This window comes from Notamacropus eugenii, chromosome 5 (assembly GCF_028372415.1).
Source record: "Notamacropus eugenii isolate mMacEug1 chromosome 5, mMacEug1.pri_v2, whole genome shotgun sequence".
NCBI classification, from domain to species: domain Eukaryota; kingdom Metazoa; phylum Chordata; class Mammalia; order Diprotodontia; family Macropodidae; genus Notamacropus; species Notamacropus eugenii.
The window spans coordinates 30,663,007-30,733,461 of NC_092876.1; the positions used below are offsets into that span (position 1 = coordinate 30,663,007).

Sequence of the window (70,455 nt, forward strand, 5' to 3'; positions counted from 1 at the left end):
GGTGCAGTGGATAGTGCACCAACCTGGAGTCAGGAAGACCTGATATCAAATCAGGCCTAAGACACTTACTAGTTGTGTAGAGTAACACTGGACAAGTCATATAACTCTCTCTACCTCAATTTCCTCATCTGTTAAAAATCTGGAGAAGGACGTGACAAACTGCTCCTGTATCTTTGCCAACAAAACCCCAAATGGGGTCATGAAGCATTAGACATAACTAAAACAATTAAACAACAGAATTCTCAAACATACAAAGTGAAAAATCAGAACTATGGAAAAACTTTGAAGTTCAAAATTTGAAAAAAACAATTTACATTTATTATTTGAACCTAACAAGAGCCCTTGGGGTAGGTATTATAGCTCTTTCATTCCTGATTCTACAGATGATGAAATTGAAGCCCAGAGAGTAAATAATGTGTTCCCTAGGTCATCTAGATCACAAGGAAGGCAGGATTTGAACCCAGTACTTCCCAATTCCCAATTCAATGCTTCATTTAGGATTCCATGAGCTCCCTCTTAGTGGAGGTCAAGTGGAAAGTGGTTGACCATGTTTCATGGATGTCAGAAGCAGGATCCCAGCTTTGTCCTTTAAAATTATTTCTAGCTAGAGAATTCTATGATAATTGACACAGCATCTCTAAAGGTTCCTTTCTAGTTTGGTGAAGGAGCATCCAAAAAGTTGTTCGTTGACTGTGTCTTTGGGCCCCCTTCTGAAGCACCTTTCCCTTTCTGGCAAGCTGACCCCCTTTCAGTTCTCCCCATCCTGGAGCAAGAGCCTCTCCCCTTTCTCCAGGAAGGCCTCAGTCCTATCCTGATCCTTAGATCTCTCCCCCTTCCTCAGTTCCTCTAGCTTCCAAGGGTGAACCCCACAGTTCAGCCCTGTTGTCCCCTCTCGTAGAAGGTTTCAAGAGTTGAGAGGGAAGAGTCTCATTTTACCAGCAGGCCTAAACACAAGATCGTAAAATCAGAGATTGGAGTTGGAAGGGCTCTCAGAGGCCATCTGGTTCAACACAATAGAGGAAACTGATAGGTTGAGCATGAGTGAAGGAGCTCAGTTGATCTGCCCAGCTGATATCTAATACCTGTGGATAATAAGAAACCTTTCCTGGACTGAAAAGGATTTCAGTTATGAAATAAACATCAGCCAAGACCCCTTACCTCAATCACTCTATCTGTAGTTCTAAGGCAAGCTTCACTTCTCCCCATCCCCCAACCTTTCCCCTCTTGCCCACATCCAAACCCCTTGCCATGGTCCTCCAGTTCCCTCCCCCTTCTAATCCTCTTAGGGCCTGAAGCAGAAAATTAATCTTTGTGTTTATAACCCAGAATGGAGACAAAAATGGGGTGGGGGGGTTAGGATTGAAAGCAGGGAGGAACAGAAGATTTTGAGCTGAGAAATATCCTCCCAAGGACAGGAAGCCAAAATTTTCAACCTCCTGATCCCAGCATTTCTACCTTGGAGGTTTGATTAGAGATTATCCAGTCCAACTCCCTTCCCATTTTACAGATAAAAAAACTGAGGCCCAGAGATGTGTGATTTGCCTAAGGTCATAATAGGTAGTAAGCAACAAAACTGGAATTTAAACTCAGGTCCTGGGACTCTGGCCAAGTTCAGCACTCTTTCCATTGCCCAATGTTGCCTTAGGTATGGGGTTCCTGCGTTCCACAGGCAGTCTCAGGTACAGCAGAAGATTTAGGTGGCTGCAACCAAGTCCAGACCCCTTGATCCAACTGTTCCTCACTGAGGTCAGAGTCAGTGGGGATCAGGGGCCGAAATGACTGCCCCTCACTGACCCTCACGTGATAACCTCAGATCTGACTGACCCCAGGCTTAAAGACTGTGCCTCAGAACTCTGCCAAATCACTGATTAATTTCACACTCTGACTCCAAGGCTTTTCTTTCTGGGATCACAGTCTCCAAAGTCGATCCAGTCTCTATCTGCATTCACTGACACTATACACATATCTGCCTTGCTCCAACCAGTGCCTCTTCAACAATTCACACCTACCCTGGGTCTCTTCTTTTCAACAGTAGATAAGAGGAAAGTTGTCCTGATTTCTGACGCTCCTCCCGAACCCTGTGTCCCCCCAATACCATGACCTTACAGAAGAGGGAACTAGGAATATCACTGGAAGGATGAGAGGAAGGGCCATTGGCACCTGGGCTAGAACAGGTGCAAATAATTGGCAATCCGGATTAGTTTCCCACTCTTACCTAATCCACCACTCCTGTCTCCCCACCCTCCACTAAAATAACACAATCAACTTCCTTCTGCTCCCTCCCTCCTGCCCAGACCAGCTGCCTAGAATAACATTTGGCAGATATCCCTTCTGGAGACACTTCACATAACTGCCCTCTCAGGTGGAGAATCAGGGAAACTGGGTTCAAATCTCTGCTCTGACAAAGTTAGTTGTCAGATGTTCACCTCTCTGTGACTCACTTTCTTCATTTGCAACCCAAAGAGGTTGCAAATGTTCATATTTATTGATAATTATTAAGTTCATAAATTCTAAAAATGGAAACTTTCAAAGAAAAAACAACAAAAATGAAGTGACTACTTAGAGGATCCGAACCTTAAATCCTAAAATCTAATAACTGCCTCCACCCCTACCAATAGATCAAAGTAGAAATGGTTCATTTATGGAAGTTTGGGTTACAGATTTACTTATCCTATGTTTGGAGTGCTCTCCCTCTTCATCTCTACCTCCTGGCTTCTCCAGTTGCCTTCAAATCCCAAACCATGTTTAGGACTTTGGAAATTCTCTTATATGATTGCAGCCTATTCCACCTCTCCATTTTGCAACCCCAAACTCTGTTCATCCAGACCCTGATTCCCAGTCTCTCGACCTCTCAGTTCTTTCCCAGGCCATCACCTCTGCATGACGAGCATTCTCCTTCATTCTCCATCTTGACCATTTGGTGAACCACTTTGACTCTACAATGTCCTTCTCTTGAGTCCTTTTCCCCTTATTGTATTACTGATCTTGTATTGCCAAGTCTCAGTTTTGGATAACTTCTATTATCTGTTACTTTCTCTCCCATATTTCTGCTCCAGAACAAAGCTGGAGAAAATCTTAAAACCTTGATGATTGGATTTGCTACACATTTAATTACTGTATTATTTGTTGTTGTTCAGTTATGTCTGATTCTACATGACCCCAGGGACAAATAATTGGACAAAGTCCATGAGGTTTTCTTGGCAAAGATACTGGAGTGGTTTGCCATTTCCTTCTCCAATGTGTACCCATTTAACAGAAGAGGAACTGAGGCAAATTGTGCTGTTGTTATGTTTGTCCTTCATTTTCAAAGAAGGGAAATGATGACATGACTTGTATTTGACTTTGGCTTGAGTGACGGAGCTCTGTGCAAGGTCACCAGCCTCACTTTCTCCTCCTGAGCCATCTGGATGCAGTGACCATATATTCATCAGAATGACTGGAGATGACCCCAGAACTGAGGCAAATAGGGGTTAAGTGACTTGCCCAAGATCACATAGCTAATAAGTGTCTGAGTCTGGATTTGACCTCAGGTCTTCCTGATTCCAGTGCTCTATCCACTGAACCACCTAGCTGCCCCCTAACTTAAAAAATTTAGTTTACATAACTTCAACTGGTCCGTCACTGCTACAAGGCAGTTCTTTTACATCTCCCTAATTAAATCACAATCCTACTCAGCATAGAGGTTCCTCCAAACCTTTTCATTCCTCCTCAAACCTCCCTTGTCTCCCCTGCCCTCGCTTTTTCAGCTAAAATTCTTGTCTCTTATTTCAGTGAAAAAAAACTGATGCCATTCACTGGGAGCTTCCTCCTCCTCCTAATCTCACATCCACAGTTGCCTTCTGCCACTCTATCTTCTCCACCCCTGTCTCACATGAAAAGTTAGTTTTGCTGCTTAGGTCCCATTCCACTTGGTCTTCTGTAGCAGACTTCTATATCTATCAGCTCCACTCTCTTACTTATCTTCAATCATTCCCTATCTACTGGTTGCTTTCTCACTACCTATTAATATGCCCATGTCTCCCCCTTCCTCAAAAACAATCACTTTATCCATCCTTTCCTGCTACCTATTGCCCCATAGCTCTTTTCCCTTTTGTGGCTAAACTCCTTGATAAGGACATCTACAATCAGTGTTCCCACTTCCTTTCCTTCCTCTCAGTCTCTTCTTGCCTCTTACAATCTGACTTCCACCCTCATTATTCAACCAATACTACTCTCTCCAAAGTTACTAACAATCTCTTATTTGCCAAATCCGATGGCGTTTTCTCAAGCCTCATCTTTCTTGACCTCTCTACGGTCTCTGATATACTGTGGATTACCCTTTTCTTGATACTTTCTTCTCTCTGGATTTTCTTGCCATTCCTTTTTCCTGGTTCTCTTCCTACCTATCAGACTGCTCCTTCTCAGTATCTTTTACTGCATCTTCATGCAAGACACTTCCACTAGCTGTGAGTGTCCACAAGGATCTGTACTAGACCCTTTTCTCCTCTCCTTCTATGCTATTTTGCTGGTTGTCTCATTGCTTCCCATGGATTCAATTATCTTCCCTATGCTGGTGCTTCTGGGTCTACTTATCTGGTCCTAATCTCTCTCTTCTGACCTCCAGTTTTACATCTCCAACTGCCTTTCAGACATTTTAAAGTCAATGTGTCCAAACCCAAACTCATTAACCTTCCCCATCAGTACTGTTCCCTCCAAAACCTCCCTCTAGAGGGTGACACCATCCTCCCACTCTCTCAGGCTCACAAACTAAAAAGCACCCTGGTCTCCACACTATCTCTCCCCTCCCCCTCCCTTATATCCAATCTGTTGCCAAAACCTGTTGATTTCACATTGTGACATTTCCCAAATATTCCCCTTTTTCTCCTGATTTTCATTGCCACCCCCTGGTACAGATCCTCATCACTTTGCACCTGAATTATGGTAATACCCTCCTGGTGGGTCTGCCTGCTTTAAATCTTTCCCCACTCCAACCCAGCCACCATTTAGCCACCAAAGTGATTTTCTTAAAGCACAGGTTTGACCTTGTCACCTCATATTTAACAAATTTCGGGGGTTCTATATAACCTCCAGGACCAAATTATATAACCCCAATCCTCATGTGCTCTGTGATTCAGTGACACTGGCCACCTTGCTGTTTCTCAGACAAAACACTCCATCTCCCAATACCAAGTATTTCATTGGATGACTAACCAACAACAACACATACATCACCCAACGTCTCAAAAGCACAAAGAATAGCAAAACAGAGAATGTCCTGGGGTTCATCTGACACATTCCCTCCTCAAACAATCTTACAGAAGAAAGGACATTCTAAGGTCATGTCCAGTAAAAGAATAGACAAAGCTGGAGACTTCTCATGGGTTCAGGACCCTGGGACACCGTACAGATCCATCTTCAAGATTTGAGACACCCTACCCCAAGTCCCGTTACTAAACATTGAACTCCTTAATCCCACCTCTGGTCTTGAAGACTGCCTAAGTCTTCATTTCTACACAATGAAATCCCTCAAATCTATGTCTGGTCTTAGAGACCCTCTGAACTCTTATCTCTGAGCAGAGAATACCCCTTCCAACTCCCATCACTGGACCCTAAATAGCTTAGCCCCATTTCTGGATCCTGAGAACTTCCTGCAGCCCATTCCTGGGATTTGAGACCTTCTGAGCCCCCATTTCCACACTCTGAGACCCTCTGAATCCTTGAAATACTCCCCAACCCACATGACTGGGTCTTGAGGCTATCAGCATCATGACTGGGATCTGAGAACAACATAGCCCCATCTCTGAGCTCTGTGACCCTGCTAGCACTTACATCTCTAGACTCTAGTGTTCTCTGAACTTTCATCTCTCGAACTTGACCCTCCTCCAGTTTACTTCTGCAATGTGACCCTCAGTTTCTGGAACCCCACCTGACTTCCCTCCCACTCCTTTTTCCCCTTTGACCTTAAGATATGGCTACAGTCCTGAGGCCCATGGGAGGAATGCATTAAAACTGAGAATGTTATATAACAAGGTTAGGAACAGTGCCAGGTGACTGGCCAGGTGACAACCCCATCCCTAGGTATAAAAGGCAGGGACAGCACCAACTGAACCCTACTCCTGTCTTAGCACCTATCTGTCCCCAGACAACACTGTAGTGGGGCCTCTGCCACCTCCACCATGCTGGCCTCTGGGCTGCTACTGGCAGCCCTATTCTTTTGCCTTTCAGCCCTAGTGGTGCTCTCTGTTTGGAAACAGAGGAAGGTCCGCAGCAGCCTTCCCCCTGGGCCCACTCCCCTGCCTTTCATCGGCAACTACCTGCAGCTCAACACCGAGCAGATGTATGACTCCCTCATGAAGGTACTGAGGCTAGGGGTGGAGTAGGGACAAGAGGGAGAACATGGAGAGACTGAGACAGAGAAACACAGAGAGTGAGCTAAACAGAAAGAGGAACAAGGAACAAAGAGACAGAGAGACTGGGTGGGAAGGAGGTAGGTGCTCAGATAGACACAGACGGGGAGAGTCATGAAATCACAGAGAGGGAGATTGAAACAGATAGTCACTGAGGGTGGCAGAGATGGGGGGTGATGAACAGAGATGAGGAGACAGAAAGGGAAAGACAGTAACAGAGGAAGAGACTGAAGTGGATACTAAGACAGATATAGAGAGATGAAGTCTCTATGTCAAGAGACATAGAGAGAGACAGAGAAACACAAAGAAAACTCCAAGGAGCCAGATGCACAGAGAGATATCTCTCTCAAGTACATAAGCAGGTTCTAAGGTGGCTAGAGGGAGATTCTGGGAGGGTCAAAGAGAAAGAAACATGGAGAAAGAGAGAATGAGACAGAAAAAAGTCTGCTTCTCACTACTAACTAGAGAAAGATCCTTTCCATTCCTCAGTTTCCCTCTCTGTAACATGTCCTGGTTGGGCTAGGTGATCTCTAAGGGTTATTTTGTGATCTTATGGGAAAGATGCTCCAATAAAGCACAGAACCTCTTTGTGGGAAGGATGAGCAGAGTTGGGCATCAAGAGAGGAATTTGGAAGGATGGTGGAGAGGCCAGGAGAGCTGGCCTGAGGACTGGAGAGAGAGGACTCAAGGGAGAGGGTGGGAGGTGAAGATGTGAGAGCCCAGAGACATGTTGTCAAATATGAGGACTCCTACTCTCTCTGGCCTGGCCATGGGGTTTGTTAGTTTCTCGTAACTCTGCAGAATTGTTTAAGGAAGCCCAGTGTAGGGGAGGGGCTTGGAATAGACATGCCCCATTAGACTGGGAGGTCTTTGAGGGGAGGAACTGTCTTTGCTTTTGCTTTTCTATCTGCAGTGTTTAGCACACAGTAGGTTTCTAATAATGCTTGTTGCCTTGACCTATCACAGAAAAGTAAAAACTGGCAAAGATGTAAAAAATAGCATTTTTGTTACTATCTTGCTAAACAGAGGATCATGGGTTCATGGATTGAGTTGGAAAATACATGAGAGGTCACTAGGTCCAAACCCCTCACTTTACACATGAGGAAACTGAGGCAGAGGGGAAGCAACTTGCTCAGGGAAGAATTTGAACCCAGATCTCATTATACTCCCTCTCAAAATGCTGTATGTGTAGATCCAGATGGCTGAGGAGGGGAAAGTGAGGCTGGTGACCTTGCACAGCCCTCCTTCACTCAAAACAAAGTCAAGTGCAAGTCATGTCATCATTTCTCTGATGCCATGGTCTTCTTTGAAAACGAAGGACAAACGCAGACAGACAAACAGATATGTAGATGTATACATATATATATATATATATATGCAATACACATATATTTTTTTAAATAAAAAAACTATTTACAAGGATTCACGATCCCGTTCCTTGTTCCTTGTGTGCTGAAGTGTTTGTGATGCCGAGGTCACAAATTAGAAATTGTTTTGAAAGCTGCTGAGAGATGATGGGTGAGAGGTTATCTTTCAGTGGAGAGAACTAAGAGGGAAGAAATCATGGGGCTCAGAGGCCACACTTCGGTTATTCTGACTTCTCCATCCCCTCCAGATTGGGGAAAAATATGGGCCCGTGTTTACAGTCCACCTGGGACAGAGGACTGTCGTAGTCCTGACTGGGTATGAGGCCGTGAAGGAGGCGCTGATCGATCAAGCAGAGGAGTTCTCTGGTCGTGGGGAGCAGGCCACCTTCGACTGGCTCTTTAAAGGATTCGGTGAGTATCGGGTAGGGACCCTCACACACACTCAAACACACCACACACATGTATATACACACATATTCAAACACACATGCGCGTGCACACACACACACACACACACACACACACACCTCCCCATGTCAATGTGATCTCCACTAGGCTGCTGATCAGGGTTCTACATCTTCTGTCCTGACTGTCCCTTCCCCTGACAACCATTGCCTCCCTCAACCACCTGTCCTCTCTGTTTCTCTTCCTGTTTTTTCCATTTGTGTCTCCTCATCTGTCTCCCTGTTTATCCATCCCGTTCCACTGCTTTGTCTCTTCATCTTTCTTTGTCTTTTACTATCCCTCCATCTTTTTGGCTATTCTTGTATCCCCTTCTCCCTGTGTTTTTCATCTCTCCCTTGTCTCTCTTCTCCACCGTTTTTCTTTCTCTTTCCTTCACCTTTATCCACCTTCTATCTCTCTCTGTCTCTCTTTCACTATCTCCCCTTGACTCTCTATCTCTCTATCTCTCAACTTCCCCATCTTTCTCTCTGAATCTCTAGTTCTGCGTGTCTCCCACTGTCTCTCCTTATCTATCTCCCCAGATATCTCCATTTGTCTGCCTTTCTGTTTCCCTCCCTATCGTCTCAGTTCTTCCATATATCTCCTGATTTATCTTCCTATCTCCCCATCTTTTCCCATTTCTCTTACTTTCTTTGTCTCCCCACATTGCTCATCTCTCTAGCTTTCTCTTTTGGTTTGACTCTCTCCTCCATCTCTCCCTGTCTGTCCTTTTCTCCATATCTCCCTATTTCTTCATCTCTGTCTCTTTGTCTTCCCATTTCCTCCCTGTCTCTCTCCCCACTTCTCTTCATTTTTCTCTCTCCCCATCATCTCAGTCCATCTATGTTTTTCTTCATGTCTCTAATTATCTCCCCATTTCTCTTTGTTTCTTATTCTCCTCCACCTCTTTATCATTTTCTGTCTCTCTTTGTTTCACCTTCTTCCCTATCTCTCCATCTTCTGCCTTCTCATTCTCCCCCCTCTCCATCTCTCTGTCCCTCCTTGTCTCCCTCACTCTTTCCTCTCTTCACCATTCTTGTTATTCCTGTCTCACCTCCCCCATCTCTCCATTTCTCTCTCTCCCTACATCCCTCTGTCTCCACACCTCCACTTGTGTTCTTACTTCCCCATCTCTCCATCTCTTTGTTCTCCCATGTCTCCATACCTTCCCTTATCTTCTCTCTCTCGCTCTCTCTCTCTCTCTCTCTCTCTCTCTCTCTCTCTCTCTCTCTCTCTCTCTCTCTCTCTCTCTCTCCCTTCCTCTCTCCCTCTCCATCCCTTTCTCTCTCTCCTAGTTTCTCTCTGGACATCCATCTCTGATCCCATAATAGGATCTGGGATCCTGCAGGATCTCCAGTCTTCTCTGAGCTCCTTCCACCTTCTTTCCAATGATCAGGTGTGGCCTTCAGCAATGGAGAGAGAGCCCGGCAGCTCCGACGATTCTCCATCACCACCCTCAGGGACTTTGGCATGGGCAAGAGAGGCATTGAGGAGCGCATCCAAGAAGAAGCTGGCTTCCTTATTGAGGCTTTCCGAGGCACAAAAGGTGAGTGAGCCATAGGAATATCCCAGCGCCTTGGGCCTAGTCAACATCAATTATATTTTTGCTGTTGTTGTTCAGTCATTTCAATCATGTTCAGCGCTTTGTGGCCCCACTTGGGAATTTCTTGGCTGAGATATTGAAATGAATTGCCCTTTCCTTCTCCAGTTCATTTTACAGATGAGAAAACTGAGGCAAACAGTGTTAAGTGATTTGCCCAGGGTTAAGCTAGTAAGTGTCTGAGGCTGGATTTGAACTCATGAAGATGAGTCTTCCTAATTCCAAGTCCAATGCTCTATCCACTGCACTACCCTGATGCCATCAACTATATTGCCCCCCTCAAAAAAAGTGGGTACTGTCATCTCTGATCCTCAACAACATAGCTACTTCTCTCTTGGACCTAACGCTGGCTGATTTCTATATCCTGGTGTGATGAAATTTCTTGAATATCCATATTTGAGGTCCTCCACTTAACTGCTTGATGATTTGGAGTAGGTGACTTCACTTCTCTGGACCTGGGTTTCTTTTCTTTAAAGTGAGAAGGATGGACTATATGGTGGCCTCTAAGTTCCCTTCCATATCTAAATCAGTGAGTCTATGATTTTTGGTGTCTGGGTTCCGAGACTGACTTCTCCCTAATCCAGGAGACCCAAGTTAGAGTTTCAGCTTTGCCTTTCACCCACTGTATGACCTTGGACAAGTCCCTTCATCACCTTGATTTTGAGTTTTTTCTTCCCACTAAAAGGAGAGGGGTTGAATTTTTCATGATAATAAAGGCAAACATTTATATAACACATTAAAGTTTCCAAAGTACTTTGTTTTTTCTCATTTGATTTTCACAAGAACTCTAGAGAGGTAGATACAATTATTATCCCATTTTAAAGGTAAGGAAACTAAGGCAGAAGTGAAATAACGTGCTCATGCTTGCACAGCTAGTCAGTGTCTGAGGTCAGATTTAGGTTCAGATCTTCATGACTTCAATAGTGAGATGGATAAAGTGCTGGACTTGATATCAGAAAGATATCTTCATGAGTTCACATCTGGCCTCAGAAACTTCCTAACTGTGTGACCTCGGGCAAGTCATTTACCTGTGTTTGCCTCCTTTTCCTCATCTGTAAAATGAGCTGGAGAAGAAAATGCAAGCCAGTATCTCTGCCAAGAAAATTCCAAATAGGGCCACGAAGCATCAGACATGGCTGAAACGACTGTGATCTATCTCTGTGCTGTTCTACATTCTCAATCACTGAACAGGTGACCTTGGTCAGAGTTTTCCCGTCTGCAAAAAAAAAAAAAAAAAAAAAAGGTTTTGGACTAGATGACTGCAAACATCTCTTCCAATTGACGTGCTAGATAATGGGAGGCAGCCTGGGGTCATGGAAAGGGCCCTAAACTTAGAATCAGGAGAACTAGACCTGGATCCCAGCTTTACCACTTTTACCTGAGCAAGTTACCTTCCCTGTCTGAGATTCAGTTTCATTTTATTTCAGGTTAATCCCGGAGTCCAAAGGCAGGGAAAGATGAGAGACATGTGTGTGTGTGCATGTGTGTGTGTGTGTGTGTGTGTGTGTGTGTGTGTGTGAGAGAGAGAGAGAGAGAGAGAGAGAGAGAGAGAGAGAATGGAAGGAGGGAGCAGCTGCACCTCTAGCATCTAATCTCCCTGCTCTATGGGATTTGGGGATGGGGACAGCGACTGTGCTTTGGAGGAAGAAGAGCCAGAAACTGAATCAGTCTGTCTCTCTGTGTCTCTCTGTCTGTCTCTGTCTGTGTGTCTCTCTTTGTTTCTCTCTGTCTCTGTCTCTCTTTCTCTGTCTCTCTGTATCTATCTCTCTCCCTCCCTCCCTTCTCTATCCTTACCCATCCTCTATGGATCATCCTCCCCATAAACACACACCACCACTTCTCTTTTTCAACTTCATCTCTGTCTCTCTCAAACACTGCCTCCTTGTGTTTCTTGGCCTCTTTATCTCTGTGTGAGTTTCTGTTCGTTTTTTCCTCGGCTTCCTCTTTTTCCTTCTCCATTTCTCTGCCTTTGTCCTCTTTCTTCATCACTCTACCTCTGTGCTTCCTTATCTCTGTGTCTCTATTGACATGGCTGGACTACAGGAGACGCCATTGACCCCACCTTCTTCCTGAGCCGCACTGTCTCCAATGTCATCAGCTCCATCGTCTTTGGTGATCGATTTGATTATGAGGACAAACAGTTCCTGTCCCTGTTGCGTATGATGCTGGGGAGCTTCCAGTTCACAGCCACATCCATGGGACAGGTGACCCTCAAGACCTCTCCCACCCACTTGGGTCTCGACTTACCTTCATCCCTTAATCTTCAGCTTTCTTTTCTTTCCTCTACCTCTTGTACCCTATTCCACAATCTGACTCCCTGATCCCAATCTGACTCTGTGCCCTGTCGTGACCACCCATTCACCATTATGACCCCCATGTCCTACCCTAAACTTTCATCTTTCAGGATGATTACCCCCAATTCTTCCCATGCCCCTCAGGTACCTACCCCAGGGTCCAGTACCCATGACTTGTCTTGTGCCCTCCCCAGCTATATGAGATGTTCTCTGGAGTGATGAAGCACCTGCCAGGACCTCAGCAGCAAGCGTTCAAGGAACTGCAAGGACTGGATGATTTCATCACTGAGAAAGTCCGGGAGAACCAGGCCACCCTGGACCCTAACTCCCCCCGGAACTTCATTGACTCCTTCCTGATCAAGATGCAGGAGGTAATGGCCTGGTGAGCAAGTGAAAATGGAGGAGATGGGCTGAGATCTCAAACCGAGGGTGTTATGGATCTCTGGGGGAACCCCCAGACATTGGGAATTGGGCTTCACAGACATTGACCAGTAGGTTTCAGAGGTGAGCAGGAAGCACAAACAGACATTAATTGACAAGTCTCAGGCTTCCAGAGGCAAGGCTTTAAGGTATCTTGTGGCACACATCAGGAGGTAGGTTCACGAACAACCCAGGGTCAGGCAGTAACACAGAGCACAGATTCAGATATATCAAGACTTCTAGAGGTCATTGCCAACTTGGGGGTAGAATGGCAAAGAGAGGTAAAGACAAAATAACAAATGGAGAAAGTAAGACACAGAGATAGGGAATACAGAAGAACAGAGAGACAGAAAGATGGAAATAGATGCAGAAACAGAAAGAGAAAATTGGAAACAGAAACACTGGAAGACAAGGCCAACACAAAGAGACACAAATAGATGTTCCCCATCTTCCACATTCCCTGCCCCTTCAGACATATATTAGCTGGCTATAGGGGCTAGGGTGATGAGGAACTCAATAATCTAGTCCTAGTACCCTTTCCTGACTCTACATAAGACCTTGGGAAGTCCTTTCCTCTCCCTGAGTCTCTGTCCTTTCACCTATAAAATGTAGGATGCAGGATGTGAGAATTGTTGTCTTGGTCCTCAAGAACAGAACAGGGAGCAATGGGAGAAATGGTAAAGGGAGAAATTTAGGTTTGCTATCAGGGAGAAAAGGCTTCCTAACAATGAAAACTGTCTAAAAGTGCAACGGACTACCCAGAGAACTAGCGGGTACCCTCCTTTTGGAGATCTTCAAAGAGGCTGGACCACCATTTGTCAGGAAGCTCAAGGAGGGGGTTTCTTTGGCTGCTGAAGTCTCTCCCAATTCTACCCTCCTGGGATTCTGGAAGGCATCATACTGTAGTGGATAGGGCTGTAGACTCAGGAATCAGGCATTCCTGGGTTTCAAATCCCATCTCAGATACTTAGTAGCTATGTTCCTCTGAATAGGCCTCAACTTCTCTGTGCCTTAACTTCCTGATGAGAGTGGTTGGATATGACAATCTTTAAGAACCTTTTCTTGCACTAAATCTGTGTTGCCTAAACTCTGAGGAGAATTTACATAGAAACATATATATGTATGTTTATATATATAAATTATATATATTTTTATAGATACATATATATGTTTCTATAACTTTGAACTGAGATATTCCAGCTTAGTCAGGTGTCATTGATGGATTTCTTCTCTACCCCTGAACATTGCTGGTACTTGAGGAAATTGAGCTAACATGAAGGGAAAGCCTTGAGGCTGAAGAGTCTAGAGTTGAAGCAAGTATGTGTAAACTGGGGTGGGGCCATCTGAGCTCTGTCCACCTTCTCGTCCCAGGAAAAGAAAAATCCCAACACAGAATTCTACATGAAGAACCTGACCATGACCACCCTGAACCTGTTTTTTGCGGGCACCGAGACTGTTAGCACAACCCTTCGCTATGGCTTCCTTTTGTTAATGAAGCATCCAGATGTAGAAGGTGAGCCCCCCCTCCCCTAGTCCCATTAGAAGTCCTTTAGTGCCCTGGGAGCTTCCCAGAACATCTTACATACAGACATACATGCGAGCACACGACCTTAATAAAAGCATTTGTTCTGTCACACTTGGAGGACCAAGAAGGCCACATGTGGCCTTGAGGCCACAGTTTCCCTACCTCTGCATCAGTGTCTACTAACCCTCCACACTCCATCTGCTCCCTTGGGACTTCCCCAGGATCTCTCTGATACTCGTGCATCTTGTTTCTTCACCCCCACCAACTACAGCTAAAATCCATGAGGAAATCGATCGGGTGATTGGACGGAACAGATCACCAAAGTTTGAGGATAAAGCCAAGATGCCCTACACAGAGGCTGTCATCCATGAGATCCAAAGGTTTGGAGATATGATTCCCATGGGTCTGGCCAGGAGAGTCACAAAGGACACCAAATTTCGGGGCTACCTTATTCCCAAGGTAGAAGTCTCTCACTCCTAGCTCCTCCAGCTCCAACATCTCCATCCTTCTATTCCAAAACCTTCTCTGTTGCTGTCATTCTCTAAATGCCCCTATATCTTCCTGACACCTGAGAGTTTCCCCATTCTCTTTTGTTAAGTCTCGTTATCTTGCCTTGTGCCTCCTGGAACCTCCCTCATGCCCTATATTAGAACGTCTATCCATCTTTTTTCCTCCCTTTCCCAATTCTCCCTATTCTTCTGAGAATCATTTTGATATTCCTACTCAATTTGGTCAGTATTTTCTCAATTCATTGTGATTTATGGGTTATCAGTGATTGTCTATAAGTAAGATAGTTTGAATATTTGGCAGTTCAGCTCAAGCAAAGGACTTCAGTGTCTGGTACCTTATCCTACCAGATGATCCTCAGAATCTTCCTAAGACAGTTCAAATTCAGCAATTCAGTTTCCTAGCATGGCACTGGTAGACTGTCCATGTTTCACAAGCATATAACAATGGTGTCAGCACAACGGCTCTGTAGACTTTCAGTTTGGTAGTCAGTCTAATACCTCTTCTCTCCCAAACTTTTCTTTGGAACCTCCCAAACACTGAGCTAGCTCTGGCAATGCGTGTATCAACATGGTCAATGTGTACATCCCTGTAAAGGACACTACCAAGGTAAGAGAACTTATCCACTGCATTCAAAACTTCTCCATTTGTTGTAACCAATGGTTCCATGTATGGATGGTGTGGTGGTGGCTGATGGAGCACCTGTATTTTCTTGGTGTTAATTATTCGGCCAAAATTAGCGCAGATAGCAGAGAATTGATCAATACTTTGTTGCATCTCAGCTTCAGAGGCTGCATTGAGTGCACAATCATCTGCAAACAGAAAATCATGCACCAACACTCCCTTCACTTTGGTGTTGGCTTGTAGCCTTTTCAAATTGAAGAACTTACCATCAGTATGGTAGCTGACCTTGATGCCGTGTTCATCCTCATTGAAAACATTTGTCAACATGGCTGAAAATATCATGCTAAAAAGCATGGGAGCAAGCACACAGCTTCAGAGAGCACAACTCTGATGGGTGGGCCACATTGTTCAAATGCAAAAAGTACACTTGCAAAAAGACGATTTTATGGAGAACTCGCATGGGGCAGGGGATCACATGGTGGCCAGAAGAAGCGATACGAGGACACTCTCAAGGTCTCTCTCAAGAACTTTGGATTTGACTGTGAAACGTGGAAAACATGGCACAGGAACACTCAGCATGGCTTTCCCACATTAGAAAGGGTGCTGTACTCTTTGAGCAAAGCAGAATTGAGACAGCATAAAGTAAACGCAGGATGCATAGATTTGGGGATATCCACCCCAAATATTCACATGGACTATCTGTGCCCAATCTGTGGTAGAGCATTCCAAGCTCATATTGGTCTGATCAGCCACAGTTGGATACAATGAAATTTCACTTTATCATGGTGATGTCATTTTGGTCCTTTTCAAAGATGAAGGATGACAATCAACCAACTATAAGTAAGATAAATAGGATAGAATTAAGTTTAGTTGGTACTATTAGAATTATGTAGGTTGGAATGAATCAATCCATTATGCATTGATCATATTGCTTTTAATTGGGAGATTATACTATATCAATTTATATTTTGTTATTTAGGCCCATATTGACCTGTGTTAGAAATGGATTGAGACTTTTTGTATCACACCTTGCCCACCTCATGTGCTCTAAGAGCAGCTCTATACCAGAAAACACAAATTCCTTATTTTATTTTGTACTTTTTCACCTAATGTTCAAAAAATGCTGGTGGAAAGTTCCAGAATCCTGTTTCTTAGTGGAGATCCTGTGGACTCCAGGCCACTTATGACTTTGTAGGCCCCTGGGTGTGGCCTCTCTCTCTCTCTCTCTCTCTCTCTCTCTCTCTCTCTCTCTCTCTCTCTGTGTGTGTGTGTGTGTCTTTTTGCCTCTGTCTCTCTCCTTCTCTGTCTCTATGTCTCTGTCTTTTTCTCTATCTGCCTGTCTGTCTCTTTCCCCATCTGTGTCTCTCACTGTCTCTCTGTTTCAGTCCTTTTCTTTCTCCCTTTCTGTCTGTTTTTTCTCTCTCTGTCTCTTTCTCCACTTCTGTGTGTGTGTCTCTCTCTCTTGCCCCCTCCCCACCTTGCAGCATCTCTTCCTTTCTCTTTCTTTTGCCTTTCCTGTCTGTCTCCCCTCTTTCTGCCCTCCTCTTTCCATTTCATCCCTCATTTCCTTTCTTATTCTTTCTCACCCCCAACTCTAGGGCACAGAAGTTTATCCCATGCTGGGATCAGTGCTGAGGGACCGTAACTTCTTTGCCTGCCCTGAAGCCTTCAACCCCCAACACTTCCTGGATGAAAAGGGCCAGTTCAAGAAGAGTGATGCCTTTGTCCCCTTCTCCATTGGTGAGCAGGAAAGCCTTCTCTCTCCCACTCTCATCCCTAGTACCAATCAGTATGGACAGAGCCTGGTGAATCCTTCCTTTCATTCAGTATACTTTCAATTCATCCTGTTACCCATCAGGTCAATTTCAGTTTCTTAAGAGTAAGTTGGTGAGTGGTGGGGGAGGGCCCCAGAGAGGCCCCAGAGAGGAGCCAAGGGTTCCAGAAAGTAGGCCTCCCAAATATCACCAGTGTCCCTTCTTCTTTAAGGAAGAAGTACATACACTAGAAAGAACCCTGGCCCTGGAGTCAGAGGCCCTTGGTCAAGTCCCCTCTCTAAAGCTCCCTACCTGGGTGACCTTGGGCAAATCACTTCATCTCTCTGGACCTCCTTATTTGTGAAATTCAGGTCTGGTACTCCAGAGTGTCTGAGGTCCCTTCCAGCTCAGCATCTATAATTCTCAGGACTCTGTGAGCCTGTAATTTTGGTCAAGTATCTTCCCTTCTCTGGACCTCAGTTTCCTCATTTGTAAGATGAAGTTGTTGGACTAGATGACATTTAAGGTCCTTCTCCATTCTAACATTCAATCTAACAAGTACTTCTGTAATGGGGAGCAAACACTAAGAAAAAACTTTCTCTGTCCTCAAGGACCTTACATTCTACTGAAGGGGGACCAAGTTTAGGTAGAAAAGAGAAGTAATTAAAAGATAATTGCAAACAGTGAGCACTGACCACTAGGAGAATCAAAGAAGGCTTACTGTAGGAGGTGGTACCAAAGCTGACTTGGAAGGAAATTAAGGATCCTAAAAGCAGGGGGAAGGAAGGAGGGCACTCCAGTTTATAGCTTCTTTGATGAAAATGGAATGATCAATTTAGGCAACAGCAAATATATCAACTACTTTAGAATGTAGAAATCCAGATGAGGAATTCTGTGAGATTGGGAGGGATGGAATCAAGGGAACAGGAAGGAGGAGGGTCACTGCTTTGACAGATCATGGAGCAAAGACATAGAGAACAGAGACTAGTAGAGACAGCTTTTGAAGAGTTCCATAGGTTAGAAGAGGGATCTCACAAGGGATGGCTCGCATTGTCTCTTCAGAAGAGGCAAAGGGCTCTGCTGAGAAGGAGGTGTAGAAAAGTTGAGGAACAAGAGCAACTCCATGTTGCAAGGGCCCTCCTACCTCAGATGTCCTATGATCTAGACACACCCATACCTTGGGTGTGGCAATGGGATATTGACTTTGGGCATCAAAATTCTGTAGATATGAACAGTACTTGTAGTCCTTCCTCAACTTAAAAGCAAAAAAAGAAAAAGCACAGCAGCTAACTACCAAGAAAAAGCAGACAATGGAGGACGTTTCCAGAGTCTTTACTTGCTACAGATGTGCTCCTCCTAGAGGAAGTCTTTTGTGGCACAAGACCCAGACATGTTCTGTGCTACTTGTCTTTTTCTAAGTTATCTACCAGTGCTGACGTTCCTTATCTTAAGATCCCTTCCAGTTATGATTTTTCTGTGTTTTAAGGTCACTTCCAGGTCTGGCACTTTTTTTGTCCTAAGGAATTATAGACTTAAGACTGGAAGTGACCTTACGTGTCATAGAGTCCAAATCTCAAATTCTGAGACTGAGAGAAGGAAAGTGACTTACCAAAAGTCACGTAATTACTCAGTATCTAATTTACTACAAGCCAGCTTTCCATTGTGCCTTCTTGTTTCCTCCCAGCTCTGACATTCTCTCTTCTAAGGAATAGTCCTTAGCCTCTGGGAGAACCCAGGACTGACATTCTGTCTTCTAAGCCCCCTCCAAGCTCTGACAGTCCCTGCTCATAGGCCCTTCCCCACCCTGACCGGTTCTGACTCTGGCTCCTCAGGCAAACGCTACTGTTTTGGTGAAGGCTTGGCCAGAATGGAGCTGTTCCTGTTTCTCACCACCATCTTGCAGAACTTTCGCTTCCAGTCTCCAATTCCAAAAGAGGCCATCGATATCTCCCCCAAAATGGTGGGCTTTGCCACCATCCCACGGACCTACACCATTTCATTCCTGCCTCGAGGATGAGGCTGAGCCCAGGCAGCCACAGCAGAAGCAGGAGAAGCCTATGGGACTCCTGAGTGGGCTGGTTTAGGATGTATTAATAAAGTCTGAGCCCCCAGGCAGCTCTCTCTGTTGCTCTGTTTGGCTCCTGGAACCTGGGACACAGCTTAGACATCACTGAATACAATACCTTCAGGTTACAGATGAAATGACTGTGGGGAAGTGACTTGTTCCAGGTCATACAGAGAGTCAAGAAAAAACTGAGACTGGAAGTCTCTTAGCTTACAAAGGAGTTTTGCCTTGCATCATACCACCCACTTGTGACCAATTTCTACCTTAGTCTCTCTCTCTTTGTCCCTTTCTGTCTACCTCTGTCACTCTGTGCTCTGTCTTTATCTCCCTGTCTCTTTCCTCTATGTCTGTGTCTCACTATCCATGAATGTTTCTCTGTTTCTGTATTTTTCTCTGTTTCCTTCTTTCCCTATGTCTGCCTCTCCGTGACCATGTGCTCTGTCTCTACTCCTTCATCTCTGTGCATCTCTCTCTCTAGTTCTCTCCTCTTTGGGAGGAAGAGTTAGTTCATAAATGTTTATCAAAAAACATATCACTCAAAGAATGACCAATCTGTTCTATATGCAGATATGAAAATTGAGACCAAGAGAGGGGAAGGGAATTACTTAAGACCAAGGCAGGCATCTAGGTGGCATATTAGATGAAGTACCAGATCTGAAGTCTCATTTTCCTGAGTTCAAATCTGGTCTCAGACACTTCCTAGCTGTGTGACTCTGGGCAAGTCACTTCATGCTATTTGTCTCAGTTTCCTCATCTGTAAAATGAGCTTGAGAAGGTAATGGCAAACCATTCCAGTCTCTTTGCTAAGAAAATTCCAAATGGGGTCATCAATAGTCGGACACAACTAAAACAACTGAACAACAAAGGGGGCAGTCAGGTTGTATACAGCAACAAGAAGGTGAAGGGAATGATTCTGATTAGGGGAAAATATGAGTAAAGGGACCTGTGGGCTAGATGAGAGAGCACTCAGGTAGACTCAACTCTGGGTTAAAGGCACAGTGGTGCAGTGGGTCAAGCACTCTTGGAGTCAGGAAGACCAGAATTTGAATGCTTCATTCAATATTTGCTAGCAATCTGACCTTGGATAAGTCACTTCCATTCTCTGTGCCTCAGTTTCCTCCTCTGTAAAAGCACAAGATTAGATTCCATTACCTCCAAGGTCTCGTTCAGTTCTAAACCTATGATCCTGTGACCCTCTGAATTCTTGGACCTAAAGAATAGTCATCAATGGAGAGAAGTCTGCATGGAGTGCCCTAGGGTTCTGTTCTTGTCACTGTACTATTTAATATGTTTATCAGTGACTTGGATGAAGACTTTCCCAGGTTTTGAGAACACATAGTTGGTTCTCTGCTCTAGTCAGACCACACCTAGAGTATTGTGTTTACATCTTGGAAATATAGTTTAATAATAATAATAATAATAATAATAATTATATATATATATATATATATATATATATATATATATATATATATATATATATATATATATATATATATATATATATATATATATATAAAACCTGTGACCCAGCTCTAGACTTATATGGACTAAGTCTGATCTTGGGATGAAAAGGTTAGTTCTGTGACTCATTTTGCCCCCAACTAGGATTTCTTTAGTCAGAGCAGAGAATTTGAACCCAGAGACTCTGACTCCAAACCAAGTCCATTTTCCCTCAAACCACTTGAAATTCCATTCAGTACAACAAACAATAATTAAGGGTCTACCACTATAGGGATAAGGGCAGCCAGGTGACCAAGTGGATGGAGTTCTGGGGCTGGAGTCAGGAAGACTCATCTTCCTAAATTCAAATCCAACCTCAGACACTTACGAGCTGTGTGACCCCGGATGAGTCACTTCACCCTCTTTTCCTGTTTTCTCACCTATAAAATAAACTGGAGAAGGAAATGCCAAACTACTCCAGTGTCTTTGCAAAGAAAATCCCAAATGAGGTTACAGTCCAACATGAGTGAAACAAGAGTTTCTTTTGAAAATCATACGCTATAGCATCTATAGAGCTCATAACTCTGTGTAAAAGGTTCCCAGTTCCTGTTGTTTTTGGTGCTGGTCCTTTCTTCTTGAAAGGACCATGACACCAGGAAGATGCTGCCATGACTTGCAAGTGAATTGGATTTAAGTAAGGGAGGGCTGTGCAAAGTCACCAGTTTCCCTTTCTCCTCTGGGACCATCTCAGTCCTGCGGCAAGACATAGATCAGGTCAACTGGAGATAACTCCCTCCCAGAGTCTATACAAGCACTCAAGGTAAAAATACATAACCAGTATAGGAAAGAATTTATTTCACTCTTAATCATGTACAAAAACAAGAAAGGATTTACATTAACCCCTAAATAATTGAGGCAATGTTTTACCCTACCTAATAAGTCCTATCTGCACCTCAAAGTCCTCCAGACTCATAATACTACCTTGTGGTTTGAACTTCCCTTGAAAGAGAAATGAATTTAGGAGTAATTACTCCCAACATTCCAGTGATTTTCACTTATACCCAAAACATGTTTATAGGCCTCTAGCCTTATGGAATTACCCAAAGGGCTTAGACTTATCCCAGAATAAAAATGACCTTGAAGTTGTGAGAAAGGTAGGTCTTGTGCTGGTTGAACTGCAGGAAAAGCAGAGATTAAAAACCAGCACTCATATTGTGGCATTGGCCCTCCCTGCTCTTCCAGCCCCTGGGGTTACCAGAGTGGTCCTCTCCTCTCCAAGAGACTACAAGATATTCTCTCTCCTCCTTTTAGGAGGATAGACCTTGGCAATCTCAAACTACACATTGCTAAAGAGTTCCCAGTGGTGTTCAGGATCTCCTCCTGTCTCTCTATAGGTCTGGGTTCAGTAACTCTCACTCCCTGCATGTGGGGGGGCTCCCCTTTCCCAGGCTGCCATCTCTGAGTGTGAGAGCATATTCAACTGCCATATACCTCAGTCAGTCAGTCAATTAACATTTATTCAGTGCCTTCTATGTGCCAAATACTATGCTAAGCACTGGGGATGCAAAAAGGAGCAAAAAATAGAACCCACTCTCAACTCTCAAGGAGCTCACAATCTAATGGGTTAGATGATAAGCAAACACATTTGTACAAATGAGCAACAAATGAGATAAAGAATACCTCTGCCCCAAGGCAGAACAGGATTCTCCCCCATATTCCACCCCCAACCCCTAATACAGACCCATGTCAGATCTTAGCTCTGCCATTTTCTGCTCAGAAATGGAAATGAGAGGAGGCAAGTTTGCCACAAAAAACCTTTTTAATAGGGTATCAGCACAAAGAAGAACTCTGATCCATACTAAGCTGAGCCAGATATGATATTACTGACAGCCTCCAGTAGAAATTCCCAGTCCTCTAAACTAGGTTGTCTGTCCATGAGCATGTCCACAGCCTCCACAGGCAGAGTAATTCAAAAGGGTCTCCCAATTATAAAAGATATTGCTAGGCTAAAGAGGGTGGTGAGAGTGGTGAGGGGACTGGAGGTCAAGAAGTAATAAGAGATGCTTATCTTGGAGAAGAGAAAGTACAGGTAGAGCATGGTAATTTTTATGTTCATAGATCTAGAAGTGAAAGGCAATTATGAGGTCATGTAGGCCAGGACTTGGCCATTTTTGTGTCCTGGATTCCTTGGAAAACCTGATGAAGCCTATGGACCCCTTCACAGAATCATGTTTCAAATGCATATAAAATACATAGAATTACAAAAGAGACCAAATATATTGAATTCATATGAAAATATATTTTTTTAAAAAACAGATTTATAGACTCCTTAAAATTTCCCCATGGACCTCAGGTAACATGCTAACACAACCCAGATGGGGAAACTGAGGCCAAGAATAGTACAATGACTTAACTAGGGTCACATGGGGAATAAGAGACAGAGCTGAGATTTTCATCAAGACTCTCTTGGGGCAGAGCAGGGATCCAAGTATTTGAGGGGCTGCCATTTGTACAAGGAACTGGAGTTCTCCAGAGACAGTGCTTGGACTAAGGGGTGGAAGTGATTACTAAGGAGGCAGATTTATGCTTGGCATGAGGAAAATCTTCCTAAGGATCAGAGATATCATTTCAGTACAAGTGTTCAAGAAAAAGCTAAGTGACCCTGAGTTAGGATGGGATAGAGAGCATTCTTTTTGTTTAGGCACAGTTGTATTAGATGATTTCTGTCCACTCTTGAAATTATGGAATTCTGAGGGAATCCTCTGGAAGAGAGATGGCACCTGAACCACCTCCCAAGAACCTGACATGGGCAGGATCCTTTCTAACTCAGCTCTACGACCTTTTTCTTTTCCTCCCTAGGAATTAAAGGAAAGAAAACTTAATTAATTTCCCTCTATTTGGGGGTGGAGTCAAGATGGTGGAGTAGAAAGACACACAAAGGCAGGCTCTCCCCACACAGCCCATAAAATACCTGTAGAGTGGGACTCTCAACAAATTCTGAAGCAGCAGAAATGGAGAACAACAGAGTGGAGGAGATTTCCAGCTCAGGGTGACCTGAAAGGACCACGGGAAACATCTGTTGCACCAGATGCAGAGCAGAGCCCAGCCCAGCCTTGGCCAGGTTCAACACGACTCTGGGAGGAGGACACCTCGGGGGCGGAATCCCCAGTTGCAGCAGCAGCGGGTTTGCAGATCCCTCAACCCACAGGCGCCAAAGGTCAGTGACGGGATTTTTTCAGCTGACCTTCCCATAGCTCCAGGTTCAGGCAGTAGCCCACAGAGGCCACTTTGGGCAGGCAGCAGCAGCCCCGTACAGCTGCCCGCATCCATTGTTGGATTGTAAAACTCCCAGGGGGATTGAGGAGCTGAATATTACCTCAGCCCTGTGTAGACACCCTGAGGAAGCTGGTCTTTGTCTCGAACTGAATGGTGGCCCTGCTCCCACAGCTTATCTGAAAATCAGCCCCCAGTGCTGGCTTGTCAGAACTGGAGGCCAGGTGGCTGTGGAGAGGAAACTGCTAAGACTCTGGGCACAAAAATCCCTTTCTGCGTCCAGACCACTACACACTTCTTTGTGCCACCTTGGAGGAACTGAGATCTCAGAGATTCCCAGAGTGTATCCTACTCTTGACAAAGGACCCAAAAGTCAAGTAACTGGTTGGGGAAAATGCTCAAAAAAGGGAAAAAAATAAGACTATAGAAGGTTACTTTCTTGGTAAACAGATATCTTCTCCCATCCTTTCAGATGAGGAAGAACAATGTTTACCATCAGGGAAAAACATAAAAGTCAAGGCTTCTGTATCCCAAACATCCAAAATAAATATTCAGTGGTTTCAAGCCATGGAAGTGCTCAAAAAGGATTTTGAAAATCAAGTAAGACAGGTGGAGAAAAATTGGGAAGAAAAATGAGAGAGATGCAAGGAAAGCATGAAAAGCGGGTCAACACCTTGCTAAAGGAGAGGATGCAATTCTCTTGAAATATGGCAAATGGATGTCACACATGTCCCAGAATTTGGAAGGAATATACCTTCATGTGACTAGACACATATTCAGGTCATAGTATTGCCACCCACTGACTGGGGAATCAACAAAATTTGTTATAGATCATCTGTCAGGTGTTTTGCAACTCTACACACAGATAATGGTCCAGCTTAAACTAGTCAAGCCTTTACTAAGTTCTGTCTGTCATATAGAATACAGCATAGAACTGGCATCCCATATAATCCTAGTTGTCGAGCCGTTGTAGAACTTCACAATCATGACATAAAAGCTGTCCTCAAAACAAAAGAAAGAGGGAGAAGAAGGCAAAAGAATAAGGAGAAGAGTTGACATGGTGTTGTATATCTGACACCAGATAGAGGCTTATGCCTGCTCAAAAATTTCAAAAAGGCACAATATACCTCACTGATTGGAAAAAAGTGAAGGTGAAATGGAACAACACAAAGACAGGCCCTGTGTTAACATGGAGGTGAGGATATGCTTGTATTTCCACAGGAAATGATGAAGAAATGATCTGGATACCAGAAAGAAACATCGGACCTCTGCCATGCATTGGAGAAGATAAGGATGGAGGACAAGAGGAAAGAAAAACAAAAGCCAAGACCACAATGAACCCATCGTTGGACTGACTGGACAATGAAGACACTCATTCTGCTTCTGGGCACCCTCCAGCTGGCCACTGCAGCAGAAGGAACTGATTGAGAGGAAGACAGATGGACTTTTTGTACATAATCCACCTTGGGTTACAGGTGGTGAAATGGGGAAGGAAGATAGAGGAGGTAATTATGGTAGCACATGGGTCTAAGGTTTTTGGAAAACAAACTGATATAGACAGAATTTTTGCTCTTATGATTGGGAAATAACATGCTTTAATTGTACTGTCACTGAATATGTTGGTTTTCATATAGCTAACACTAGCATCATATCTGTAATTATGTGTCCTAGGTTTGCTTTAATGCCTATCAAAAATGAAGGCTAGTATCTGTCTGTATCTGATCAAACTTTTAATCAGTTAATGCTGAAAGTAAGACAGAAAAGATGTATCTAAGTTGCATTATTTTAGACATTATAAGCTTTGTGGCAGCATTGGCTTCCTCTGTATCAGTTGGCTCATCCATACATACAATTTAATGGATATTTAAGAGAAACTATTATGGTGGTGAGAAACAAAGTTGATGTTTTTGAAACAAGATTGTTCATAAGATGTGATTATAGGTTCATTTCTATTTGTGTTACTCCTGTCTATTATAATACCTCTATATATAATTTATAGATCGGGCCTCCAAAGGAAATCTTGACCCCCTGAAGCTGCAAGTGTGATTTGGGATTATGTTGCTAATACAAATCCCTTTGCATCCCCGTTCCATTGGCTCATATCCATATTACCTCTATCCCTTTGTTTCTCTGTATGGTCACCTGTTCATAGGTGCCTTCTCTCTCATGGGTAAGCTTTTCAAACCCAAGTACCTTATCTCTGATTACAACAAAAGAAAGGGGGAATTGTTGAGGGCCAGGGTGGAGCGTGGTTGACAAGATCAGGATAGACCTTAGGGGAAACTGTTCTTTGACACTGTGCTCATTATCATCTGGAATGGCTCTTCATGCCCCCCAGATATTGATGTCTCCTTGAGACAAACAAGAGAATTACAGAAAACAAGGGATATGTAAAATAGATGCCCTCTAGGCTCACAGTCTTTAAGATAAGACTGATTAAATCACCAGGGCAAGAGACAAGCAGAATGTCACGTAGGCTTGTAGTTTCTGTCTATAAATACCCTGACCCTCAGGTCAATAAACGGAGTTGGTCTATCTTCCCTCGCTTCCCGTGTCTTTCTTCTTCACCACATCACCCAGCTGTGTAGGGATGTAGGCCGTCTGCTACATTAAGTAAGGAAAAGTTCTTATGAATTTTGTGTAAAAGTTGTTGTGCTGTAAATTTTCTATCAAGAAAATGAGAATCCTTGAAAGAAATTCAGTGTGATTTTTAACACTGTTTCATCTAGGGATATATTAGCGTATGTTAATCTGGAGGTTTATGCTCTACTACATTAATTCTGCAATAATTTAGGAATAAATAGAACTTAAGGTGGTTTTAATGAATTCCAATGTTTAAAGGTTTATTTTTTGCTTTGAGGGAGAAGTTTTTGTCAAAATTATTTTGCTATAGTTTATGAAATTCATTAGATTGTGAACTACATTATTTGAGGTTACTGTTGTAATACTAATCCCTAAAATTAATTGATTACTGTGAATGGAAAGGAGGGGATTGGGTGAAAACTGTATTTGGATTGATTCTGCCCATTCAGAACAGTTCTCTTGTACATTTGGGGGTGATCAGGCAGGTGCATTAGCGTCACCCCCCTTCTCAGGGTCCTTGCCGAGTCCCGTTATTTTGTCAATTGCTGAAACCGTGTGGGCAAGGTCATCAGCCTCAGAAAAAGAATGTGTTTGGGTTATGTAATTCCTAAACAAGGAAAGGATTTTTTTTTTTAACAATTGGCTTTTACACTAGGGCAAATGTAGATTTGAGAAGAAAAGATGCTAAATGGAATCCCATATGGATGTGAGTCCTTGTAAAGCTTTATTGTTTATTGCAACTCCATGAGAACAAAATAATTGTATTTGGCTCTAAGCTGTGATCAGTGAAACTTGCTGTTTGAGTTCTTGGGACCATAATTAATCTTGTTTTGAGTTTGAATTTGGGTGTAGTTGTCTAGATTAACAGTATCTGGTGGAATGCCATTAGTTACTCAGAAAGGGGGGGGGGGAGAGAGAGAGAGAGAATATGAGTGCTATTCCTGAGTCTGATTATCTAGTCACATCCTTGCTTTTCCTTTTTATGGGATGTTTCTGAAATTAAAACAAGGAGTAGAACATGTGAGCACAATGCAAGTATGTGGAATTTTGCTGTTTTAAATCCGATAATTAAGTACTCTTGTATAGTCTTGCAAAGGATAAATTTCCTGGGATAAGAGCATTCTTTCCAAATGATATGTGAACAATTAGATAAAGGAAAGGAAACAAAGGTACAAACACAATATTGCATGATTATCCTATAGACTAAGGTTATGATTTAAAACTAACAGTAATAAAGACATATCTGTATGGAATAAGGATGTACACGCTACAAAATGATGTAAGGGCAATTGGGTATTAATACAATTGACTGAACTAATTACTGAAACTAGATCAGAGGCATCTTCAGTTTGGGAAAAAGAATTTCAGTGTAAGTTTCTTAGAGGCAAGTAATCTGTGATAATCCTTTTACAATGATGGAAAAGTTAAATGTTTCTGTTTTATTTGAATTCATTCCATGACCTAAACAAAAGTTGAAGTTAGTGCTCAAACTTATATGTATAACTCATTCTTTAGACTGAGCATGGTTAGAAAAGCATAGAGAAGCTTGGAAAACAGATGTAAATCTATTAGAGTAATAACTTCTGATTTTAATGGTAAATTTTATTTCGATTGTTATTTATTCAGGAACTAGAACAAGTATAGAAAGGCAAGCAAGCTACTTAAGACTTGCTGTGAAGATGTTCCTCAACAATGTGAAATTATAATCATATCTAAGACTGATTATTGGAGCTTGCTTTTTTAAGATTTTATGAGGTTATTAACTGACGGTTCTTCTGAGTCTAACTCCAAGTGTGGACACAAGGAAAGGCTGGCTGAGCCACTGAACAGTGATGCCAGTGAACCTGTGAGATGCTGGTATGAACTGCAAAAAGGTGATCTCATGGGAAGGTTGGGAGAATAATTTTCTGCCTGAGCTGAGGCATGATTCTCCTGATTCAGTTTCTTCACTGACACCTGGCAGACTTAAGCCTGTTTAAGTGCCAGTTGACAATCTACACAACTTCTGCCTGGAATTGACATGAAGTTAAGGAAATGTTCCCTTGCTCCACTTATGTCCCCACTCTTAATGGTAAGTTCCTATAATCAAAAGATTTGTAAGCATAATATCAGATCTATTCAATAATAGGTTGGTAGGGAAACATCTGAGGTATAAGTCCAAGATTAAGCTAAGGCTTAGAAGTTTAGACGAACAATAATAAGTTAGGGCCCTTTAATTCTTAGTAATAGCATGGAAACAAATTAAGGACTTGTGAAGTTAGCATACTTAGTTAATATTTTTCTTGTATCAATTAGTTAATGTTAAAGAAAAATAGCTTGTACTCTATCTTGTAAATGCTTTAAAGAAGTATAGCATGACCAGAAGTTGGAAATGTTCTATGATGTGATATATACTGTATTAAAAATTTATTACTTATTGTACTTATGTAGGTATTGGAACCTGCTGTTAATTTCTTAGTGAAGTCTCATCCTCTTGATCGGGGAATGAATAATGGATAATTGCCTAAAGTTCCAATTTTAATTTTGCAAGAGTGATAAGGTTTAAGAATGACAATTCATAAATTGTGTCAGGATCAATTTTGTAGGAGAACAGACACAGGAAAAAGAACTTCTACAAAAGGTGGTAAGAAGATACTCTGCTAAAGATGACTTGAACGAACATCCAGACCAGAAAGCTGCAACAAATGATGATGCCCCCCATTGCTGTATGAGATAAAACTTCTAAACGAACAATTAATCGATTCACCTTTTTCTTCTACATCTCTGTTTCTGCACTTATGAAGGGGACTGCCCCCTTGTAATTTGTCAATGTATCAATCATCCTCTCTGCCTTTCTACTTAAAGGGGAGATAGATGAAGGGAAGAATTCATATGAAAGAGAGAGTAAGGGAGCATTAAAAATGTGGAAACAAAATTTTAAGGAGGGAAATGTTAAGATCTTAGTGGAAAGAACCACAGGAAGCTCTCTTATCAGATGAGGAATGTGAACTGATGTTAAAAAGGTCTGAAGAAAGCATTAGGGGAAAAGTGTGGAAACGTAACCCATATTAAAAGAAAAGGAGGGATTGTGAGAGACAGCAGCAAAGATTTAAGTTTCCACAGAGTTGCTAGTTGCTGAAGTCATTGAGAATGTCAGATAACAAGAAAGGTAACAGACTGCAGGTGGGTCCAACTAATCAAGAGACAATTAATGGCCTTCAGAAAACCACAAAGTTCTTGATAAGGGGGGCCAAATCTAAAACCAGCCTGAACCACTTGGGGAATATGAGTGGGAGTAACTGGAAGATGGCTTTTCTTCTTTGCACTTGCTTAATGAGCTACTTGCATATTAACTTCTCTAGCACAAAATTAGGCACAATTCATATGTGGGGGGAGGAAACATCAAGGAGATATGTAATAGGCATGTAAAGAATATGGTGACCTAATGGAGAACAGACCAATGCCTCTCCTGGTGGGAGGATCTGTTTTGAACTAATGCTATATAGCTCATCTTGCTTCTGTACTAAGGGTTCTTCCTTCCAAAAGGGGGTAATGAGCCCACTTTGACCTAGGCATTCAATTCCTCTGAACTCTGCTGTAATAAATTTTCCTTGATACCTTATTAGTGTCAAGTTTGTTTCCAACAAGTTGAGTTCAGTGAGGAGAATCATAGATCAGCTTAAAATAAAGCCTTAAGCTACACACAGCTATGAACTAATTAAATTCTCACTTAGCAGGTGTTCTGAGCAATTGTCTAAATGACTCTATCCCTATAGGCTCTCTTCTCTAAGAGCTTATATTCAGCATGCCTTGACAATGTCTTTTTCCTTCTATATCAAAAGCTATTCTTTTTTCTCTTCATGGGAACCCCTTCTGCACACTAGGATGGGTTTGAATCTGAATAGGCTATGATGCTCAGAGCTGAGTTCAGGGTACCTCCCCAAGACTGATACAACAGGACCAGGGCAGGGCATACAGGGTCAGTGACTGAGCCAGGGCTGCCTGGCAAAGAGCCTTGGGCTGGCATGGGACCTAGCCTGTGCTTCCTACCTTTTGCTCAGTCTATGACACGACTGAATCTCCAGGGCAGCCCTGGCCAAGGAGTGTGTTGTTCTGTTCAGAATCCTGGGGGAAGTGGCAGATCTTGTAAAATTCGATTTTCAGTCAGTCAGTCGCTTAGGAAACATTTATCAAGTGTCTACTACATGCCAGTCACTATGCTAAGAGCCAGGGATTCAAAAACAGGCAAAAGACAACCCCTGTCTTCAAAGACCTTACAATGGGGGAGGGAGAACACTCACATATCTGCAAAGTAAAGCTAGGCACAGGATAAACAGGAAGCAATTAACCGAACAAAGGCACAGGAATTAAGAGGGGTAAGAAAAGCTTCCAGTAGGAGGTGGGATTTTAGTTGGGACTTAAAGGATGCTAGAGAGGTCAGTAGAAGGGAGAGAACATTCCAGACACAGAGGATGGCCAGAGAGAATGCCCAAAGTCAAGAGGTGGAGTGTCTGTGAAGATATAGGATGGTAGATGGTCTCCAAGACCTAAGAAGATTAATTAGGGGAGAAGGGTATAAATTTACTGACCACATGGCAAAATTATTGTCAGAATGGGCCTTAAAAGGGTATCCCTGTTTTCCCTCCCTCTTCCAGACAGACTTTAATGCCAGACTGCAAACTTAAAATCCTGTCTGTGTATTAGATGAGGCTATCCCATGCCCCCTAATTGGAACACAGTAAAGCTGTCCCATTAAAACTGCTAGCTATGGTGTAACATTCTTGGATCACCTTATTGACCTTGTTGGAACCATTAGATAAGTATCTCAACTCTTACGAATGGTCATTGCTGGTTTCTCTCTTCCAGGAGCCAAGATGGTGGAGTAAGCAGTAAATTGCTATAATTCTCCCATATTCAGTTCCAAACAATCATAAAATAGCACCTCAAAACAAATCCTGTAACAGCAGAACCAGCAAAAAACTGGGGTAAAACAATCTTGTAGCCCAAGAAGCTTACATGTACACAAAGGAGAGTAATATGGTAGAAAGCACACTAGTGGATTTTAATCTGGCTAGGCCACTCACAGGCCCCGGTTGGGATTGGCTGACTTGAACACCTACTCAAGCCTGATGCAAAAGTAGATAGATAAGGTGAAAGGCTTGAATATACAGGATCAGTGCCCGAGCCAGAGTTCCCTGGCAATGGAGCTAGGTGGGAGCCTGGGGATGGTTCTGTGCCTGGACATTGCTGCCTACCTTCTGCTCAGCATATGGCACCATCAGTTCCCTGGGCTTCCCCCTGGATCAGCCCCTTGGCGCTTTTTGGGAAATATGTTAGGGGCGGATGTGGTACACCTGCTGAAGTCTCCAATGAAGGTGAGTTTGAGGGCCACATTCCATGAAAGACTGGACAGGGTCTGATATCAGGCCAAATGAGAAATAGTTGAAGGAACCGAGGGTATTTAGCCCAAAGAAGATAAGATTGGGGAAAAACGTAAGGGGGTGTGTGTGAAATACAATAGCAGTTTTTCAAGTATTTGAAGGGCTATCAGGTGAAAGAGGGATTAGATTCCTTCTATTTGGCCCCAGAACTGGGACCAAATGATGAAGAAATCAATTTCAACTTGATGCTTGAGGAAATTTTCCCAACAGTTAGAACTATTCACAGGAAAAACAGGCTAACTCAAGTTTTGGGTTCTCATTTCCTAGAGGTATTAGGTTCATGGATAACTGGAGGAGACCTTAAAAGTCATCGAGTTCAAAGCCTTCATTTTACAGATGAGGAAAATGAGGCTCAGGGAGTTTGACTTACTTGCCCAATAACAGAATTAGTATCTGAGCTCAATTCCTCTGACCTCAGATCCCAATGGATTGAAAGTTCTGACATTCCACTACTGGAATGACTTCCCCCAGGAGAGTCAGTGATCAAAAGAAAATCCCCACATAGAACAAAATATTGTTAGCAGCACTTTTTGTGGCAGCAGCTCAGTGGGAACAGAGTAGATGCCCCCCAGTTGTTGCTCAGTTGTTTCAGTCATGTCTGACTCTCTGTGACCCCATCTGGGGTTTTCTTGGCAAAGATACTGAAGTGGTTTGTCATTTCCTTCTCCAGATCACTTTACAGATGAGGAAACTGAGGCAGAGTTAAGTGACTTGTCCAGAGTAACACAGCTAGTAAGTGGCTCAGATCACATTTGAACTCAGGTCCTCCTCTCTTATCTACTGCACCACTTAACTGCCTGCCCAACAGTTAGGGAATGGCTAAGCAAAGTGTGCTACCTGGATACAATGGAACATGACAGTGCTGTAAGAAACAACAGACATGATGAATACAGAGGAGCATGGAAAGACTTATATGTACTGATGCAGAGGGAAGCAAGCAGAGGGAGGAAAATAATGTACACGATGACTGAGACAATGTAAAGAGATGAAAAGAACAAGATCCAAAAAAAAAATCAAAAGTGAATGCTGCAAATGACTAAAAATAAACATGGCCTCAAACAAGTAGTATGAGAAGACACTCCAGCCCTGCAGAGATTGCAGAGGAAGGGAGGTCAGGAGAAGTGGAAAATGGCATAGATTTTCAGATGGTGTGATATACTGATTGACCTGTTGGTTTTTTTCTTCTCTTCCTCTTGCAAGTTTTCTCTTTAAAAATTTCCTATAACAAAAGAAGGCTCGGTAGAAGGGGAGGAAGATTTACATTCTTCCCCTGTGTTAGGATCCTTGGGGCAGAAACACACCGCTACCACCACCAACCAAAACTCAATTGACTCATTAGTGCCTTCCTGGGTCCCTTGAAATAGTCTTTTAAAAGTTTCTGTGGAATAAGGTCCTAAATCAATTCAGCAGATAATATGCATTTGTTAAACAATCATCCATTATAATCAAGGTCATATAAATTTAACCACCACCAGGTGGTCCTGCTAAACAGTAATTTTATATAGTTCAAGGCTCAAATGTTGAGCTAATTCTATACTAATCCCAATATTTATGGTTCTGTGCTCTGCTTAAGCAAGTAGGGTGAGGCCGGGACATGTTAGGGAAGTGACAAGCTTCGTATGGTTCTCAGAGAGTACATGATATTCCATCCCCCAGCTCCAGTTCTTTATGGGTGACTGCACTGATTGGCTAACTCTACAGGACATAATTAGTGTGGATTTACCTAGTCAGAATCATCTCCATGCCACCCCACCCTCTCCTTAATACCCCTTGACTTTCAGAACTAGGAAAACAATTTATACAATGAGAACAGCATCATAAAAAAGGGAGAAGATAAACAAAAAACTTTGAAGGACTTTAGAACTCTGAGTTATTCAGTGAGTGCAGAAAATTCAAGAGAAAACATGTCATTCCATCCTGGCACAGAGAGAATGTATTTAATGTAGCATGAGGCATAAATTCTTGCACATGGCCAAAATAGGGATGGGAAGGGGCAAATTATGCAATTTGTTTTGCTGTTCAAAAATGATGAGGGAAAATTAATAAATGCTTGTCAAGAGTAGTTAATTAATAGTGAAACAAATGTTTCCTACCTTTCTTCAAAGCTCAGCTCTAGTATCACTTCCTGTAAAAAGCCTAGCCTGATTCCCCTCTTACCCACACTTCACCTGTTGCTAGTATCTTCCTCTTGCAAATTACTTTGTATACAATTTGTATTTAATATTTGGTGGGCTGTGTGGTTCATTCCAATAGAATACAAGTTCCTGGAGGGCAGGAACTATTTAGTTTTTGTCATTATATCCCCAACACCTAGGACAGAGCAGTCATTTAATAAATAATTATTGACTATCATGAATTTTTCACAAAGTAGAAGTCATGCAACCTTGGCATAATGGAGCTAACTCCCCACAGGAATAAACACTTTGTTACTATCTACATGCGGCAGTTGACTTGACATGGAATCAACAAAGTCAAGAAAATGATGCATATTGAAACATCTGTCCCATGAGTGTGAGCCTGTAGGGTCTCATATTCATTTCATTCATTCATTCATTCACTCATTCTCCCTAACCCAGGCAGATTTCCAGACAGGTCACCACAAACACAGGTGTTCTAGAAAATGCACAAGTTTGCTTAGCACGCACAACAGCTAATGTTGGACTCACTGCAGGGTCAGTTAAACAGACTACGTACAAATTAACTTACAGATGGAAAGAGTGATAACAATTAGGGGAGGGAATCAGGGAAATGCCTTGTGAAGGCAGTGAGTGACACCTGAGCTTTGCTCTGAAGGAAGCTAAGGATTCTAAGAGGTGAAGGTTGAAATGAAGAAACCACTGTGGCAGTTACATAGAAGACTGCATTGCAGGCAAGAAGGACAGTCTACTCAAAGACGCAAAGGTCAGAAGGGAAATGTTGAATGTGGAGCCAACTGGTAGTCTTGAAAGACTAGAATGGAGAATGTGGGAAGTATGGTAATAGGAAATTAGATTGGAGATGCTGGCAGAAGTCTGCTTGTGCCAGACTTCATTGGCCAGCCTAAGGATGTAAAAATTTATTCCAGAAATGAGAGAAAGGCACTGTCTAAAGGGTTGGGGGAGGGGGAGAGATACATGTAGTTCACATCAACAAGTACCTACTATGTGCCAAGCACTGCGCTAGTGGGGAAGAAGACATGAGGGAAAAATAAAATAACATCAGTCCACTACCTTAAGTAGCTTATATTCTATGAAGAAAGATGTCATGAAAAGAAATAAATGAATGGAAGATCATCAGAAGAGGGAGAGAGTGTTATCATGGCCAGATCTACAGAAAAAAAAACCACCAGAAACCACTTTGGCAGTTACATAGAATTAGTGAGGGGCAGGACTAGAGGCAGAGTGGCCAATTAGAGGGGCCATTGTAATGGGCCGGCTGAACAAAGATTGAACTAGATTAATGGTTTGAGAATGGAGAAAAGGGAATAGATACCAGAAATGTTGGAGAGGTAGAAGGGACGATACTTGGCAAGTGATTGTGTTTAGGGGATGAAGAAGAGGGAAGAATCAAGGATGACCCTGAGTTCATGATTTAGGAAAAGTGAAGGAGATTTAGACTTTGGAATCAGGAAGATCTGGGTTCAAGTCCCGCTCCAGACATATCATGATTCTGTTACACTAAATAAGTAATTAAACTTCTCAGAGTCGCTAGACATCCCTAAGATTATAAGCTGCAGAAAAATTGTCAAACTTCAATAAAGATAATTCCCCATAGCAATGAAATCACAGGTCCTCCAGGTCAATTTATTTAGTGTATTTCTATTGAGAATATAACGGTTCTCTCCTCTGTGATTAGACATTGCAGGGCTGAGGGAAGTCTGAGCCAGGATTGAAAGAAGGTAGAGGAAGAGAAGAGAGTTTCTCTGAACCGGATCTTTCTCCCCCCAACCCCACCAGCTCAGTGTCAAATACAACCCCATCTACACTTTTCATCTGGGCTCCCACCCCTGTATGGTCATTACTGGGTACCAGGGCCTGAAGAAGATACCCATCGACCAAGCTGAGGGGTTTGGGGGCTGTGGAGAGTTCCTTGCTGTGCAAATGTGGGATGGTGAATCAGTTGTTTGGGTGAGAGAGAGGGTCTAAACTCAGATCCTTAGAAAACCCAAATAGGGAAAAATAATCAATCCATCAATGGACCTTTGTTCATGCTCCACAATGCCTAGCTCTGTACCTGGGAATGGATAGCTGGCAATGGACAAGATAGGGGCAGCTCCAAACCAGACCCTGAGCAAAGAAGCTTCCTGTCTTGCTGAAGAAAGGGGCCCTCCCTTCCGTAAAGGAAGCTGACTGAGAACCCTCCAGGTTCGAAAGGATCCCGCTGCTGGAATGAGGACTTGGGGCAAAGAAAGGTCACTGGGATTCAGGCAAAAAAATTTTTCCTGCAGTGGGTGAGGGGAATGATCTAAAGATCTGTGTCCAGAGGGCAATAAAACAAACTGAGGGCAAAAACAAGTCCAAAAAGAAAGAGAGCAACACTGTGGAACAGAAGACCCTTTGAGGAGAGAGACCACGGACACAAATTCAGTTGTGGGGAAAACAGGTGATGGGCACCTGCTGCAGAGAGAACAGGGTGGGGCCAGGCCAGCAAAGACTTCATAAGAGGGTGGAATCATTCTTGTCAGCTAGGTGTCCTTTTGTTGGGTCAGTCCTTTTTTTTTTGGGCAGCACCTTCCCTGTTCTGCTGTCCTGGACCAGAGCTCTTGTTCTCCCCATCCGAGTCACGGCTCTGTAGAGGTCTCCAGGTTAGGAGAGACAGACAGAAATGTGGAGGTGGAACTAAGCCCCTCCGTCCATCCTCTCTCCCACTCAGGGATTGTGTATGAAAAGGAGAGGAGTGGAGGCAGCTCCAGAGATTGACCATGTCCACCTTGAAGAACACTGGCGTGGGCAAGCGCAGCCTGGAGGAGGGAATCCGAGATGAAGCTCAGCACCCATGTGAGGAGTTCCAGAAGACAGGGGGTGAAACCCAGCCTGGAGATTCCCTGGAAGGGGCACGTGGGCACTTTACAACCCCTGTCAAGTGAGGCGAATGCCATTAGGAAGGTCAAATTACAGAGTTAGGGCAGAAAGGGCTCCCAGAGCTCGTCTAGTTCAAACCCCTGGTTTTATAGATGAGGGATCACAGGTACAAGAGAGAGGAAGTCATTTGCTCCAAGGCTCTGTGGACTATGACTGGCAGAGTCAGGTAGGATTTGAACCCAGGGACTCTGACTCCAAACCAAACCCACTTTCCATCAAACCAGACATACAATTCCATTTAATAAAACAATGATTAAGGGATAGAGGCAGTCAAGCGACAAAGTGGATGGTGCAATGAACCTGGAGTCAGGAAAACCTTTCCGAGTTCAAATCTGGCCTCAGATACTTCCTAGCTCTAAGACTCTGGAAAGTCACTTAATCCCGTTTGCCTCAATTTGTTCATCTGTAAAATGAGCTTGAGAAGGAAATGGTAAACCCCTCCAGTATCTCTACTAAGAGAACTCCAAATGAAGTTACAGACAGTGAGACGCAACTAAAAAATGAAATAGGGATAGGTGAATTCCCAGATGAGGAAATTCCCTTGGGCCAAGCAGCATGCCACCTTCTCTGCAAATTAAAGTCTTGATGGGTTGCCGAGGGTCACAATCTAGTAGTGAATCAGAGGCGGTCTCAAACCCAAGTCTTCTTGACTTCTAGGTTCTCTTGATATCTACTATGCCGTACTATATATGGGAAGGCAAATAACCCTGTGGCATGGTGGGTAAAGTCCTGCTTTGGAGTCCGAAAGTCCTGGCTTCCAGTCTGACCTCCAACACTACAGTGTGACCATAGTTAAGTTCTCAGACTCCTCAGCGTCCCTGAGAAACTCACTAAGACTATGTTCTCCTCCTTATCTCTACCCCTAGGAAAGACTATGAAGTACTTAGAGTCCTCTGAAGGAGAAAACAATGAAAAATTAGAAATCATCAAGAGGAAAGGGATACCTAAGTGCTTAGAGATCACCAGTTACCATAAAACTTTCCCTGATCCCTGGAACTTCAACCCCACTTTCTTCTTAAGCTGTGCAGGCTCCGACATCATCTCTTCATTGGTCTTTGAGGAGTGCTTTGACTATGATGACCCTAAGTTTCTGGAGTTAATGGCTCTGATCAGTGGCAACTGGAGGATCATGAGCTCCTTCTGGGGACAGGTAAGTTGGGGAGCAGAGACACTGCCAGGGCAAGTCCCCTGATTGTGGGGTGTGAGCCTTTTCTCTGAAGCTCTTGGGTTCCTCTCTCTCTCATTCCTATCTTTTCATTGTTCAACCCTTCTTCTCCCTCCCAGTCCCCTAATATCATGCAGTTTACTTTGCCTCCAAACTTTTTTATATGTTTGTCTCACAAATGTGTGACCAGATATTGATAATTCTTAATTCTTGTCTAATTGGACAAGACCTGTGTAGAGTATTTATTCATCATTTTCTGTGTAGCTTAAAGTATAAAGCTTACATGACTAGGGGAATGGGAATCAGAGGTCCCAAAGAATGGCAAAGGTTTTTAAAAATGCTCAGACTTTGCTTTTTCTCTTAGTATTGCATTTTTCCTGACCTTGCCTTTTTCCATTCTTTGTCTGCTTGGAGGCAAACTATAGAATATGCCACCTTACCTCCTTTTACTTTCTGGAAAAGCTAGGTCCAGATGTTATGTTTGCTGGTTGATTGGGGGCAGTCTGGAATATTGCAGGGGAGGGGGTCTTATTTGGAGAATCCTCTCCACTTCCTGGGGCCATTGGGAAGATGAGTGTCTCCTTGAACACACGGGGGTCCAGTTCTCTGAAAACAGAATTACTTTCTAAATGGAAATCCAGCCCCTCCTTGCCTCATCTTGGGAAAAATGCTAGAATCAGGAAAAACTGATGTGGGCATCAGGAGGTTATATCTTCCCCCACTTATAAGGTGCTATTCTCTTCAGGATTCTCTTCCTGACTTGTATCCCAGCTTGTAAATTGGCATTTACACAAGGTGGATGAACAGCCTGCCCCAATTCACATACTTCCCCAAGCCAAGTTGCAAGTGCTGGGAGGTTATCTCAGAAGCTGTGCTCATATCTTGACAGTAAACCAAGACTTGTCTGATTGCACCCATAAATTTTATTACAACAAATTTGGATTTATATAAATTATCATCTTTTAAATGAGGCAATTGCCTTGCAAAAAATTACTAAAAGAACCTACTTGGAAATCATCTAGTGTGTTTAATAGTAGAGAGAATCGATTGGAAAATCAGTTCAGTTCCCTGCCCGCAGTGTTCCCTCCAAACTTCCATCACAGGGAATAGAAACATGGCCTCGAGGAAGCCCGATGACTGGCCTTCCAGGGTGGGATTGAGAACCTTCTTCACAACGCCCTTGCTCTTCTCTACCAGATTGCGATGCTCCCTCTTGCTCTCCTGCCAACTCCCTGGCCTCCCTCTCTCTACCCCCTTAAGCCCACGTTTTTCTGGACCCCACAGCTTCTCTTCCTATTCCCAAGGATCATGGGCCTACTCCCAGGGCCACATCAGCAGATTTTCCACAACTCCCTGAAGCTGGAGGCCTTTGTCAATAATCACGTGACTCAAAATCGGAACTCCCTGGACCCAGCCAATTCCCAGGACTACAATAATTGCTTCCTGATCAAAATGGAGCAAGTAATACATGAGAAATAGATCAATCAAGACCCCATGGGAGACACTTTTCTCTTAGCACATGGGGATGAATCCTTAGAGAAGCAGGGTTTGTCCTCAACCTACTGGAGAGCAGGTCCACACCCAGGAGATCGATCATGCCCCATAGAGATAGGGCTGCCCTCCAAAGCATGTCACTCCTCCTAGAGAAAGATCCCTAAAACAAAGTTCTGCCCCTTATGGCAGAACCCACCGCTTGATTCTAAGCCCTCTCTCTCCAAGTTCAGCCTGTGTCTGATTCGTATTTCCCTCCTTCAGGAAAAGAATAACCCCCAGAATCACTTCAATGCTCAGATTCTTTCTAAGATGGCACTGAATTTGTTCTTCAAAGGGACAGAGACCATGAATTCAACTCTTCAGTCCTTCTCAAACACCCTGATGTGGAAGGTGAAAAATCCTTCCAAATCCAAATCCTTCTCTGTGCCAGGCCCTGTGCTTAAGTGCTAGGGATATAAAAGAAAGGCACAAAACAGCCCCTATCCCCAAGGAGGATAGATTGTAATGGGAGAAGGGAGATGATTTGTAAATAATTAGGTATGTGCAGGATCTATCCAGAGTAGACAGAAGGAAATCGGAATGAGCAAGGCAGTAACATTTGGTGGTTCTGGAAAGGGGTCCTACAGAAGGTGGAATTGGAACTGAGCCTTGAAAGAGTCAGGGAAGCTAAAAGGTGGAAGTGAGGGAGCAGATCATTCCAAGGGTTGGGGACATGAGTACCGAGACAAGAGGTGTAGATTTGTGTTTACGGAATTTCAACTGGGTCAGGTTCAACTAGCTGCATCCTAGACTTCCTAGTAGCGAACAGGCTTTAAGGCGGCGAAAGTTGGAAGGGGCCTCTAAGTGACACAGAGAGGATATATTTCATTCATTTTTTTGATCCTGGAGGTCATAGGGAGCCAATTAAGTTCTTTGAGCAGGAAAATGTATAAAACATGCCATTTAGAAAAATCACCTTGGCAGCTGAGTGGAGGGAGGATAGATTGGAGAGGAGAGAGGGGATATGAGGTAGGGAGATCATTTAGGCAATTATTGCAGTAGTCCAAGTGAGAGATGATAGGGTTACAAAGTAGGGTTGTAGTACATATAGTCCATTAGATGATGTTGTGCTGTGTTTGGAGAAAGAAAGACTTGAGTTCATATCCTTCCTCAGACATTTGTAAGTTATATGACCCTGGGCAAGTCACTTTACCTGTTCACCTCAGTTTCTTTAATTGTAAAATGGGTATAATATTCACAGGACTGTTGTGATAAAAAGATGAGTTAACTGGAAAGTTCTTTGCAAACTATATCAATGGTAACTATTATTATGAGTGAGAAACTTATATCTAGACTCTGCTTCCAGGGAAATGGAACAAATCTCTAGCACATGATAGGTCTTCAAATGTTTGAAGAGACCTATCATGTGTCTCCCGAGTCTCCTCCTCTCCAAGCTCCTTTGGAATCGAATGCTCATGTGGCAAATGGGATGTATTTGAGACCCTTCGCCACCTGGCTTTAATGAGGCCTCTTAACTTTCCTTTCTGACATATCACCCTGTTAACTATTATTGACCTACCAGTCTATTAGAACCCCCAGATCTTTTTCCAATAAGCTTCTGTCTAGCCATGCCTTCCCCATCTCATGTTTGCAAAGTTGATTTTAGCACTAAACTTTCCATGGGAAGAGTTCTAGACACAGAAGTGTCTCTCTCTGTTGGACACTCCTTGGATCTTAGATGTAAAGCTACAAAGGGACCATTTAGTATACAATGCCTTTATTTTAGAGATGAGGAAGCTGAGACCCATGGAGTTGAGAAAGACAAAGGACTTCACCAAGGCAATGTCAGGGCTGGGATTTGAACCTAGGTCTTCCAGTTTTGCTGATGGTCTAACACAACTCCATCTCACCACAACTTCACCAAGCAAGTGGATTGGGAAATCTTTATAACTTCTTACCTGGATCCCCAAGCATATCTCAATCACTCAGGGCCCAAGTTCTGTGCTGGGATTATGAGTGGATGACAGAACAACTTTGAAAGACTTAGGCATTCTGATCAGCATAATGACTAACCAAGATTCCAGAGGACTAATGATGAAACATATTATTCTCTTCCTGATAGAGTATGAAGGACTCAGAGGGCAGAATGAGACAAATACTTTATTTTTGGACTTGATCAAAAGGCAAATTTGTTTTCATTGACTCTACATGTTTGAAATGGGTTTTCTTTTTCTTCTGTTCTCAGTTGGGGTGAGAGGGTGAGAAGGTAGACTTTAAAATATACAATTTTAAGAGTGATTGGCCCCAATCATCTCTTCTTTTCCTATCTGTCTCCTTCCCTAGCCCAACTCCACAAAGATATTGGAGAGATAATTGGGCCAAGCCAGCTCCCCAGCATGGGGCACTGGGCTGAAATGCCCTATATGGATGCTGTCATTCATAAGATACAGAACTTTGCAGACATGGTGCCCATGTCAATGTCTCACACAGTCCCTCAGCCTACCACATTCCTTGGCTACCACCTCCCACAGGTAGGGCCCCAGGGTGGGGAGAGGGCTCTGTCTCATCCCAAAAAGTCACTCCAGGCTTTCCTGTCCTCTGCCAGTAATATGTCTCCAATCACAGCCCATTCTGCTGTACCCATGACATCTCAATACCCCATCACAAGACTGGAGAAAGTCAGAGCTAGAAGGACCCTTAGAAATCATCTAGCCTTGCCCCCATCTTTTATGTGACTTTTTCCTGAGAAAGAAACTGAGATTCAAAGAGAAGAATGGATCTGCCCAAAGTTCCCCTTTCAGTAGTGAATGACAAAGCTGGGATTTGAACTGTGGATCTTCTAACTCCAAATCCATTGCTCAGGTTCCAGTACATCATACTGCTGGTGCATCTCGGCCATTATCTCTAAAAGAGCTTCAGACCAATGCATCTCTACCCTGGTGGTTCTCAAGAAGCTACTTGGCCCATCCCTCTGGGCTCCCATCTCTCATTCTCTGTACTCCCAGGATTTGAACATTGTTCCCCTGCTGTGCACAGCTCACTTTGACCATACTCAGTTCAAAGACCTGGAGAAGTTTAACCCTGGACACTTTCTGGAAGAACAAGAAAGATTTAAAAAGAATGAAGCTTTCCTGGCCTTCTCTGTGGGTTGTGGATGAATCTCCCCACTCCCCATCTCCTCCTCTGTCCCTCAGTCTCTCCTCTATCTCAGCTCTCATTCTGTCTCTGTCTCTTCCCTGTCTCGGCCCCTCAAAGTCTCTTCTCTGTATTCTTCATCAGATCCCATTTCTCTCCCGCTATTTCTCAGCCTCTTTGTCCCTGGGCCCTTTGCTGCACCCCTCAATCCCTCCCCTCTGTCTTCCCCTGCCCTGCTTCCTGTCTCTTTCCTCTCCCTCTATTTCTCAGGGTCCTCTTGCCCCTTGCCCCTTCATGTCCTCCTTTTCTCTCTGTCTGGGAGAAGGCCTGGCTCTCATTGAGCCTTTTATTTTTCTCAAGAGTCTCCTGCAACTCCTCTTTCTTAGCATAGATGACCCTAGGGGTGCCCTAGACTTACCTCATGAATCCCAAGACTTGGGCAGTGTTCCCAGGCCCTGAAAGTCAAGTCTACTGCCCCATTGATCTGGTACAGTTTGCCTCCTAACCTCTGGATGCTCCTTCATTTCCTGAGACCTGGAACTTAACTTCCCCCAGGAACTGGGGCTCTTTAGACCTTTGGCTTCACTTAACCCTAACGGTCTCTAAGATTTTCCCCAGTGACCCTAGATACCTAACCCACATTATTTCCAACATCCCTCTCAGTTCTGGGGACCCACTTAGAAATTCTTATCACTGTGGGCCACCCTCTCAAACTCCCAAGTTTTTGAACCAATACCTCTCTACCACTAGTAGGAGATTGGCAGATAGGTAGCCAGGACCACCACTGAAAGCCAAGGGACTTTCCTACTCATATTGAGCCCTGGCAACCCAGGCTCTCAACCCTCTGCTTCTCTTCATCTCTAGCCCAACCCAGACTAGCCCAGTCCAGCAAGAATCAAAGGGTGGCCATGGACTGAGAGGAGAACCCAAAAGTAAGGGGAGAGTTGGGAGGCTCCAGGAGTGGACTCAAGAAGGCTCAGAAGAATCAAGGGACTTCCACTCCAACTTTACAAACTCCTCCTCAAGATCCACTCCCACTGCCCTGCCAGAGGAGGTAGACCTGAGACACAGTCCAACAAGCATTCACCCTCTCTATCCTGCCTTGCCCTGTATCCCATCAAGGGATTTTTGGGGAAAACTCATTCCCACCCCATTTCAAGGACCCTCCTCTTTTCACATGTACCCCTTTTCCCAGCATCTGCCCCACCGTAGCAAGATGACAGAGTTCTACAATTAAAAGGAATTCTTCCTAAGCCACATGACCCTCCAGCCCAGGTTGCTGTCCAAAGGTCCTATATCTTAAAGGGGAGAGAAATAGAGGAGGCACCTGGACTCTATGGGCATTGGTAAGGACAAATTGATTGTTCCAACACGTCAGGCACCCACCCCCAATATCCACACTTCTATCTGATCCTGGGAATGGTGGCTCAACCAACCAGTCTGGCTATAAGCCCAACTTGGGAGTATCTGCTCCAGGAAGAGTATAGCTTTTTCATGCGTTTACTGTTCCCTTCCCCTCTGAAACTCCCTGTCAAGACTGAATCCCTCCCTTGGCCACCTGGACCCCAGACCTCAAGGTGCCATCCTTCCCTTCTTTGGACACCAGACCTCAACCTGCCATTCTTCCTTCCCTTGTCCTCAGACTCCTCAAACTCTGGGTATTGGTATCTATGCATCTCCAATATTCTGGCCACAGAGCTTGAGTCAAAGATATGATCCATCTGCAATGGAGGTAACAGAGGCCTGATGTGAATCAATGACAATTCCTGCTTGTGGAAAAATACAAATCCTCATGTTGTGCATGTATCCAAGTGTTTTATTTCATAAAAAAGCTTTGTCTGGAATAAGCCAAGAGTTTATCCACATCCTTCCTCCTCTCCTGATTTTTCTCTAATGAGAGACTACAGATTATCCAGTCTCTCTCCCCTATTCCTACTCCCAAATGCCTTGAGTTGTACTGAAAGTCCTCGAGGGTATCTAGGATCCAGTAGAAAGAGACAGAAAGATAGAGTGAAGCTGAGAGAGTGAGAAAACAGGGACAGACAGAAGGAAAGAGATGGAGACAGACACATGTCAGAGGAGACAGAGGAAGGCTTAGAGAGAGGAACACTTCGAGGAGCACATAGTGATAGGGAGAGACAGAAACAGTGTGAAGCTGAGGGAATAACAAAGACAGAGGGACACAAATGCCCCTGGAAAGACAGACGCGGATTGAATGACAGAGACAAAGAAACGGAAAGAAACACAGGGAGTAACAGAAGAGACATAGGAAGAGACAGTGAGGCTTGGAGAGAGAAAGAGCGAAACAGAGATAGAGAGGGGGAGAGTGAGAGGAGGAGGAGAAGAAGAAGAAGAAGAAGAAGAAGAAGAAGAAGAAGAAGAAGAAGAAGAAGAAGAAGAAAAAGGAGGAGGAGGAGGAAGAAAAAGAAAGGAGATATGACTCCCTTTTTAGTTCCTTGTGAGAAGGAGCCACCTCCATCACTTTCACAGCAGAGAAAGGGCTCATCCAAGAAGCATGGACCATGCAGTCAGAGCTGGAAAGACCCTTAGAGACAATCAGGACTTACAAGAGGGGAAACTGAAGGCCAGACAAGGGAGAAGATCTTGGCCAAGGTCACAGAGCAAGTGAGGAGGCAGAGGTTCCTCAGAATTGAGGGTTCCTGAATTTCCACCCAAGTTTGCACAATTCCTTCTCCTCCTTCCACCATAACCCCCATGCCTGTCCTTGGCCTTATTTCTCCAGTCTTCAGTCCTAATGTGGAAATATTTTTTTGGTATGGTTTCATACATGTAATGAGTATCACATTTCTTTGCCTTCTTGATGGATGGGGGAGGGAGTAAAGGGAGGGAGAGAACTGGGAACTGAAAGGAATATTTTCAAAATTAAATTTTAAAAAACATAGGGAAAAAAAGCATCGTAAGACCTCAGTGACCCTGGGGAGTCTCCTCCTTGTTTTCATCCTTCTCTCCTACCCAAAAAGAAGTCAAGAAAGAGTGGGTCTCCCTGAGGACCCTTACATTGCATAAGGAACTAAAGGAAGCAGGTCCAAGGTTAGACCACAGACAAGCATTCCAAGTAGGGTGTAACGGGAATGGGGTGGCAGGAGGGGGGAGGTGGGGTACAGCAGAAATCAGACAAAGCTCAAGGGCCAAGGAGCCAGGAGTTGGGGATTGAGTCCAACAACTGGGGACTGGATCCAACAATTGGCTGAGGGCCCAAATCCCCAGGGCAGACTACAAGGGCTTAAGGCAATTCAAGGCAGGATTAAGGGTCAGCATCTAGATAGATAAAAAGGGACAGGAAGGGGAGGAGGGGAGGATGGCCTTAAGAAGGGCAGCCTCCTGTAGCCACACCCCAGAAGTGCTGAGCCCCACATAAGACACAACACACCTTGGACCAAACACACCTCAGCTCCTCCTTCCCCAAGTTCAGGATCCTTTCAGCCAAGCAGGTACCTAGAATTGGTGGCAAGGGGAGGGGGATAGAGGAGTATCACTTGGTCTCTCACTTAGCTCTTTGAATCTTCTCCTGCTTTCTTTTCTCCTTGTATCATTCTTTTCCTCTGGATGTCTTGTTCTATTTATCTCTGGACAGCACAGCAATTCAGCAACACATTTAACTTAACGTTGCTCAGTTCCTCTCAGCAAATATCCATCTGTCCAGTTGACTCTGTGTCTCAAGATCTTGGCCCCTATTCTTTCTGTCTGCCTCCGTCTTCTTGTGTTTCCAGGTTCTGGCTCTCTAGGACTCTGTCCATAGAGGTTTAGGCAGACCCTGGGAAGGGAAAGAAAAGGTCTGTGATTGAGGTGATCTGGCCACTGAAGCTGGAGCCTCTGCCTCTGCCCTACTATATGAACAGGAGCATTCAACATGGATTGGATAGTGATAGCGCTGCTGCTGCTAAGCATCACCTGCCTGCTACTGGCCAAGGGAGTCCACAAAACCAAAGGTCGCCTGCCTCCAGGGCCCAGACCTCTGCCCCTGCTGGGTAACTTACTGCAGCTCCGATCTAGAGACATGCTGGCCTCACTTACCAAGGTCAGGGTCAAGGTTGGGCAAGGGTGGGGTTTGAGCGACAAGACAAAGAAAATGAGGTGGAAGGAAGAGAGGACACCAAGCAGTCTGGAGAGGCTAGGAATGAGCAAAGACACCTGAGTCTTTGCCCGACTGACCTTCTGTTTCCACTTCCCCCAGCTGAGTCAGGAATATGGTCCTATATTCACTGTGCACCTGGGCACTCGGCCTGTGGTTGTCCTAAGTGGATATGAAGCAGTCAAGGAGGCTCTGGTGGACAAAGCAGATGAATTTTCAGGACGTGGGGAGTATCCAGTTTTTCATGATTTCACAAAGGGCAATGGTGAGGTCCCTTCCCCTGCTTCCCTTCAGTTCTTTCCTGCTCCTCACCCAACCCTACTCTTAGCTGCTATTCCAGTCTTCCTCCTTCCTTAAGAGTTTTCGGGATGGGGAACTAACTGAGCCAAGCCCCACCTCTTCTCAGGCATTGCCTTCTCCAATGGAGAAAAGTGGAAGGTCTTGAGGCGATTTTCCATTCAGATCCTTCGAAATTTTGGGATGGGAAAGAGAAGCATTGAGGAGCGCATCTTAGAAGAGGAAGCCTTCCTTCTGGAGGAATTGAAAAAAACTGAAGGTGGGTTACCCCACCACCACCACCACCATACACACACCCCAGAGGGGTAGGACTCAGTCTGGTACTAACCATCTTCCTGCCTGCTCTCTCACAGCCTGTCTGGTTGAGAGTGGGGTCCTCTAAAGAGAGCATTCTGAGGTTCTGTGGGCTGCTGCTATTTGCCAATATGTGGTCGCTGTACTTGTTATTACATGGTTATGTTATTGAGGGAAATCCTGTACAGTGAGTTTTCAGAGCTGTGTGTTGTGTTTCACTAGCTGTCAGGCTTTTTCATAGGGGAATGGGGAATCAACTCATAAGCATTTATGAAGCACCTACTATGTGCCAGGAACTCTCCTAGGTGCTGGGGATACAGATGCAAAGAAAAAATCTCTACTCCCCAGAAACTTGCGTTCTGTGAGGGTTTCATGCTACTTAGCAGCTTGCTATCCTGTGGCTTAGGATTGATTTTTACCTACCTAAAATGAAATCATTTGTCTTGTATCTTATTGGTGCTTCCGTCTCATAGGTTATATTGCAAAATGTTCATGTTCTTACTTAATGGTGTCTACTTTGTTTTGGGATAAGACTTGTTATCAGGTGGCACATCGCAGTTAGATTGTGCTGTTGTAAGGTACAGTAGTCTGTGGCATTATTTTGTGCTGTGACTCCTCGTCTAGGGTGCTGTTGGGTTGCATCAACTTAGTGGCCTTCTACCCTCTGATAAATTATCATACCTGAGTTGCTATATCTTGCTGTGTGCCAGAGAGTGAGAAGAAATGCCAGGAAATTGCCCAAAGGAAAACAGGAAAAGACCTAAGGGCAACCCCAGGTTCTTTCACTTGGCTGCTACAGTTCCTCCAGCTCCCATGACCCTGTCTACTCTCTCCCTCCAATCACTGTCAACTTTTAGCCTCCCCCAAACACTACTCCCTAAAAATGGCTTGTCTTCTTGCTCTACCTGGCTTCTCATAACTTATTCATCACCACAGAGGAGGCAGTTCAAAGCCTCTCCATATATTTTAAAGAAAGATGACAAAAGTAGATATTTACATGAATCAGAAGAGATGATGTCCATAAAAAAATAAAATTAAATTAAGGGGTGAGAGAGGAAAACATTGGGAGAAGAACGGGAGAAATGGAATGGGGCAGACTATCACTCATAAGAGAGATAAGAAAAATCTTTTTCAATGGAGAAGAAAAGGGAGCAGGTGAGAGCGGGAAAGTAAAGCTTAATCTCTTCACATATGGCTTAAGGAGGGAATAACATGTTCACTAAATTTGGTATGAAAATCTATCTTACACTACAGGAAAGTGAGGAAGAAGGGGACAAGTGGAGTGAGGGGGATGATAGAAGGGAGGGTAAATGGGAGAAAGGAGTAACTAGAAGTAAACACTTGGGAAGGGACAAAGTCAAATGAAAAAATAGAAAGAAAAGGAAGGAGAGAGTAGGATTGAGGGCAATATAGTTAGTCTTACACAATGTGACTATTATGGAAGTCTTTGGCAAAATGACACATATATTGTCTGTATTGAATTGCTTGCCTTCTTAGTGGGGATGGGAAGGGAGGGAGGGAGGGAAAGAAGTTGGAATTTAAAGTATTAGAAACCAATGCTGAGAATTGTTATTGCATATAACTGGGAAATAAGAAATACAGGTAATGCCTTATAGAAATTTATCTTGCCCTAGAAGATGGGAATAAAGGAAAGGTGGGGTGTGACAGAAGGGAGGGAACATTGGGGGAAAGGATAATCAGAATGCAAAGTGTTATGGGGTGTGGGGAGGGGAGAGAAGGGAGAAAAATTGGAACTCAAAATTTTCTGGAAATGAATGTCGAAATCTGAAAATAAATAAATAAAACTATTTTTTTAAGTAGATACTTACAGAAGGCAACTTAAAACATAGAATACCAGAGTTGGAAGGGTCCCTAGAACAGAGACTCTTAAAGGAGAAAGGGCCCTTAGAACACAGAATATTAAAACTGAGAAAGACTTTAGACTATGGCATGTCAGACCTGGGAAGGAAGCGAGAACATAGAATGTCGAATGAGTCACCCAATGTCAGTTGCTCCCCACCAGCATATCTGCTGACCTTCAGATATCTCTGACCCCTAGGTGCTCCCTTTGATCCCACCTTCGTGCTCAGCCGATCAGTGTCCAACATCATCTGCTCAGTCATCTTCGGCAGCCGATTTGACTATGAAGACGAGCGTCTACTCAAGATTATCCAACTTATCAATGACAACTTTAAGATCATGAGCAGCCCCTGGGGGGAGGTGTGCCTGGGCAGGAAAAGCTGGTAGGGGTGGAGAAGATGGAGTCTTCAGAGGTTGTTGAGGATTCCTAGGGGATCTAAAGGAGAGAGGGACGGGGAGGATGGGGGACCCTTTTCTGAACTGGAGTCTTCTTTTTTCTTTTTCAGATGTACAACATCTTTCCTGGCCTCCTCAGATGGATCCCAGGCCCCCACCACCGTCTCTTTCAGAACTATGGGTGCATGAAGGATCTCATCGACCACAGCATTCATGAACATCAGGCCAGATTGGACTCTAGCTGCCCCTTGGATTTTATTGACTGCTTCCTAATCAAGATGGCTGAGGTATGGTCCTCTCCAGATCCACATCCCAGTCTGTCCAGGGTTCCCTGAGTAGCTTCCAGGGTCTTTCCACATCTAGCACCTGATGAATCTATGATTCTGGTCTCTAAGAGATTCAAGTTCTCTGATTCTCTATGATTCAGCTGCCTAAGAGTCACAAATTCCCTTGTTTTAAGAGCCTAACATTCAATGATTCAAAGTAGAGTGGTAAGGAGGAATGTTTCCACCTATGGCACAAACCACTCCCAAGGGTAAGAGGTATGGTATTTTTGGTGGGGTGGATCAGAGTGGCTAGAGAGAAATTCATACTAGCAAGCTACCCAGTAGCTTGTTAGTTTAATTTTTCTCACTAAGCACTGAACACTGCTGTTCCCACGTTGCTGAAAAGGTGCAGGTGTCAGACACCCTCTCAATTGGACACACCCTGACACCTCCTCATTTGGACACACTCTAAAGAAAAGCTCCAGTCATCATACGCTAATAACATCCTCTGAGTCTGTTTCTGTGTTTCTCTGCTGCTGAGAATCAAATATTTGAAAAGTCTAACCTTCAATGATTTTAAGACTCTCAAAGTACAAAGTTCAATGGGTCTAAGCTTCTGTCAAAGGGTTTCAAATTCTGTTAGTTCAGAGAGCCTACCACCCCATTGGGCAGCTGGGTGGCACAGTGTATAAGAATCAAGAATACCTGAGCTCAAATTCACTCTCAGACTCTTACTAGCTGTGTGACCCCTGGGCAAGTTACTTCACCTTGTTTACCAGTTTCCTCATCTGTAAAATGAGCTGGAGAAGGAAATGGCAAACCACTCCAGTATCTCTGCCAAGAAAACCCCAAATGGGGTCACAGAGAGTCAGACATGACTGAACAAAAACCACAACCATCTTATTATTCCATAAACCTCTAAGTTCCTAGGAGATTTTGTCCCAGAATCAGGGAAGTAAACCAATCCTCCACCTGTCCCTTCTTTCCATTCAGTACTTTGCACCCAGGACAGGTAGGTGGTATAGTGGAAAGAACACCAGTGCAGGAGTCAGGAGGATCTGAGTTCAAATCTCACCTCAGACACTTAACACTCACTGGTTATGTGATCTTGTGCAAGTTAGTTAACTCCAATTGCCTCATCCTGGGTCATCTCCAGTCATCCTGAATATCTGGTCACTGGATTCAGATGGCTCTGGAGAAGAAGTGAGGCTAGTGATCTACACAGCCCTCCATCACTCAAAACAAAGTCAAGTGCAAGTCAGGTCATTATTTCCCTGATGGCGTGGTCTACTTCAGCAACAAAGGATGAGCACTTTGCATCCCTAAATGCAATGCCTTCATTTACTCCTCTCTCAGATGAGGGGTGGAATTTCATTTCTAAGTTTCTTTCCAGCTCTGCCATTTGCCAAGTCCATCAGAGAATCACTGAATTTGTGATTCAGACATAAATATGGATGGCTTGGGTGTAAGAAAGAGGGGACATGGAGACATAAGAGGAGGAGAATCATCATGATGAGAGAATTATAGGAGTAGAGATTGGCTCACCCTAAGGTAGAAGGATCCCAGAGAGCCCTTACCCCTCCTCCAATTGATAGTGATGTGAAACTTAGACATCATTAAATATTAAGGTCATAGGTTTTAGCACTGAAAGAGACTTTTGAGTTCAACTAGTCCAGTCTCCTGATTTTTTAGATGAGCAAACTGAAACTGAAAACTAGAGGAAGGGGAATGACTTGTCCAAGGTCTTTAGTGCAGTAACTGGTTAGAATTCAAACCCAAGCACTCTGATCCACCTCAATTAAATTAAATTTAAATTAAGTGAATTTTTTAAATGCTTAAAAATTAAATTTAAACTCAAATAATTAAACAGTTTATTGAATGTCTACTATGTGCCCAGAATACTAAGAGGCACTGGATTTGCAAAGTCAAAAAATGAACAATCCCTCTCTTCAAGGAGGAGACAGTCTCAATCCCATTGGTATTTGCAGTGTCTTAATTTTCTTTCTCAGTTATTTGGGGTCTAGAAAGACACTTATGACTAGACAAAGCGAGTACAAAGCAGGGAGAGCATTAACTAAGTGGAGAAATAGGAAAAGCTTCCTTGGAGGTTCCCCAGGGCTCAACATTGAAGGCAGGAGCTAGAGTCTAGGCAAAAGAGATGAAAAGGAAGAGCATGCCAGTACTGGCAGACATACAGGCAGGTAGACAGCCTCAGTGCAAAGGCACTTAAAGTTAATTCATGAGCATAAATCAAGGCATTCTCTTTATCTAACCCCACTTCATCCAGAGGCAGTTTTCTCTTGCTCTGGGGTCTTGTGCCTTGGAACTGCTTCTTATGTAGGCAATACTCCTATCCTTCCTCCAGATCCTCAAAGGTCTTTTATGAAGCCTGTTGGGGCCAGGCAGGTCCTGTCTAATCCAGCATCAAGAGTGCCATGGGATAAGCAGAACAGGGTGATTCTGGTTCCAGTTGCAAGGATATTGAAAGAGTGAGGCAGCTTGGGCAGTTTGCCAGACACATACCTGGCAAACGAGGGAGGGAATAAGGGAGGAGACTGGAGGGGATGTTAAGCATGAAATTTCTGCACCCTGAGCCAGGGAGGTGGAAAGATGGAGACAGAGACAAAGGTACAGAAATACAAACAAAACCAGAGAAAAAGGGCTTAGGAAGGGACTGAACAGTCCACCCCACACTAGCTTTGTCTCAGACTCCCACACTTGTCCGCACCCCTACTCCAGCTAGAGGAAGAAATGGGACTCCCTTGTCTTGGTGCCAGTGGGCCACTGGGGTTGAGGAAAGACCAAATCAGGGGCTTTGGAGGTTGAAGGAGAAGGAAGGGAAGGGGATGTGACACCTGGGACTTGCTTCCCATCCTATGGAAACAAAGGCTGGATTCTGGGATGGGATTATTAGTGGTCCCCTCATTCCCACCAATCTTCTCCCACCATCTCCAGCTGCCCTAAGTGGCAGTATTACTATTTCTGACTTGAGAAGGAAGGCCGTGAGGGAGAGTCTGGGGAGTAGAGGGAAGAATCAGACTTTCTCTGTCCCCAGGAAGCCCAGAGACCGGACAGTTACTTCCACATGGAGACGCTAGTGAAGACAACACACAACCTCCTTTTTGGTGGCACAGAGACTGTGGGCACCACTCTTCGCCATGCCTTCTTACTTCTCATGAAGTATCCGCACATTCAGGGTGCGCTCCTCCCCCTGTCAGTGTCTATGAGCCTCGTGCCCCCTGCCCAGCCGAGTACCTGAACCTTCTCAGGCACTCCCTCGCTCTCCTGCCCACTGGCCATGCCCCTGTCCCCGTGTAGGGACACCCCACCTCCGTGCCCCCAGCCATCCCGGTCGCCTGCCTCTGGCCCAAGACCAGGAGAAGAGGGGACTAGAGGGGTTGGAAGGGAGGAGACAATGGAGGGGGAGAGAGGGAAGGGACCATGGCTCACTGGTGCGTTGGGCCCTGAGGGGCCATGCCTCCGGCAGCCAGGGTACAAGAGGAGATCGACCATGTGGTGGGGCGGGGGCGAAGGCCGACACTAGAGGACCGTTCGGCCATGCCCTACACTGACGCGGTCCTCCACGAGGTACAGCGCTTCGCAGACGTCATTCCCATGAACTTGCCACACCGAGTCATCCGCGACACCGCCTTCCGCGGCTTCCTGCTACCCAAGGTGGGGCCCCAGCCGCGGACCCCCGCGGGACCCAGGGTGTCCTGGAGCCCAACCCCGACCTCTAGGCCTTTCCAGCCCAGTCAGTTCCAGGGAAACAGCCTTGCGCAGCTTCGTGTTACCCCAGTGCAGCCCCAGCCGTGGACCTCTATAGGACCCAGGAGTTCGAGAATCCAGCCCTAATTCCCCCTCACTTTTCCCTCCTCCCCCACCTTTATTTCTGCTTCGCCTTGATGGTACAAGACTTCTTGAGCCGGTCTAGGGTTCCACTCTTTCCCGTTAATTCCCAAACCCAGACCCACGTCTTTCTGCCTTGAAACCCTAAATGAATACCAAGCCTTTCACCCCCAGCCCAGGACTCAAAACCTGGCAAAGCCAACAGCAGGACTCCAACTTTCTGGAGCCTGTCACTCAATCGAGTAACAAACATGTAATAAGCAGTTACTTGCTTAATATATGCTTGACCCAGTGCCTAACACTGGGGATGCCAGGAGAAAAGGAAAACTTGTCCCTGACCCTCCCATCCCCCAATACTTCGGGCCCTACCTAACCTGGATTTGGACTGTTCCCATTCCCCCTCCTCCATGAAGAAGAACCCAAGTGTTCCAGCTCTCAGCCTTTCCCTCCACCTTTCAGGGCACTGATATCATCACTCTCCTCAACACCGTTCACTACGACCAAACTCAGTTCCAGACACCCAAGGAGTTCAACCCTGCCCACTTTCTGGATTCCAAGAAAGACTTCAAGAAGAGCCCGGCTTTCATGCCCTTCTCTGCTGGTGGGTGTCTCACTCAAGGGCTCAGCCTCCAAGCTCCTCAAAACCACCAGGGTAAAAATGCAAAGAGTGCTCTGGTTCAAACCCCAGCTCTGCCACTTACAACCTGGGTGACTTCCAGGAAGCCTCTTTCCTTTGGCACATTCAGGTCCTTCATCTATAAAAATGAGGGATTTGGAAGTCCCTTCCTTCCTTTTCTCACTCTATGATCACACAGGATCCTAGCTACCTGCAGCTTTTCCCTCTCTGCAGGACGACGCCTGTGCCTAGGGGAACCCTTGGCCCGGATGGAGCTGTTCCTTTTCCTTGCTGGCATTCTGCAGAACTTCACACTACAGCCCCTTTGCCCTCTGGAGGAAATTGACGTGACCCCACTCAGCTCTGGTCTGGGTAATGTGCCTAGACCCTTTCAACTCCGAATGCTGCCTCGATGAACCCAGGCTGGCACCCAGCTCAGCCATCTCACAGGCTGGAAGCCACTCATTCTGTTCCCATGCCTCTTATTTACCCTGCCTTGTCTCTGTTCCTCAATTCTCCCTCCTATACCCTTTGACTTTCCCCATATCTCTCAGTCTCTCTCCTTCTTTACCCTCTCTCTTCACCCTCTCTATGAACCTCTGCTTCCAGTTGCTCTCTTTGTCTCTCTCTCTCTCTCTCTCTCTCTCTCTCTCTCTCTCTCTCTCTCTCTCTCTCTCTCTCTCTCTCTCACTTTCCTCCCATGCATACTGGCCATCTGACCCTAAGCAAGTTATTTTACCACTCAGTGGCCACCAGCCAATTATCTAAAGACCATAGGACAAAGAGCAGGTGCTGATCTGCCCTACTAAAGAGCTTTCTGCCAAGGGGATGAAATCACAAGCCCTGACCCAGAATGAGCAGCTGGAGAGTGTCCAAAGAAGGGCAGCCAAACTAGCGGAGGGCCTCAGGATTATGCCATATTGAGCAGAGAAGGCAGGGGTGGGGGGAGGGGATAGGAGGGGAGAACAAGATAGCATTGACCTCATGATAGAAGGATTGGACTTGTTCTGCTTAGTCCCAGGGGGCAGAACTCAGAGTAATCTGTACTTACTGGAAAGAAGCCAATTTAGATTTGATGCCAGGAAAAGTTCCTCCCAGCTAGATCTGCCCACCAAGGGAAACAGGCTGCCTCCAGCTCCTTGCTGAAGGTCTTCAAGTATGGGGTAGATGGATGCCGATTTAGGGAGCATATTGGAGAAATGTGGATGACAGCAAGCATGCATTAAGTGGTTCTGAGCCAAGCTCTTTTCTAAGCATTTTACAGCTATTATCTCATTTGATTCTCATCCTATTATTATATTATCATCCTATTATATTATCATCCTCATCTTACAGTGAGGAACCTGAGGCAGACAGCAGTGAGGTAACTTCCTCAGTCCCAGAACTAGTAAGTATCTGAGGCTGAATTTAAATTCAAGTCTTCTTGCCTCCAGGGACAATGTTCTATCCATTGCACCACCTCACTGACTCCAAGAGATAGCATCCTTTTTCTTTTTTCAGTTACACCTAGATGCCCATCAAACCCTCTTCAAACCACCCTCAGTTTGCCTCTCTCTCCCTGCTCTGCCCTTTAGCTTCCCATTCCCCTTCAGTGTTGCCCTCTTGCTCCACTGTCTCCCTATCTTATTGTCTCTCCCCATTGTTGCTTCAGTTTCTTTGCTGTTTGTCAGTCTCCTGCATCTTTCTCTTCCCCATTTCTTCCCTCGGTTTCCTCTCTATTCTTCGGTCACCTCATGTCCTTGAGTCTCTTCCCTTTTATACCCAAAAGACTGTGATAAACCTCTTTGTGTCTCCCCATCCTTGTCCTCTGTGTCCCCCAGATCACCAGCCTCTCCACCTCTCAATATGTACCCTCTGCTCCTCACACCATCTCACTTAGTTTCCAGTCTCTCTGTTCTGATCACCTTCTCTCTCTTTGTCTCCCCCTCTCTCAGTTCCTGTTTACCTCCACTCTGCCCTTCTAACTGCCTTCACTCTGTCCTCTAACTGCCTCCACTCTGTCCTCTGCCTCCACTCTGTCCTTATCTCTCCACCCTCCCTCCCTTATTCTCCACTTCTCAGGCCCTTACTCTTCCTCCTCTTTGTCCTTCATTCTCTCTGCCTCCATCCTTCCATCTCTTCTCCCTCTCTCCTTCATTTCCCCACACATACACCTCTGTCCCTCAGGCTCCTCCACCCTCTTCCTGTCTCTCCACCTTCTCTTCCTTACTCTCCCCCATCTCTGTCCTTTTGTTTTTCAGGATCTCCCCTATCAGTCTCCTCCATCCCACTCACCCTTAATCTCTTCAGTCTTCCTTGACCCTCTCTCTCTCAGTTTTCCCATCTCTGTTTTTCAGTCTTCCTTCTCTTTGTCCCTTGATCCCTATTTGTCCTTCATTTTTCCTCCTAGTTCCTAAAACTTCTCTCCCATTCTGACCCCAGCCCCGCATCCTAGACCATGGCACCCTGCAGCCTGACCCAGGCCCTATAGCTCAGACCCCAGTCTGCCAAGATCTAGATCAGGTCCTTACCATGCTCTGAACCCTCATGATTCCTTCCTCTGTCTTTCACTTCTCACTTCCTATCCCCACCCCAAGCACTGTGCCTTGTGCTGGTCTCCCTTACTCCAGCAGATTCAATGGCACCAGGCAGTTGAACTTGTTCTTCCAGCAAGGCTGCCCTTTTGACTACCTGAAAATAAAGAGTATATGAATGAGTAAGTGTCCAAGAGATGGAGTATGTGGGCTCTGGGTGGATCCTGGGTGAGAGAAGGCTGGCATACACCTGGAAGACACCAGACCATGGATTTGAGGCTGGGACCTAGGAATGAATGCCCATGGAGGCCCTGGTGGGGAAGTCAGAGAATCCAAATGATAATCCCCTCACAGCCTTCAGAGACCCACTAACTGGAGAGTGAGTCTCAGGACTAGTAACAGAAATTCTTTTTTTTCTTTTTTTCCTTTTTTAAATTGATTTACTTATTTGTTTTCAGTTTTCTACAATCACTTCCATATATCTTAGATTTTTCCTCCCTCCCTCGCCCCTACCTTCACAAGACAGAATGAAATCTTATATTGGTTCTACACATCCATTCTTATTAAATACATTTTCACCTTAGTCATGTTGCAAAGAAGAATTAAAATGAATGGGAGAAACCATCAAAACAAAACAAAACATAAAACAAGAGAAAATGACCTGCTTCATTCTGTGATGCAATTCTATGGTTCTTTCTCTGCATGTGGAAGACATTATGCTTCAAGTCCATTGGGAATGTTTTAGGTCCTTGCATTGCTATGAAGGGCTAAGTCAACCAGAAAAATTTCTCACACACTGTGGTTGTTGCTGTGTACAAAGTTCTCCTGGTTCTGCTCCTTTCACTCAGCATCAGTTCATATATGTCCTTCCAGGCCTCTCTGAAGTCTTCTTGTTCATCATTTCTTATATCAAAATAGTATTCCATTACATTCATATACCACAACTTGTTCAGCCATTCCCCAATTGTGGGCATCCCCTCGATTTCCAGTTCTTGGCCACCACAAAGAGAGCTGCTATAAGTATTTTTGTGCATGTGAGACCTTTTTCCATTTTTATAATCTTTGGGACACAGTCCTAGAAGCAAACATTTACTGGGTCAAAGAGTATGCACATTTTTGAAGTCCTTTGGGCATAGAGGAACAGAAATTCTTAAAGAAGCACAGAGACAGAGACCTGCCAAGGCAAATAAAGGAGAGGCAACATGGGAATGGGGATGGAGAGCTTCCATTTCTAACACAATGCCTGGGAGACATTGATCAAATGGCTTAGCTGGGGTCACCAAGGCATCTGTGTATTCATAGAGGTCTTCTCATGGAAAAAGTCCCTACAGTAACAAAATCATAAGTTTGGGCTTTCAAAAAAAAAAAAAAGCAAGATCACATAGAGACAGATCATCAAATCATAGAATTTGAGGCCTGGAAGGGATCTTGGCGACCCTCTAGTCCAACTTCCGTCCAAAAGCACTCACCATGGAACATCCCCAAGTGGTTGCCCATCATCTGCCTAATGATCACTCTCTAAAAAAGGGAAGTCCACCCTCTCCTCAAGGCTGCCCATTCCACTTTGGCACAGCCTTCATTGTTAGGAAGGTTTTCTGAAACTTCTGCAAGTCCCACCCTTTACTGATGGTTCTGCACTTGGGAGCCAAACACAACAAGGCTGATCCCTCCCCCACATGACATCTTGCAGGGACATACTTGAAGACAGACATCACATTCCCCTCTGTCTTTTTTCTCCAGGCTACATATGCCCAGTTCCTTCAATGCATCTTCAAAAAGCAGAAATACAAAGGAAGAAACCAAGGTAGAAACACATACAAACATAGTTGGTGGCAGAAACAGAGACACAAATAGTGCCAGAACTAGAAAAAACAAGCAGAATATGCAAGGGAGAACCAGTCCAACAATCACTTCATTAGGCATTTCCTGGGCTTCACAGAAAGATTCAGCCCTGGCTTTTAAGCATCTACTTTCCTTGGCATTGTCCATGGTCCTCTGCCTTCAGCACTAGAATTACCTTCTAAACCTTTCCATTTCCCTAAAACCTCACACTGTCCTTTGAACATCCTGAACTGTCGAGTTTTTGAGCTTGCTTGACTCCATGAGCTCCAAATTGGATGCCCTCTACCTTGTCATTTCCCCTCTTATATGGCTACAAGTACCTACAAGAACTGAATGAAGAGAATCTACACCTTCAAAAAGATCCCAAGAGCAGCTCAGTCAAGGTGAGGAGGATATTAAGAAGAAAAATATCTCAGTGCCTCGACTAAGTGGTGCCTGAGCAGTTTTCTTCACCCTTAACCCAAATCCATTCCCTGTAAGATGAACAAGGACTTTTAGCTTTCTCATGGTCTCAAACAAGAATCCAACAAACATCATTCAGTCACGTCTGACTCTTCATGACCGCATTTGGGGTTTTCCTAGCAAAACTAGGGAAGTGGTTTGACATTTTCTTCCTCAGCTCATTTTACAGATGAGGAAACTAAAGCAAACAGGGTGAAGTGACTTGCTCAGCGTCACCCAGCTAGTAAGTGTCTGAGGCTAGATTTGAACTCAGCAAGATGAGTCTTCCTTTTTCCAAAGCCAGTGTACCACTACTTGTGCTTACTGTGTATTAGGACTACATCCCTTTCTGAATACACTTGTCACCCCATCTGATTTTATACCAGATTGGGGATTGTTCCCTAAGACCCGGTCTGACTTGTTCATCCATTCTTAAGGCTCCCAGGGTCCTCAGCAGTCAATTCCAAAGCAGTTATGTTTCTATGTTCTAACATCCAGGTAGAAGTATAAGCCATGTGCCATGAATTCCAATGCCGTGAATAAAATTCAACTCAACAGGATAGGGAATCAATTGAAATCTATTTTTCTGGAATGTTAAGAATGATTGTCAATAAAGGAAGAAGACAGGGGGATATTCCAACCAGGTTGGGTGCGGTAATTACAGATGACCCCTTAGAAGAAGTTGCATGGAGAGAGGTAGAAGGCAAGCATGGTGGTGGGGACTTCAAGACAGAAGGCAGGCCCAGGAAAAGTAGATGTGTTCTCATGTTTCTGGTACCTCCATCAGATGTGAGGGACCTGGGGAAAAGCCCATGTCGCCCTGTCCTAGTTAAGACCAGCACCAGTTCATTTGCAGTGCTTCCTGCTCAGAGGAGAGATTTCAATTGGAACTCTATTTCCCCCTGAGTAGACTCCCAGGAATGCCATGAAAGGTAAGTTTGCCTCTGAGGGAAGCCTTTTTCCTTGAACTCTATGAAAAGTGAAAGGAAATGCGTTTGAGTGACTGAGGAGAGAGAGACAGCTTGGGGAAGAAAATTTAGGATTTTAGGAGGGAATCTTGTTAGTTGGTAAAGGTTAAATTTTTACTGTATTTCAAAAGTGTTTAAATTAAGTATTTCTTCACTTGAAAAATAGGAACTTTTTGCCACATGATTTTGTTCCCCTTTTGAGACTGCTCCGGTGTAGCCTCCCACCCAAAGATCCATCCAAAACTTTTTCTCCTTCCCAAGCCAACTGCAAGAATAAGGAATGTCCACTTCTGGCTTCCCCTTTAACAATATGGGAGCTCACTTGGAAATCAGCTGCAGAAAAGGTGCAGAGAGAAGTGGAAAAGTTGGCAGAGTGAAAGCAAAGAGGATGAAGTACACGAGTGTGAAGCAAGATGTCAATGGAATGATCGTGAAGCATTACGTTCCCACTCCATTTTCAAAGAAGGTGTCACCATGTCAGCAACAGTTCACATAGAGATCAGTGGAGGTGAAATGAGTTCTGATAAAGGACTCCTCCTGGCACTCGTGTTTGTCCCAGGAAAACTGGAAGTTTGGAAGATGACCTTCTGTGTCCCAAGCTCCAACCTGACTCTCAGATATGGAACAAGAGGGATTCAGACTTGGCTGTTGGCTGCTGCCAAAACTGCATTGCAGCTGCAGGTTCTTGGTTTCTCTTTGCCATTATGGTTTGAACTGGGGGACCCCTGCTGCCACTTTCCAAAGTCTGGAGGAAACTCCAGGCAGCCCATGTGCACTCAGACTCTAGAAACTGCCAGTAGATAGTGAGGTCCCTTTGGACATTTGAATGGAGGGCTTTCCTCTTATTTGCTTCCTCTTTCTCTGCACCTGCTCTTTTTCCCTAGTTGGGAGCAGAATGCAAGGGAAGGACAATACATTAGGGTACCCTGAATCAGGACAACTTTCTGCCCTGTCCCTTCTTCAGGTAGTTTGGAAGGCCATGAAAAAGTCATGGAAAAGTCAAGAACCTCTGTTCCGCAAACCAAAAAGCTAAGAAAAGCACATGGGGTACATCAATGCGTAAAAGTTCTTTGCCCAAAGAAGAGATAAGACATTCTGATGATATGACTTTGCTGAAGGGGAAGATTCTTCGAAATGGTACTTGGCAGATTGTGATGATAAGCCCATCAGGTTGACTGACTTTTCTCTTCCCCCTTCATGCTTTTTGGTTATTTCAGATGAAAGTTTGGGAGAGAAGGGAAGTGGGAGAATATTGGTACCTATTCTGGTGATGGAGAAAAACAACATTTCAATCAAAATGATTTCCAAGAACCTTAAGATCTCTGTAAGAAGCATTGTTTCACCTTGTTCTCTGTATGTTTCTAACAGTAATCTAAAGAATATTAATTTCTTAAATAAATATTAATAAAGAAATATCAAGAAATGGTATTGCAGTCAACATCAGTCTCTCTTCCTATCTCTCTCTCTCTCTCTCTCTCTCTCTCTCTCTCTCTCTCTCTCTCTCTCTCTCTCTTTTTCTCTCACTCTCTATCCTATAGAACTGAATCTTAACAGGCCAAGCATTTTTTCTAAGTCCTTTTTCTCATGGATCATTCAATTGATCTTAGGAGCTAAAAGTGGCAATCTGATAGTAGGATTTCATAGACCCCAATTGTCACACTGAAAAGTATGGTTGAATTTAGTTCCAATATGGGTTCCACACACTCAAAAGGAACACTGAGTGATTTATTTATTCATATCTTTGCATCATTTCTTAAAATGAATAGGACTCTCATGAAATTGATAGTCAAGTTTCCAGGAATACTTCATTCTCTAGGCCCTTGGCACTTGATCAGTTTCTATGGGACTCCTGAGAGTAACAAATCAAGAGTAATTGTTTCTGAGGCAGGAATCGTTGGATACCTTTAGAAAGAGTCTCAGTGCAAATGGTCATTCAGTGGTGCTCAGGAAATAAGTGCTGAAGGTGGGGCGGGTTGGGGGAGGAGAGAGCATTGAGATGTGAATCTTGAAGAAGGGGTGGAGGGAACAGAAGGATATTTTCTTCTGTGCCACTCATTTGGAGGATGGGAGTTCACAACTTCTTAATGTCAAGTGGACAGGTAAGAGTTCCCTGGGGGAAATCATATGTAAGGCCTGCATCAGCTCATTTTCTTATTTCCTGCTCAGCATAGAGGTTTCTATTGGAACTCTATTTCCCCCTGAGTAAGCTTCCTGGAACACCATGAAAGTTAAGTTTGCCTCTGAGGAAATGTCTTTTTCCTTGCACTCGATGAAAAATGAGAGGAAATGTGTTTGAGTGACTGAGGAGAAAGAGCCAGTTTAGGGGAGTTAGTGGGTTTGACTCAACTATTGGGACAGGGTCCTTGGTCCCAGATCCCAATCTAGTCTCTTGCCTGCCTACACAGCAATTCTATCCTCTGTCCAAATTGGGCATTTCCTGCCTGCAATATCCTCACTTGTTCCCAGCCTTTAAGCTTCAAAAACATAGAGCCTGGCAGTTACTAGGCCCAGAGGTGAGCAGGATGATAACAAGAGACCAAGCCCATTCAAGGGCAGCAGTATCACTCTCTGGATTCCCTGTTCATGAGGAAGGACTGGATCAGCTACTCAGTAGGTCTTGTTCCAAGGCAGAGCTCAAGAGCCAGGTCTGGGAAGAACCTGGAACTCCTGTGGACACGTGTTGGCTAAGCCTCCATGAGATGCAGGGCTATTGTACTCTATCTTCTGAAGACTGTCTGCCAGTGCTGGATCACCTGCTGGAAGGCTTGAGAGGAGAGCAACTCACAGAGGACAAGGCAGCCACCAGTAGCTCTTGCACCCTGCTGAAGCCAGTCCCAACCTTGATCACCAATGCGATGTCCAGAACCACTGAATGCCAGGGACTGTGAGGTGTCAGCTGCACTGCACAAGGTCGGACAAGCCAGTGCTAAAGAGGACTGAGAGACAAGCAATGCTGCTGGACCAGCCAAGATGAAGAGGAGGCCATGAGTGAGCTTTTCGCCTTACCAACACCAAGCCTTGAGCTACCGTTTCAAGGTGGATCAAAATCCCGCAGCCAAGGGCATGGAAGCCCTAGCTACTGGACCTATCCATTAGCCAGGTGAGAAACTGGTTCCGAAACCAGAGGAAGAAGTACAACAAGTGGTTTGCTCACTTGCTGGAGGAACAGCAGGGGACTGCCTCACAGACCCTATACTCCCTGACTCAAGGTATGTCTGGGCGAACTGGTGCAGGCTCTATGGCTGGACAACTTCAGTGCCTCCTTCACGTCCCACAGAGAATACCCAGTATGCTGTTGCTGCACTGCTCCAAACATTCTGGAGAGCTGTCTGAAATTCTGCCCACAGCTCTATGGAACTCAACGTGCCCTGGCAAACGTCTTGAAGAACACTGACTCTCCATGCCAAAAATCTTCCAGGAAAGGACCCATTAGCACACGACTGTGGAAAGCATCACTTCTTCTGCTGCCGAAGGATTGGAAAGGAATGGCATGCCCAGTAATTGGGAGTGATTGGGGGTAGGAGAGATGTCTGAAGCACTGGCAAGGCAGGATTGGAATGGAATGTGATGGTGCTCCATGGAATGCGGAAACACATGCTTTCCATGAATGCAGGCAAGACTTCCCCCGACTCCTGCAGAGACTGGTGAGCAGAATCAAGGCCACTCGGCACTCAGCAACAGGCATATTCAACCACCAACATCCCTCATCAATGGAGGTCCTTACAGCAAGACAAAGACACAACACCGTGCCAAAGGACATGCGAGAAAAAATGCTGTCCACCTGTAGGCCAAGAGGGATCTTCTGGGGTCTGAAGACAGATGGAAACAGTTGATTTTCCACTTTCTTTCGTTTTCGATTTCCACTTGTCTTCCACCAGATGACAAAGTGGGAGGCTCCTGAACTCTATCAAATTATTGACCCAGTCTAGCCTGGCCAAGGGAAGGCAGAGAAGGGGGCAGCAAGCCACAAGGGAAGGGGGTGGGGAGAAAGAAAATTTGCACCTGAAAACTGCCACCGTCGAACGACCTGTCTCCAAAGAGACATGACATTTCCATGACATTGGGGAGTGAGGCATACAATTTGATAGCTAGCACATGCACTCTGAAAATGGTGGATGCCCTATGTTCGAGTCATGGAGCCTGGTCCCTGAGAAAACCTCACAAAAGTACTGGACGTTCAGCACATGCCTATGCAGACACAGAGGTCGCAGAACGCTTGCAAGCCCTTGGCCTGAGTTTCAACGTCCCACCTTTCTCGGTCTGAGATTTGTCTTGCGTCTCCCATGACGTTGGTATAGTCCAGGCCGGGAGACCAAGGGAAGTTGTCAGTGATGCCACTTTTGAACCGGAATTGAACTCAGTGCCTTCCTTGAGGAAGCACGTTTTCCTCCCCTCAGTCTCTCAGAAAAGAAGTTTCTCTGTGTTCCAGTTGAGCCTCCCCACTCTGGGGGAAAAAGAGGATCTCATGCCACCTGGAGCAGTAAAGGTGGCCAGATCATCGAATCGCCCAATCGCCAGTGTCTCTAGGGAGCCTGCATCCTGAATAGCTAGTATCAAGTAATTCACTCCTGAAGGGACGGAGGCATTCTCCAAAGTTGGGGAGAGGTGGTCGTTCCTCCCCTCAAGGATTTCGGACCAAGTCCTCGGAAATTCCCAGTGAGCAAATCACAAAGGTCGTGTTTCTCACGGAGACTCTCCGGCTGTGAATAGGCTCTCTCCCTAGTCACCACAGTTGTCCACCGGCAGCTTGAAGGGGAAACGCTTTGCCTCTCAGGTCTCTTTGGAGCGTTTCTGACGTGGCAAGGAACAAAATGAACGAATTTCTTCTTCCAGTAGACCCATTTCTCTTTTCCTTTCTTTGCAGCAAACAAAACCAAATGATGTTTTCACATGGACCATCAAAATGGATGACTCTCTTTTCCTGGAGCTCATTTTCCCAATGGTCCTTCGAAGACCCCCAGGGCTAATTTAGAGATTTGGGAATAGGGTGGGAGGGAGAGAGTCGAAAGAAGCGTGTTACCTTCAGGACGGCAAGATGGAATTCTAGGTGCAGCAATGATGTGGGGGTGGGCCAGGAGTCCTGGTTGGTTTAAGGAAATCAATCCTCCTGCCTGTTATTTTGCCTGGGGTCTTTCAGGGCTGCAGTTGAACGGGTGCTTAAGTGGAGAGCGTCTCCTTAGAGGAAGGCATGGGGAGGCAGGATGGCACTCCCAACACAGCTTCACCATGATGTGTGCCAAGCCCAGAATCCTTTCCCTTATTTGTGGAAGGGCCCTCCTCTCATTTCTCATCAGGAGTCAAGGGATTGCCTAGAGATAGAGAGGGCCAATTCTTTCTGCCTGAGAGAGATGAATAACCTCTTATGACGTAGCTCCTTCCTGCCTTTGGTTCATTCATCAGCGGGAATGCAAAACTATTGCCTGGGCTTACCAGCGACTTTACAATTGACCAAAGTAATTTTGTACTTGGGCATGTCTCCAAGCAGAACCCCGACTGGGCAGCAAGGGTAAGTCACATTTAGGCGAAAGCCCCTCCACAAACCTGGGAGCACCGTCACCCATAAATTTACATCATATTCCTGGGGAAAATGGACATGTAGGGAACATGTGCCAGGGCAACACATGACACCACTACTGCAGAGGTCTCTATGTCTTCTGGGGATGTCATAACTTAGATCTTTGCAGAGTTTGCACATGGGTATTGCATGCTTTGCTGGGCAGCAGGTTTCAGGTGAGCATCCACTGGGTATCAAGTATCTACTATTCCCCACAGAGCATCTCTGAGGGGTAAGTCATTTTCCTGCCTCCAATTTCTGGAATTCATCTCTTCAGGGCCACATGCCAGCCATATCAGACTCAGGCATCTAGGCTGGAATTACCATCTTTTGTATTGTGAGGAGAGCCAATTTCTCAGTCAGCCCAATGCCGAGTCAAAAAATCCAGTTAGTGAAAGCCAGACCACATGCTCTCAGGCTAAGTTTAAGTTTTTCCTTCAATTCTGAGGATCTTGCCTTATACTTCATACTTAATTCAAACAACTGAGAAATTCTAAGGGAGTTCCCTCTTCTCTCTTCTTCAACTTATATCAGTGAGATATCTTTTCCTACTATCTCTTCCTTTGCTCCCGTCTCCCATAAAGAGGTGACCTTTCTCTTAACAAAGCAAGCCTTTGATCCTGTCCCATTCTGTCTTCTCCAGGAGGTGACACCTTCTCTCATCCTTGATCACTCATCAATTCACAACTTTTTTCCTTATCTATTGCCTTTTTTTCTGCCTCATGCAAATGCGCCTATATCTCCAATAACATTAAAAAAAACTTAACCAAATCTGTCCACCTTCACTAGCTATCATTCTATATCTCTCCTCCCTTTTGTAACTGAACTCCTTAATCTGTCATTTCAGTCTTGTCTGACTCTTCTTTAGCCCATTTGGGTTGCTGGTTTTTGTTGTTGTTGTTGTTTTGTTGGGTTTGTTTTTTTTTTTTTTTTGGTAAAAATACTGGAGGGTTTTGACATTTCCTCCTCCAGCTTTTTACAGATGAGGAAACTGAAACAAAGAAGGTTAAGTGACTTGCCCAAGGTTAAGCTGATAAGTGTTGGAGGCTGGATTTGAACTCATGAAGATGAGTCTTTGTAATTTCAAGTCCAATGCTCTATCGACTGCACCACCTTGCTGCCATCAACTATATTGTCCCCCCCAAAAAATTGGTTACTGTCATCTCTGATCCTCAAGAACATAGCTACTTCTCTCTTGGACCTAACACTGGCTGATTTCTATATCCTGGTGTGATGAAATTTCTTGAATATCCATATTTGAGGTCCTCCACTTAACTACTTGGTGATTTGGAGTAGGTGACCTCACTTCTCTGGACCTCGGTTTCTTTTCTGTAAAGTGAGAAGCATGGACTTATATGGTGGCCTCTAGGTTCCCTTCCACATCTAAACCAAGGAGTCTGATTCTTGGTGTCTGGATTCAGAGACTGACCTTGTCCCTAATCCAGGAGAGCCAGATTAGAGTTTAGCTTTGCCTTTCACCCACTATGTGACCTTGGACAAGTCCCTTCATCACCTTGATTTTGAGTTTTTTCTTCCCTCTAAAAGGAAAAAGGTTGAATTTTCCATAATAGTAATAAAGTCAAGCATTTATATAACACATTAAAGTTTTAAAGTACTTTGTATTTTCTCATTTGATTTTCACAAGAACCCTAGAGAGGGAGACATTATTATCCCATTTCAAAGATGAGGAAACTGAGGCAGAGGTGAAGTAACCTGCCCACGTTTACACAGTCAGTGTTTGAGGTCAGACTTAGGTGCAGGTCTTCATTACTTCAATAGGTCAGCTAGGTAATACAATGGATAAAGCGCTGGACTTGATATCAGAAAGACTCATCTTCATGAGTTCAAGGCTGGCTTCAGAAACTCCCTAGTGGTGTGATCCCAGGTAAGTCACTTGCCTATGTTTCCCTGCTTTGCTTCATCTGTAAAATGAACTAGAAAAGAAAATGCAAGCCAGTATCCCTGTCAAGAAAACTGTAAATGGGGCCATCAATCTCTGTGCTATACTACATTCTCAATCACTGAATAGGTGACCTTGGTCAGAGTTTTTCCATCTATTAAAAAAAACGTTTTGAACTAGATGGCTGCAAAGATCCCTTCCAACTGACATGCTAGATAAGAGGAGATAGCCTGGGATCATGGAAAGGACCCTGAACTTAGAATCAGGAGAACTAGATCTGGATCCCAGTTTTACCACTTGTTACCTGAGCAAATTACCTTCACTGTCTGGGCCTCAGTTTCATTTCATTTCAGGGTAACCGTAGAGTTCAAAGGAGGGGAATGAGATGAGAGAAGTGTGTGTGGGTGTGAGAGAGAGAGACAGACAGAGACAGACAGAGAGAAAGAGTTGAGACAATAGAGAGGAGAGGGGAGTGATGGAAAGAAACAGAGATGGACAAAAAATCAGAGAGAGAGAGAAGACATGAGATGGGATGGGGGGAAAGAGACAGACAGACAGAGGCAGAGAGAGGGGGAGAGAGAGAGAGGAGGGAAGGGACAACTGCACCTCCAGCATCCAATCTCCCTGCTCTACAGGAATGAGAGCAATGACTGTCCTGTGGAGGAAGAAGAGCCAGAAACTGAATCAGTCTCTCTCTCTGTCTCTGTCTCTCCGTCTCCCTGTGTGTTTCTGTCTCTGTCTTTCTCTGTCTCTCTGTCTTTGTCTATCTGTCTGTCTCTCTGCGTGTCTCTGTCTCTGTCTGTCTCTCTGTCTCTGTCTGTCTCTCTGTCTGTCTGTCTCTCTCTCTCTCTCTGTCTCTCTCTCTCTCTCTCTCTCTCTCTCTCTCTCTCTCTCTCTCTCTCTCTCTCTCTCTCTCTCTCTCTCTCTCTCTCCCCCTTCTCTATCCTTACCTATCACCCTCCCCACAAACACACACTACCATTTCTCTTTTACAACTTCATCTCTGTTTCTCTCAAACACTGCCTCCATGTGTCTCTTGGCCTTTTTGCCTCTGTGTGACTCTCTTTTCCTTTTCTCCTCTGCTTCTTTTTCATTCTCTATTTCTCTGCCTTTGTCCTCTTTCTTCATTACTCTACCTCTGTGCTTCCTTATCTCTGTTGACATGGCTAGACTACAGGAGCCACCACTGACCCCACCTTCTTCCTGAGCCACACTGTCTCAAATGTCATCACCTCTATTGTCTTTGGTGATCGATTTGAATATGAGGACAAACAGTTCCTGTCCCTATTGTGTATGATGCTGGGGAGCTTCCAGTTCACAGCCACATCCATGGGACAGCTGACTCCCCAAGACCTTCTCTCCCACCCACCTGAGTCTCGACTCACATTCATCCCTTAATCCTCAGCTTTCTTTTCTTTCCTCTACCTCCTGTGCTCTGATATCATGGTCTTCTTCAAAAACAAAGGACAAACAGAACATGTGAATAGTCTGAGCTGCCTGAATGGAGACCCCACTAGCAAGTAACTCAGTTCATCCTCTACCTTTTGTCTCCCTCTCCCTTTCCTTCCCGTCTTCAAAGGAATGTAAATTTGGATGGCCAGAGGCTGTCCAGTTAACTTGGGATTTACTGGATAGATTTCTTCCTTCCTTCCTTTCTTCTTTCTTCCTTCCTCCTTTCTTTCTTTCTTCTTTCCTTCCTTCCTTCCTTCCTTCCTTCCTTCCTTTCTTTCTTTCTTTCTTTCTTTCTTTCTTTCTTTCTTTCTTTCTTTCTTTCTTTCTTTCTTTCTTTCTTTCTTTCTTTCTTGTCTTCCTTAAAACCTTAAACCTAGTGCACTCTGAAGACCACATATTGGAAAATAATAGGTCCCTGCCCAAGTTCTACTTCATGGCTGTTTTCTGGACCCTCTTGGCTTAGAGGGCTTATCAGTAGTACTGTTCTCTTTCCCTTCCAGCTTGACTTAGTTATTTTTTCTTTTTCTCATTAAAGGGTCCATTCCCTGCCTACTTTTTAAACAAGCCTATTCACTGAATGGGTGTTACCTAAGTGAGTACCTGAAAAGATCTTAGTCTAAAAAGACCACAATCACCCATTGCATCATGGGCCATCTCCAGTCATCCTGATGAATCACTGCATCCAGATGGCTCAGGAGGAGAAAATGAGGCTGGTGACCTGCACAGTCATCCCTCACTCTAAACAAAGTCGAGTGCAAGTCATGCCATCATTCCTCTGATGTCATGTTCTTCATCGAAAACGAAGGACAAAAACAACAACCTACCTCCTGTACCCTATTCCTCAGTCTGACTTCCTGATCCCAGTCTGACTCTGTACCCTGTCCAGAGCACCGATTCTTCATTATGACCCCTATTCCCCACTTCCTTAAGTAGCTTATATTCTATGGAGAAAGAGAATATGAAAAGAAATAAATGAATGCAAGGTAATTGGAACAGGGAGAGAGTGTTATCATGGTCAGTTCGACAGCAAAAGCAGAAACCACTTGGGCAGTTATATAAAAGGTGAATTAGGAAGGGGCAGGATTAGAGGCAGAGTGAGCAGCACAATGGTCCAGCTGAAAAACAACTGAACTACGTTAGTGGTTTGTGAACGGAGGAAAGGGAACAAATGCCAGAGGTGTTGGAGAGGTAGAAGGGACAGTACTTAGCAACTGATTGTGTTTAGGGGATGAGGAAGAGGAAAGAAACAAGGATGACCCTGAGTTCATGATTTAGGAAAGTTGAAGGAGGACATTTAGACATTAGAATCAAGAAGGCCTGGGTTCAAGTCCCACTCCAGACACATAATGATTCTGTTAGCCTGAGTAAGTAATTTAACTTCTCAGAGTTTCTAGGCATCTTAGAACAATTGCCAACCTTCAATGAAGGGAATTCCCTACACCAATGAAATCACAGGTCCAGGTCAATAAAAAAATCATTTTATTTATATTGAGAATATAAGAGTCACTTCTTCTCTGACTATACTTTGGGCGGGGGGGGGGGAAGACTGAGTCAGGATGGAAAGAAGGTAGAGGAA

At 44.4% G+C, this 70,455-nt stretch overlaps 3 protein-coding genes and 2 long non-coding RNA genes across 6 annotated transcripts; 4 read left to right on the forward strand and 1 right to left on the reverse strand.

The window, feature by feature from the left end:
• The first annotated feature begins 6,107 nt into the window (after positions 1 to 6,107).
• Positions 6,108 to 19,036, forward strand: LOC140503883 (cytochrome P450 2A13). The gene is made up of 9 exons (XM_072608236.1): positions 6,108 to 6,335; positions 8,002 to 8,164; positions 9,594 to 9,743; positions 11,841 to 12,001; positions 12,286 to 12,462; positions 13,883 to 14,024; positions 14,308 to 14,495; positions 16,766 to 16,907; positions 18,754 to 19,036. The coding sequence occupies exons 1-9, from the start codon at positions 6,156 to 6,158 to the stop codon at positions 18,936 to 18,938; spliced, it is 1,488 nt and encodes a 495-aa protein (XP_072464337.1). The 5' UTR covers positions 6,108 to 6,155; the 3' UTR covers positions 18,939 to 19,036.
• A 4,201-nt stretch (positions 19,037 to 23,237) lies between these two features.
• On the forward strand, positions 23,238 to 26,239 carry LOC140508553 (uncharacterized). Its single transcript, XR_011968460.1, has 2 exons — positions 23,238 to 23,646; positions 24,924 to 26,239. It is a non-coding gene; the product is annotated as an uncharacterized lncRNA (long non-coding RNA).
• Positions 26,240 to 31,465: 5,226 nt separating this feature from the next.
• LOC140507452 (cytochrome P450 2G1-like) lies at positions 31,466 to 43,021 on the forward strand. The gene is given in 10 exon segments (XM_072615539.1): positions 31,466 to 31,639; positions 35,641 to 35,812; positions 36,568 to 36,741; positions 37,632 to 37,915; positions 39,215 to 39,391; positions 39,686 to 39,782; positions 39,785 to 39,814; positions 41,747 to 41,934; positions 42,409 to 42,551; positions 42,841 to 43,021. Coding segments are annotated over 10 exon segments (1,620 nt in total).
• A 1,315-nt stretch (positions 43,022 to 44,336) lies between these two features.
• On the reverse strand, positions 44,337 to 46,799 carry LOC140503864 (uncharacterized). The gene is made up of 2 exons (XR_011966898.1): positions 46,712 to 46,799; positions 44,337 to 46,313 (listed from the first exon to the last, which is right to left on the reverse strand). It is a non-coding gene; the product is annotated as an uncharacterized lncRNA (long non-coding RNA).
• LOC140503862 (cytochrome P450 2F1-like) lies at positions 45,887 to 56,904 on the forward strand. Of its 2 annotated transcripts, XM_072608199.1 has the most exons (10): positions 45,887 to 45,990; positions 46,399 to 46,577; positions 46,734 to 46,896; positions 47,038 to 47,187; positions 49,282 to 49,442; positions 49,589 to 49,765; positions 52,800 to 52,941; positions 53,232 to 53,419; positions 54,053 to 54,194; positions 54,444 to 56,904. In XM_072608199.1, exons 2-10 carry the CDS (start codon positions 46,410 to 46,412, stop codon positions 54,623 to 54,625), a joined length of 1,473 nt encoding a protein of 490 aa, XP_072464300.1. In that variant the 5' UTR covers positions 45,887 to 45,990; positions 46,399 to 46,409; the 3' UTR covers positions 54,626 to 56,904. The 2 variants fall into 2 exon arrangements, with proteins under 2 accessions (XP_072464300.1, XP_072464301.1); XM_072608200.1 differs by lacking the exon at positions 47,038 to 47,187.
• Positions 56,905 to 70,455: the final 13,551 nt, after the last annotated feature.

Bases quoted from the DNA above. Each gene is read 5' to 3' on its own strand.
- LOC140503862 (XM_072608199.1), top strand. From the start codon at position 46,410: ATGGATTGGATAGTGATAGCGCTGCTGCTGCTAAGCATCACCTGCCTG. The intron at 46,897-47,037 runs GTGAGGTCCCTT...ACCTCTTCTCAG, and splicing joins TGATTTCACAAAGGGCAATG to GCATTGCCTTCTCCAATGGA. The intron at 49,443-49,588 runs GTGTGCCTGGGC...TTTCTTTTTCAG, and splicing joins TGAGCAGCCCCTGGGGGGAG to ATGTACAACATCTTTCCTGG.
- LOC140503883 (XM_072608236.1), top strand. From the start codon at position 6,156: ATGCTGGCCTCTGGGCTGCTACTGGCAGCCCTATTCTTTTGCCTTTCA. The intron at 6,336-8,001 runs GTACTGAGGCTA...CATCCCCTCCAG, and splicing joins TGTATGACTCCCTCATGAAG to ATTGGGGAAAAATATGGGCC. The intron at 9,744-11,840 runs GTGAGTGAGCCA...GCTGGACTACAG, and splicing joins GGCTTTCCGAGGCACAAAAG to GAGACGCCATTGACCCCACC.